This window comes from Lepisma saccharinum, chromosome 2 (genome assembly GCF_977018435.1).
Source record: "Lepisma saccharinum chromosome 2, izLepSacc3.1, whole genome shotgun sequence".
Classification (NCBI taxonomy): domain Eukaryota; kingdom Metazoa; phylum Arthropoda; class Insecta; order Zygentoma; family Lepismatidae; genus Lepisma; species Lepisma saccharinum.
In genome coordinates this window covers 188,555,496-188,627,584 of record NC_139230.1, presented here as the reverse complement: position 1 = coordinate 188,627,584, position 72,089 = coordinate 188,555,496, and positions in this window count along the sequence as shown.

The following is a 72,089-nucleotide window of genomic DNA, read 5'->3' as shown; positions in this document are numbered from 1 at the left end:
AGTGTACTCTCATTTATGTGGTGAGCATTCTGGCATGTTGGCTACTGAAATGTTAGTGTCACCAGGGAAACTATGTTACCCATTGGGCAGTTCCCAGTACATAGTATTTGAAGATGAAAATGCAAGAAAATGAATCCTACTGTACGGCACTGTAGAGCATTTATTTAATTTCTAGGAATTATCCACCTGTGTGCGTGTTTTATGCACACATCAAGATAGAAGAGATACAAATGCAAAGTCCGGTATGGGACTTGGGCGTGGGAAGTGTAATAAATATGGCACTTCTCTGTTTAAGTCTCGTATCAGCTGGCACAAAGTTCATCGTGGAGGGAAATAAATCAACATTTCTTCATTCATGTTCAGCTATTTAGTAAATGATGAGTATTTGGTTTTTAAATAAGCTGTTTTATGTAAGAGATATTGTAGATATTATTTTATATATATATATGTAGATATTATTTTTGTTAATATTTTCTGTTTTTTTTTTAAAGTAGAAATATTAATTTTCAATATTAGGGGTTTTCATTCTTTCAATTGCTTTAAATGCTGAAAGAAGTCTTCAAGGAACAACTATTAATTTTCCAAAGTATATTTTCATACTTTTCTTTCAGTGTAAAAAGCATATATGTACAGTAGGTGGTGCTGCACTTGCTACAATAAGGTATGAAATTTCACTTCAACTTAATGGTCAGTGTCATGACAGTAAATTTGTGTTAAAAGGCTTAACCTTTTCGTAGCATTCAACCTAGTACTTTTTATTTATTTGATTTTTGAGAAAACTTCCGAGCATTCTCTTGGTAATTATTATATTGTTTCTGTGCAGACTAACCTATTTCTAATCAGTGCCATAAGCATGGGCGTCCACAGGATTTTTTCCAGGGAGGGGCAAGTAAGGCAATTTTTTTCCAGGGGCAAACGAGGCATATTTTCCCCCATAATAGTGATGTCCCTTCAAAAAACACTGCTTCAGTCTGAAATTATCATGTTCCTTCAACGCCCTTATAATAATTAACATAAATTACTGACTGAAATGAAATTATGTGTGAAATATATACCTTTTGTCGGACATTCATTATCCAGGGGGAAGGGCGTGCCCCTCCCCCCCTTTCGGACGTCCATGGCCATAAGGTATGTGAACTGATCCCTGACAGTATTGACATTTTTATTATCGAATGGAGCGTAGTTGCTGTAGGCAGTCATTTTTTTCGTTTTAATATGTGGCAAACAAAATGTTTTTTATTGATCGGTGTAATATCTTGCAATACAATCCTGTATAGCCGAAGGATCAATCAGGATTTTTTTTTTTAAATATGGATTAGCATGACATAAATCGTTCTGAATTCTTGTATACTTATTTCATTCCATTTCTCCACCCAAGAAAAAAGCGTCACCTATTTTAAGACTGTCATTTTCGTATGATGAAGAATGTTTTTAAATATGCCTTTAGAGGAAATTATATATTTCCGCTTAAAGTAAGAGTGCAATTTCAGGAAGTTTTGGTAATAGAACGTTTTCCATATAATTTTCGTATACTTTTATATTTGTGATAGAAATCAATTTTAATGCGAAAAGTTTGTAATTAAACGAAAGCATTGCATATAATTAATTTCCGCCACTTCTAACTACGTTTAGTCAATTTGCACGTATAATTTATTATACGCGCAAATTGCCTGAACGCAGTAAGAAACCATTCGGAAAGCGAATTGTACGGCACACGATAGTGTTTTGTCGTTTCGAGCAATCTGCGTGTTCTTGCGCATAGCGTTCGTCATCTGTTTTTCCACCGACGGTGCTGCCGTCGGTGGTCGCGAGGAAACGACCTTCCAGTGCCGCCATACTGTCAACCATTTTTAACCCGCAGCTGTAACATCTTGTAGTAGTGTGTCTATGGTTACCCCGATCGGAATCATCGGGGAGAAAAAAAAGAGGGGGGCGGGGAGAAGTAGTTTTCATTATCACCGCTTGATGGCGACAAGCTCCAAACACCGTAGTGCTGCCGTCTATTGGGTTTGTTTGAGAGCTTATTTAAACAAATAAGGTCTATATCCGTACCATACGTGTAATATTCACAAGTGAAAGATAGAAATTGTGAATATTACAAAGTAAACAAAATAATGACACGATTGAAAAATTCTCAACTTCTGTGACGAAAATTAGCCTGTGAAGTGCAAAATTTATCCCACAATAATAATGCTTATCTCACCAGAAAGGCAATTTAATTGGTAATAAATTATCCGAGAATACAATCTTTCGTATATGCAATACGAAGAGAGATATTAACCAAATTATTAGCTCATGTACATGTAGGAAAATATTGTGGCGGCCATATTGGAAAACCCGTCACTCTGAACGTAAACCAAATCGTAAGGTATAAACTTTTCGGCATTCCAGACATTTGGCTATAATATAACATTCAAAGAAATAGCTTTAGTAGGTGGGATGCTTCGTTCTGGCGCAGTCCTTTGACCTACTTTTTATTTTACGACGTTTTACGGACTAAACTAACCTACAATGAGAGAAAAGTGGACAGAAGAAGCTCTGGCATCACTTTTTAAGCTATTTTTTACCTCCTGCAATTTTGCTCTTATGCTAACCTCGTCCTTTGACCTACTTTTGAAATGACTTACGACATTTTCCTATAAGGCTGTCTCCTCTTACGATAAGGCAGCGATCGTCTCCCTCAGTGTAATCTACTACGACCTAATAGGCTTCTGCTCTCAGTGTAATTTGCTACGACCCAATACGATGTTTTTTAAAACTCATGTGTGATCTTCTACAATGTGGCCCCCTGCTATGACCTAACGGGACCTCTCCTCCGATGTTTTGGGCCCCTGCTACGATGTTTTTCTGTACAAATTGCTCCTCATGATGCAAAAATTGTATTGTAGCGGTATTTGAAATCGACTGTGCTGTGTGAAGGGGAAAAAATCTTCGTGTTCAGTGACCTACTTTTGAAATGACTTACGACATTTTCCTATAAGGCTGTCTCCCCTTACGATGTTTTCCTGTAAGGAGGCGATCGTCTGTCCCTCAGTGTAATCTACTACGACTGCTACGACTGCTACGACTGCTACGACCTAACGCGACCTCTCCTACGATGTTTTGGGCCCCTGCTACGATGTTTTTCTGTAAAAATTGCTCCTCATAATGCAAACATTGTATTGTAGCGGTATTTGAAATCGACTGTGCTGTGTGAAGGGGAAAAAATCTTCGTGTTCAGTGACCTACTTTTGAAATGACTTACGACATTTTCCTATAAGGCTGTCTCCCCTTACGATGTTTTCCTGTAAGGCGGCGATAATGTTGTTTTTCTCATGTTTCCATATCGTGACCTTTGTAAACCTAATGTTCGCACCTCTTATTTCGGAACATTTAAAGATTTCCATATCGTGATCTTTGTAAACCTAATGTCCCCCCCCCAACCCCTCATTTCTGTATTGCGAGTTGTAAACCAAAATGTGTGCTTTTTTTTTTCAAGCAAAGAAATATTTGTTTTTTTGTATTCCCTGGCCCCAAACTCTTTTTTTTTTTGGCCCACCACCTGTTGACAGAGAGGCTGTACTTGGAAAATTTTCGACAGAGGGGTCAACCATGATAACCTATGGTTATTTTGTTAGGAGCCGACGCTAACGCATGTCTCTACGACGATCCTATCGAAAAAAAATTTCGGCAATTGGCCCACCCTTTGGACCTCCAAAATTTGGTACACGTACTCTACATCACCAAAATCGACAAGCGGGTCGACGGGGGAGATTTTTCGATTTATTTTCGCTCTATCTCTTACCGTTTTCGAGATATTCGCAATTTTTAACGCTGGACTTGGAAAATTTTCAGAGCCTACGTTATTTTTTGAATTTCCAGTCAGAGAGGACACGAACATGTCAATGCACAACCTTCGAAGTTCCGAACGATCGGCAATTGGCCCACCCTTGGACCTCCAAAAATTTCGTACTCTACATCACCAAAATCGACAAGCGGGTCGACGGGGGAGATTTTTCGATTTATTTTCGCGCTATCTCTTACCGTTTTCGAGATATTCGCAATTTTTAACGCTAACTAACTAACTAACTCTCTAGCCTTCTTAAACCCGAAGGTTCATGGCTGCAGCAACACAGGCCTTCCATGTTTCCCTATCTTGAGCAAGTTCTATATACTCTTTTCCATCCCTACCGATTTCCTTTAGGTCCATCTCAACGTTGTCCCTCCATCTTCGTCTTGGCCTTCCTACTGGTCTCTTACCATCAGGTTTCCCAACAAGAATCCTGTAAACTCCTCGTTCCTCTCCCATTCGTGCCACATGGCCTGCCCACCTAAGTCTTCTTGATTTAATTATTCTAATAATATCTGGACATGAATACAAATTATGTAGTTCTAAATTATGTAACCTTCTCCACTCACCTGTCTCCTCATCCCTTTTAGGTCCAAATATTTTCCTAAGGATCTTATTTTCAAATACTCTCAATTTATGTTCCTCTTTCAATGTAAGGGACCAAGTTTCACATGCATATAATACTACAGGCAAAATTACTGTTTTGTATATTTTAACTTTCAGTTTCTTAGATATTAAACGAGAAGACAAAAGTTTATGAAGAGAGAAGTAACATGCATTTCCTGAATTAAGCCTACTTTTTATTTCCTCTTTAATATAATTTTCATTTGTTAATATTACTCCTAAGTATTTGAATTTGGAAACTGGTTCAAACGAGTTGTTATCAATAATTAGATTTTGATTATTACCTAACACTTGGTTTCGGCCTGTAAGCATATATTTAGTTTTCTCTTTGTTAACTTCCAAACCTATCTCTTTAGCAGTTTTGAAAAATATTTTAGCATTATTCTTAATTGTATTCACATCATCCCCCAGTAAGTCTACATCATCTGCATATGCTAACAACTGAGTCACACCATTTAATTTTAGTCCTTCTTTAGTTTCTTTTACCTTCCTAACAGCATATTCTAAGGCAAAATTAAAGAGCAATGGAGATAATGCATCTCCTTGTTTTAACCCATCATGAATTGTAAATTTGTCAGACATATTAATACCCACACGAATTTTACTTTCTGTTTCACTGGTGCATACTTTTATCATACTAACAAGCTTCTTAGGTATTCCAAACTCAACTAATATATTATATAGTTTATCTCTTTTGACTGAATCATATGCTTTTTTGAAATCAATGAATAGCTGATGGACATTTTGATTATATTCCCACTTTTTTTCAAGTGTCTGTCTGATGTGAAAAATTTGATCTGTAGTTGATCTGTTACGTTTAATTTTTAACGCTGGACTTGGAAAATTTTCAGAGCCTACGTTATTTTTTGAATTTCCAGTCAGAGAGGACACGAACATGTCAATGCACAACCTTCGAAGTTCCGAACGATCGGCAATTGGCCCACCCTTGGACCTCCAAAAATTTCGTACTCTACATCACCAAAATCGACAAGCGGGTCGACGGGGGAGATTTTTTTATTTATTTTTGCTCTATCTCTCATCGTTTTCGAGATATTCGCATTTGATGCGTTCGAACTGTTCCGTCTTCACATCTTTAACGAAGGACTTCTCGGCGACCTTAGGATGACGCTGCGCACACGGTGCCGTCGGGCAGTGCATTGTGAAATTTGCACACGATCTTGATGTTGGTGCGATCGTTGACCACCACCTGTTTCCTCTTCGCTGGACGTGTATAGAACCTATCGAAAAACAGCATATTCTTGGTTAATTAACATTGATGAATGGAATGTGTTATAACTAAAGCTTTTTCTCGTCTGATAGGAGGGGAAAAAAAGTTGATTTCGACATCTGAAAAAAAGAAAAAGATCGCTCAACAACATTGGAATTGACCATCATTATTTATCCTCGTCGTTGCGATGTAAAGAGGAGAAGATTTTTTTCATGTGAGATTTCGTTATATTATTAATTGGTTATATTATTTGTCTCGTCCTTTAGATCTGTTAGGAGACACAAACTTCCAACTTCTTAGGATTTTATGTATATATAATATAAGAATTTTAGTTTCTGCGATATTATACATATATTCTCTTATTTATTATTTTCTTTTACATTAACTATCTCTCTCTCATGTAGTTTCATATTCGTATTAACAATTCTACAAGCAACAACGTTATTCTTATATATATATATATATATATATATATATTGTTCAATGCAACATGATTTTATTTTTTAAACACACTTAATGTAAGTACCTCTTTCAATGAAAGGAAGGAAGTTTTTTTTGCATCCATGGACAAAATTATTACTTTGTATATATTTTAACTTTCAGAAGACAGAGAAAAGTAACACAGACATTTTCCGAATTAATATCATTTTTCATTTGTTAGTACTTGAATTTTGGAAACTGACACACACACTAGCATTTTTTACGATTGGTTTTTGTGAGTATGTGTTAAATCACCACGCCCTTCCTTGAGCAATATTATTCCCTTGCTGCGACGAACAACAGTCAACTGCCTTTGTTTTACATTTAAAAAATGTAGAGAACATGTTTCTAAGAGGTAGGGAGATAATTGATCAAGATAGAAATATCGGAGAAGAGAGAAAATTTTTAAGCGGAGGATAATGAAGATTTTACATTTTGAGTTCCCTATCGTGATAAACGGATCAACTTTTGCAACATTTTTTTATTCTTTGCTATCATGTCACCCATTTGCATTATCATCGCTTGGATTACAAATAATGTGAAGTTCAAAAATGAGAAAGGTATCGAATAACACACTTATAACCCAAAACAATCTTCGATACCAGATGCACGTCACTATAAAAAAACTGCATATTCCAAATAAATCTATCAATTCATCAAGTTCAAGGATGCAAAACTTTACGTTTTCACTCTCAGTCTCCTTTTTTTTCAGCCCTCCACGCTAACAATCTACTTCCGTGCCACATCACGCCAAGAGTATAATTCGATAGCACACACTTTCGCTAACTCTAAGAAAAATTACTGGAAACTACGGGGTGTGAAAATATATTTCTCCCATATAACTACAACATGCCATCATCCAAAAAAAAATGATGTGTGAAATTGCTACATGAAAAACTGTAAAAATGCATTTTCAAGAAAATAATCACGAACGAAACTATAATTTTTTAAAATAACGATTATTGACATTTCTAACACGGAACACAAAAAATTGACGGAATATTGTTTTTCTGGTTTTTACACCAACAACGGAAAAAAAACTATTCACCACCTTCCACCTTACCAATGGGCGAAAATTTGCACACACTTGTTGCTTCGTATGAATTGGGTGCTTTTTACAAATCGGTGGAAATCAAAGAAAGGCGGATCTCGAACATGGACACCCTCATCAAAATTAATTGGAGACCAAAATCTCATGAAATATCGATAAAGGATGCGCTTTCTACTGAAAATTTAATTACTTATAAACATGGAATGCGCGATATTCTCTAAAAAACTCAGCCCCGCTCGCCCCCTGAAGAATTTGAATCCTGTTAAAACAAAAAATGAAAACTTCAACACGGACAACAAACATGCTTCACAAGAAATATTATCATATAAACCAGGGGTTTCCAACTGGCGGCCCGCGGGCCGCATGCGGCCCGCGGTGCCCTTTTTTGCGGCCCGCGAAGTCAGTTTGCAAAATACATTAATTTTATGTATTTTTATTAAAATACGTTGTATTTTTACTGAAGGAACGGAAGCTCTGTGAAGAAAGACAATATCACAGATAGAATTTATTTTGCAGTCAATAATGATCATCAGAAGAATCTAAAGTGACGTAACTTTCTCTTCACATCATGCAGTTCACCCCTTCGCTATGCGGAATGAACTCGTCCGCTTCCGCGAAGGCTTCACTCTGTGTGTTTAGAAACAAACTGCAGAGCGGCGCTAAAGAGATCTGTTTTACTACGCACGAAGTACGAAGTGAGTTCGAGTGTTCCAATTCGGATTGTACTGTAACTAATTGTTAAAGTTTGTGCAAATATCGAAATGAGCAATATCTCCAAAAAACGTAAGATTGAAAATGAAAATAGAACCTACCAAGAACGTTGGGAAAAGGACTACCTCGTTACGAACAACAATGGAAAGCTGCAGTGTTTGGTGTGTTTGCAAATTATATCAGTGCTCAAGGAATATAACGTGAGGAGACATTATACAACTAAGCATGAAGAAAGATACGGAAAATATGAAGAAGAGTCTAGGGATTTGTTAATTGTGGACCTGAAGAAGAAAGTCAAACAGCAGACAGGTATGTTTAGCAGTTTTACAAAGGGGCAGACGTCAGCTCTGCATGCTTCTTATGCAGTTTCACTTGAACTTGCTAAGGCAAAGAAACCTTTTTCTGATGGAAACATAGTGAAAAGGTGCGCAATTGAAATGGCAAAGGCTTTCGGGGACTCTAGCGTTGCTAGCAAATTTGAATCAGTTTCACTTTCTAACCAGACTGTACAAAGACGGGTTATGGATATGGGAGAACAAGTAACAGAAAAAATGTATAACATGGTTAAAAGTAGTTCCTATTTTTCGTTGTGTCTGGATGAAAGTACAGATCAGACATATGTGAGTCAGCTCTTGATATTTATACGTATAACGCAAGACGATTTTTCAACAAACGAAGAATTATTTGACCTCTGCTCTCTTCACGGAACCACTAAAGGGAAGGACATATATGATGCGGTAAAAATGTCGGTAGATAAGATCGGAGGTTTTGATAAGTGTTCATGCATTGTAACAGATGGAGCAAAATCGATGACAGGAGATAAATCTGGATTTGTAGGAATGCTTAAGGAAAGTGGAGTAAATTGTCCAGCGTTTCATTGCATCCTTCACCAAATGGCTCTGTGTGGGAAATCAGTGAAACTAAATGAAGTATTTAAAACATTTATACAAATAATAAACAAGATTCGAGGGGGGAACAGAGCCCTTCTACATAGAAAGTTACGAGAGTTTTTGGAGGATAAGGAGGCAGAATATGACGACTTACTTCTTTTTAACCATGTGAGGTGGTTGAGTGCAGGAAAGTGCCTTCAGAGATTTTTTGCAATAAGAAATGAAATCCTTGCGTTCCTTGAACAGTTTGCCTCATCGGACGCAAGACAACTGGAACAGTTTCAGAGTATGGACTTCCTTAAACAACTGGCGTTTCTAACAGATATCACAGGCCATCTGAACGAACTGAACTTGAAACTGCAGGGAAGAAACCAGCTGGTGTCAGATTTAATGGGAAACATAAATGGGTTTCGTAATAAACTGAAGATTTTCAACGTTACTTTGGAGAGGAATAACCTGGTCCATTTTCCAAGCTGTCGGCGGCTAGCAGAAGATGAAGAAACACTGGACTTTTCTGAATTCAGTGCAAATATTAAAGAAATAATGGATGAGTTTGACACCAGATTTAAAGATTTTGAAGAACTTAAAAGCAGCATCCAGCTATTTAGCAATCCTCTTGGCGTTAACATCGAAGAACAAGAAGCTTCTCTCCAACTTGAATTGTGTGATTTGCAAGGCGATGTGTTCCTTCAAACTAGGCAAGAAAAGGGGCCAGAGTTTTTCAAATACCTTTCAAAGGAACGCTTTCCAAACCTTCGTAGTTTTGGGCAAAGAATGACATCGATGTTCGGCAGCACTTACACGTGTGAAAGTGTTTTTTCTTCAATGAAGTTCATCAAGAACCGTTACAGAAGCCGACTGGCAGATTCTTCACTGCTTCACCTTCTGAGACTTTCAAATACAGAAATTGAAGTGGACATTCCAACTTTAATAAAAGAAGCAGATCGGCCTCAATTCTCACATTGAACACTTACTATGAAGGACTCTTATTTGTAAGGTGTGTTTTTCATTTCTTTCAATTCATCCATAGGTATCGGGTTTTTGTGAAATAAATTGTAATTATACCATTTTGATTTTGTGATTCCATTGTTTTTATTGCCTCATTTTAGAAATTTAGGTCATTCGAAAGTACTACATTTTCAGTTCAGTACTTACAATTTTTGTAATTTTTAACACCCCCCCCCCAAAAAAAAAAAATGCGGCCCGCCAATCAACTGCTGGATATAATTTTGGCCCTCGGACCTTTTGAAGTTGGAAACCACTGATATAAACCAACGATTATTTTTTTTGACAAACCTATTTCGTTTAATTAAAAAAAATCCTAATCAAAGCACATGCCACTATACAAACTATAAAAAAATACAATCCCTGGCAAAAAATGAACTTTAAAGAAAATTAATGAAACTTACTTCTCATAATGAACCTCAACCTATACAATTGTACATTTTTTTTCATTCTGCGTACCTCCAAAAATATGAATTAAATAGATTCGATATTTTTGCAGGATTTTAAATGAAACAGGCGTAAATAAGAATTGGGAGCACGTACGTAATGCAATAGAATCAGCAGTTAATTAAAGTATAAATCAAGAAAAAGTAAGCCATGGTTCGCATAACCTAATAGAAAATAGACTTCGATACCCGGTGGAGGTACATAGTAGTGTTAGGATCCCACTTTAAATCTGTAGGTCCAGTCCCGATTAGCCTTACTGTGCATAAAGTAGACTCAAAACACCAAATCAATCAATCAATCTAACCTTTGTTGTGTACAGGGGTGACCCTTTTTGTCTTCGGGGGACCAACAGTTTAATGTGAGTTCCTAGCAACTATTTATCCTCACTCTCCATCCAACCCGGAACCCCTTTCCACTACGTCATCGGGGAGGCCGGATCACAGAATCAAAGCTTCACGATCTTATAATTTAGTTTCAGTGGTAACTTTCCCAGAAGCACCCAAATTTCCCTTCCACGTAATACACCCCGGTGTTTTGCAGTATAACGAGGCTCTGGCGTCTGGATTCAGCCCGTACAATGCTCTGTGATGCTTGTGTTATGCCCATCCATGTTGCTTGTGAATGACATTTCATCAATTTCAATCCCTATCTTGGTGATCAGCCAACAGTAGCAGAAAAGGGAAGTAACATAAGACAAAACCACCGATCAGTCAACTAATATTGGAGAGTGAGTTCTGTCACCTTAATAATTTAAACTCTGCTGTGTGCATTGGCGCCAACTTATATGGAAACGTGGGGTTTGAGCCCATCCAATAATTCACATGTTAAATAATTTTATTTTTGAAATTAATCCCTGTACTCAAGAAAACAAAATATTTAATCATTACACATTTAAAATATATTTCACCTTGTTACATCTCTAAGTATGATACTTTTCAATGTCCTGTATTATCTAAACTACCCTAGTCACTTCTTTATTAGCAAAATAAGGGAGAATAGGGCTTGTAATAAGGATGGGGACCAATAGCCACTAGAGACTCTCAAAATAGGCACACAAAAGCACTGGAAAATACTAAATAGGCACTAAAATTGATGAACATCGATATATTTCTTTCGTATTAGGCACTAAAAGCCGTTATCTTTGAAATAGGTGATTGTGAAGGAAAAACTACCAGCATAAAATAATGTATTTCTCTGGAAAATAGCCTGAGAGGGATTTACATATAAAGCCTACCTCTTCTCGCTAAAGAACAAAACAAGGCATTTTATGGCAAATCATCAGCTTACTTATTACATATTACATGAAATTATAAAACAAATCTCCAAGTTCAGCCCAACCAATGCTACGGGTATATTATTCAAGTTCAATTTAAGTAGTGGTAGTGGGCCGGGTCACCAACAGAAAATGAGGCTCGCCTTAATGGATTTCTCTCGTAAGGCATGAGCCTCATTTTTTCGCAGTGTTGCCAACTGCTTACTCGAAAAAATCACCAAGGTTTTTTTTTGGGTCTAACGTAACCTAAAGCAAGGAGCTGGCAATCTTGCTTGAGGCTTGTCTTAATGGTTTGCTCTTGTAAGGCATAAGTCTTATTTTCTCGCAGTGTTGCCAACACCTTACTCGAAAAAAAATCACCAAGGTTTTTTTTTGGGGGGGGTAACCACCTAAAGCAAGGAGCTGGCAACGTTGCTTGAGGCTTGGTTTACAGGGGCATAAAGCAAGGTTGGCAACCTGGTGGTTTTGCCATAGCTTTTTTACAAAAAAAGAGAGTGGAGAGAAAGAGAGGGAAGAGATAAACAACCGACAGCTGCCAACACCCACCCTAACCTAACCTAACCTAACCTAACCTAACCTAACCTAACCCAACCCAACCCAACCCAACCCAACCCAACCCAACCCAACCCAACCCAACCTAACCTAACCTAACCTAACCTAACCTAACCTAACCTAAAGCAAGGAGCTGGCAACTTTGCTTGAGGCTTGGCTTACAGTACATAAAGCAATTTTTGCCAACCTACATATACTAAACAAGGAGAGTTGGTACTGCCGTAAAAGAGAGAGGTGGGTGGGTGGATGGCAACACAAGCGCGCGCGCGCGCGTGCGTGTGTGTGTATAATATGTAGCATTATTAACTAGAGTGTGTTGGCAATTTACTTCCAACTAAAAAATAGAGATGCCAACGTTGCTGTAAGATGAAGAGAGAGAGAGAGAGATTTATGGCTGGCAACAGTAATAAGCGAATTCGCCACATCGTAATTTTCCAACTCCGTATATTGTGATTTTTGTAAACCTCTCTCGGGGAAACGATGTGCCACACACACACGCACGCGCGCGCGCGCTTGTATTGTGATGCATTACATACATGTGGAAAAAAAATTTTGCTTCTTATTATTAAAAAAAAACTTTGACCGTATTCTTAAATAACTAACAAGAACAATGAATCTTTTTGGCTTCCGCAAACAGATCAACATGGAGACTGCACCGCCAAATTTCAATAACCTCTTACCTTCTGTGTTATCTAAACTCAATGGTTTACTGATTGTTCACCTCAACAGCATTTGGACGAAACTGAATGACGATGTGGGCAAGATGTTTTATGTTTTTAATAACAATTTACATTTCTACGAAATTCCGATCGACGGGAAACTTCAAATCACCGTGAATCCGGTGAACGCAGGCGAAATCAAAATTTCTACCGGCAAGAATATTTTTCGAATCAAGCACGACAAGATGCTTTCTAACATTACGTACGATGTTTCCGCAGGAGATTACCTGTACGTGGAACTCCTCGGAGATTACGACAAACTTATTCCTCTCTTCGTAGAATTACGAATTGTTTATCCTATTATAAATAACCGTTAACCAAAAATGCCTAACGACATTTTCGGCAACACCAAGCGTGTGGACCACGCAGAAGAGATTCTCATGTTGGACATTCGAGTTAAGAAGTTGAGGACCGATTTGATCGCTTTGCAGGAGACCTTAAACAAAAGTTTAGAGTCGGAAATTGCCACGCTCCAAACGCAATGTCTCGACCCCATTCTGAAAATCGATTCCGAACTGAAGACGCTGATAAAAAATTATGTCGACGTACCTTCTTACGACAGCGTTCAAAATATACAGTTGAGCGTGGATTCGCTTCAAAATGATTTGGCCAAATTACAGCAATTTCAATCGAAAAATGAAGATTTGGAAAAATTGAAACTCGAAATCGAAGAACGAACTTCCGCAATAGAAAAAAATTTCTCTGAACTTCAAACCGTCGTGAACGATATAGACGCAGAACGCTTGCACGTTGTTGTTTCCAAATTACAAGAAGAATTCACCGGCACGTTGGAAGAAATTAAATTCAAGTTGCAGACTTTGGAAGATACAATGACGAACCTACCATCGTCGGACGAACTGCAGGTCATCGGTAAAAGCGTCGCGAACATAAAAATTCAATTGGAGGCGTATCGAGATTTCGAACACATTCAAACCACCATCGCTACGCTTCAGGCGTCTCTGGAATTGATCAACGAAGAAATTAAAAATATTCACGCTGAAGCGAGAGCGTTGACGAGCATTCAAGACACGTTGAGCACGGTTCAGCAGAAGATCGAATATTTAGAAAATTTGAACGTCGAAACGAATCTCGCTCATTTTCATCACGTACTCGACAACATACAGGGTGACTTGGAATCGTTACGGACGAGCGTGCCTTCGAGCGAAGATTTGGAAAAATTGAAAACGGCGGTGACGGCACTATCCGATTCGAGCGACATCAAAAGTTCGTTGAGCGAACTCGAGAGTAGGGTGGCCAATCTCCCCACCTCCAAAGAATTGCACGCTTTGAAAAGAAACATATCTCGAATGCTGAAACGACTAGAAACGGAAACGGCGAACGTGGAACAGATTCGAGACGAAATTAGTTCGCTGGTGTCGACGCTGCCCACTTCGCAGAGCGTCGCCGACCTTCACACGTAGTTTACAGAGATGCGAAGCATCGTGAACGATCTTACCGAGAAGAGCTCGAAATTGAATCAAGTCGAGAACCTTCAGAACATCGTCGTCAACGTCAGAGATCAAGTTGGAGTGCTGGAATCCACGCAGGAATCGACGCTGGCCTCTTTCGGTGCCAAGTTGCAAGAACTCAACGAAAACTACAAGCAGTTGAACGTGGAAGTGAAAATCAAACCGTCGTTTTCTACCGTAACGGATACCATAATCGAGCATTTGCTGCCCATCGAAAATAAACTCGGACAAGTTCACAGTAATCTCGTCACCTTCGACACTAAATTCGCCAAATTGTTCACCTTGCAAGCCATCGAAATCAACAGCGTTCCCAATCAACAGAGAATCTCCACGTTCGTCGAAGGTAACAAACTGTACATGTTGCATCCTTATCATCCGTACTACAAGTTTCTCCTCGATGGGACAATTCAGATAAACGAATTTTCGTACTGGTCTCACGGTAGAAAAGCTAGCGTTCCCGCCATGACCTTAATATCGAATCGTGGTGTCCAGAAAGCGGGAAACATTCCTCTGGCACGTTGGAACGAAACGCGCAACATATATGAAATACACGAAGACGAAGATCTCACTGTTTTCGACGTGAGTGCCGGCGATAAGCTGATCATTCAAAACACGAGCGAGGTGCCACCCTCTTTGAATCCCATCACGCTGGTGCTTCTCTTCAAACGTAATCTCTAAACAAAAAAATGTCTAGGCAAGCCATCGTCGAAGAATTGCATAAACCTGCACGCCGCAACTACGAACGTTTGGCTGTGGTAACCAAGGGCATCGACGACCTCTGGCAAAGCGACCTCGTGGAGATGAGCAGCGGCAATTTGAAAAACGTACATAAATGGAACAAGGGTAACAAGTACCTCCTCACCGTCATAGACACGTTTTCGAAATTTGCATGGGCTCTACCTTTGAAGGTGAAAACGGGAACGTGAGTCACGGAAGCATTCAAATTAATTTTTCGCGAAAGCGGCAGACGACCTCGGTTTCTGCAAACGGACAACGGTAAAGAATTTTACAACGCCGTATTCCAAAAGTTTATTCAAAAACATGGCATTCGACATTATTCGACCTTCAGTCACATGAAAGCCAGCATCGTGGAAAGATTCAATCGAACCTTGAAAACACACATGTGGAAACGATTCACGCTTCGGGGAAATTACAAATGGGTCGACATCCTGCCGGAACTCGTCGACACCTATAATGATACGGTACACAGAACGATAGGCATGAAGCCAGCTGACGTTACGAAATCTGACGAGCAGCGTTTAATTTCTACCGTTTACTGTCCAAAGTACACACCCACGACATAAAAAGCTAAATACAAAATTGGAGACCGGGTGAGGATCAGCAAATTCAAACGCACCTTCGAGAAGGGGTTCACAAAAAATTGGAGCACGGAACTCTTTACGGTGGTTCGAGTTTTACCCGGAAACCGACACACGTATATAATAAAAGATAGTAGCGGCGAGATTTTGAAAGGAAGATTTTACGAAGAGGAACTCTCTAAAACGAAACACCCCGACACGTACCTCATCGAGAAAGTATTGCGTAGGAAAGGTGACAAACTGTTTGTCAAATGGCTGGGACTTCCGGAAAAGAGTTGGATCGACGCGAACGAAGTGATCTTGTGAGTACGTGGAACGTGGTGAAGCGTCTACCGGATCCGGAAAGTCAAACGAAGAAAAAGAACGGCGAGTTGCTTCCCGACAGCATCCGCTGTCTGATCGTAGGTCCTTCGGGGTGTGGGAAAACGACACTGCTCGTGGACAATTTTCTCCTCGCACCGAATTGGTTAGATTGGAAGAACAGGCACCTGTACGTGTTCTCGAAAAGTTTGGAGCAATCCAAATACCAGCAACTGATGAAACTGTACGATGGTCTGGACATTGCAACGTTCGCATCGGAAATAAAACCACTCGACGATTGTCGTGAAAATTCAGTTGTTGTGTTCGACGACGCCATCCTGGAAAATCAAAATGAAATTCGCAACTTTTTCACGCAAGGTCGTCACAAAGGAATGGATTGCTTCTACCTAGCTCAAACGTTTTCCAAAATTCCAAAACATTTAGTACGCGACAACGCTAATTTCATATGTTTGTTTCGTCAAGATCACACCAACCTCAAGCACGCGTACGATGACTACGTAGGCGGAGACATGAACTACAATCAATTTTCGGAAAGCTGCTGCTCTACTTGCTGGAAAGGTGACGATTTCGGATTCGCGACGATCGACATGACGAGGAAACCCAACGACGGAAAATACAGAAACAAAATCAACGACTTTCTAAACGTTGCAACGTTGTGAGAAACGACGTGTATAAATAACGTCATGACGAAACGAAAAATCGAGGACGAAAATCTCAAGTTGCGAAAATACCTCGCGAAACGCTTCAAAGGTTGGAAATCCGAGAATCGCGGATTCTACGAAGAGAAGAAACGTCAGGATCAACCTGTGATCGATGCCATCAGCGGTCTAGGTAAAGAAATTAAAAGTGTCACGGAACAAAATAAAAATTTGATCAACGAACTCGTACCGCTCGCAGCTAAAAGTTACGTCGTACCCACGCCCATTTCGAGCATTCCTTCGACACCGTTCGAACTGAAGGATGCACCGGCACGACGCCGAGCTATAGGTAGCACGTCGTCGTCTTCGGATAAAATCGAGTTGGGACCTTTGGCGCGAGACTACCTGAGTACGGGGAAATTCGACAAGGATGAAGTGTTCGGATTGTATCCCAGCATGGAAACCAACGAAGGCGGTGGTGTGGTGTGGAAGATTGGGAAATCGAAGGTGACCTTCGAAGGCAACGACATTAAAGTCAATTTAGGCGAGAAGGATAGTTGGACCAGGTATCCGGGTACGGTGGGACTGTGGGAACTCGTTGCCAAAAAGCAGCCGAAAGATTACACCGACGAAGATTACCAGAGTTACAAGGAAATTCTGATCATGACGGATGCCTTGTACCAGAACAACGACGCCTCGCAGAATAGGGTGAAATCGAGCAGCGGCGAGAAGTACAGGAATCTCATCAAACCGATTTGGAACCAGGTGAAAACAGGCAGCGGCGTCAAACGCTACAACACGCTACCCAAAGAATTCGTTTGGGTGGACGACGTTAGGAAACTCGTGGACCGATTGTTGGTGATAGCCGGCGAAGAGAATGCAGGCAACCGTAATTTCTACAACGAGAAGGTTGGCATCGTGGACATGATCAGCACGAAACTTTCCAACTTCATCGTGAACGACGACAAGGGCATAGGTTACCTGATCAAAATCATCAACACGCTGCCTCCGAAATTTTGGAACGTGGCCGAAGGAAAGGGGCTCGTGAACGACATCATCAACAAGTTACCTTTCGAGATGCATCTACCTGGCTACCAGTACTGCGGACCGGGTACCAAACTCGAGAAAAGATTGGAGAGAGGAGACAAGGGTGTGAATCCGTTGGACGCCGCATGCAAAGATCACGACATCGCCTACAACACCACGCAGACGGATCTGGACGCACGTCACGAAGCAGACAGAAAATTGGAGCATGCAGCTTTCGAAAGGTTCGTGAGCAGAGACGCATCGTTGGGTGAACGGGTCGCCGCACTGGGTACCACCATCGCCATGAACACGAAACAAAAATTGGGGTGGGGTATATAAATAACATCCAGTAAAAAAAAAACTTGATATATAAATAACACACATCATAAAAAAATAATTTTTGGTATATATAAATAACACACATAGTGAAAAACAATTAAATTTCTCTCTAACACTCTGAAATTTTTTTGATATGACGACTGAAAAAATGAGCGATCTCCAAGCATTAAAACAAATGCTAAATTTGTCAGTCGAGTATGTAAAAATTCAGGAATTGGAAGTCGACAAACCTTACACGATAACTTCCGGTTCAATAGTTTCTACCCAGTATGGTCCCAAGGTACGCTTGTTGCTCAACGCACAATACAGTCTATTTTTACCAGATCGATACGCTAACATGTTATCCGACGAGAAGCTATCTATTTTAATCGAGAACAAAACTCGAATCGTGTACAAGGGGACAAAGGAACTTCTTGGCAAGAAAACGAAGCACGTAATAGAATTTGTGTAACGACTGCGAGGCCGTAAAAAAAAAATCTCTGAACATTTATATATAAATAACATATTGTAAAAAAACTACACGAGAAAAATCTCAGAATATATATATGAATAACATACCGTAAAAATAACACATAGAGCATCAACATGAAGCCCAAGGGTGTCGTGTACCAGATACCATACTCCAATCTTAAAAATCTAGGTGCCCTCGATGGGTTACTCACCAAGAAACAACGCGAGAAGAAACGTTCTTGCTTGAGCAAAGGACACGGAATGAAATTGCTGCTCAGCACACCTCAATTGAGACGCTTGCAGCGTTCGCGGAAACAGCAAAAGGTCGGAGGTTTCATATTCAGCATCCCGGCCATCCTGGCAGCATTGGGGGCCGTTGGAAGTTTAGCCGGCGGTAGCGCCGCCATCGCGAAAACCGTCATCGACTCGAAGAAGAACAAGGCGGAATTGGAAGAACAGAAACGTCACAACCTGGCCATGGAGAAGAAAGGAGGCAAGGGCGTGATGAAAAAGTTTAAAAAAAAGAAACAACGGCACTCACCAACCGAGATATTGAATCTGTGATCGGACCGTTACAAATCAAACACTTCAGAGGAGTTTTCATGTCCGACTCGTTACCTTCAAGCGTTAAAAGAAGAGAATGCGGAGTAGTCAACTTGGACGGTCAAGAAAATCCGGGCACGCATTGGATATGTTACCACAAAAATAATGATAAAGCATTCGTTTTCGATTCTTTCGGAGGTGTTCCACCTACAAATTTAATTTATTATCTGAAGACGAACAAAACCTCTATATACTACAACGACGAACGCATTCAAAATTTCGAAGACGTGAACTGCGGCCATCTCTGCCTCTCCGTGCTCGCGTTTCTCTCTAAAATAAATAACCCTACGATCGAGGATTTCCAGAAAGTATTGTGGAACCTCAAACAGCATCACTAGGATGGGCGTGTTCCATCTCACGAGCGAATCTTCAATCTTGAAACTCACGCTGCACGACGACATCGTCTATCCTAAATCCGTGGCTCTGCGTGCATTCTACAGCATGTACCTCATACCTAACGTCACGCAGCACAACAACAAAATTAGCGTTGGAAGCGAACACATAGTCGTCACGCCGGGCCAATACAGTCTTTCCACTTTGCAAGCTCAATTACCCAAAGGCACGTACTTTTCTCAAAATTCGGTCACGCACAGAGTGGAAATCGTATCGGCGACGGAGACCGTGGACCTGGGCACCATGGGAGAACTTTTAGGTTTCGAGAATGACACAAAACTCGAAGCTGGCATCAAGCACACGGCAACCAACATTCCTAAATTCTTGGCCATAGAGACTCTGAACGTACACTGCAACGTGGCGGAAGGCATGATCACGAAATCTTCGGACGGATTATTAGGAAGTCACAAGCAGACGGGAATCATAGCCACTTTCAAACCAAGTTCCGAGTTCATGGAACCGATCATCTACACGCCCTCTTCGCCGATCTATTTTCCAGTATGTCGCAACCGCATAGACGACATAGAGTTGGTGGTGACGAACGAGAAAGGAGACGTGGTGGATTTCGCAGGTGCCACTACGACGGCCATCGTGGAGATCAACGTATAATAAATAACACACATAGTGAAATGGAGCAAATCGAAAGTTACGAATTGCAATCTTTCCCTCCCAACCGTCGCACGTTCGCCAATCTCAACGAAGCGAACAGGGAGATCGAATACGACGTGGACGTAGGGGATGGGTTTGTTCATCCTCACAGAGCGGACCTCTACCTTCAATTCGACGTGGTGAAGAAGGAAAGCGGAGACGCGTTTCCCGCAGCAGCAAACTTGATACTCGTGGACAACTTCGTGCCTCACCTGTTCTCGCAGGTGGAGGTGAGGAAACACAACACCGTCATCGACAGAATAGATTATCCAGGCATCACGTCGACGGCAGTGGGAACGTTGAAATTATCCAAAACGGACGCAACGTACTATCAGGCCGGGGGATTCGAAGCCGGGACCAAAATATCGACGACAAGTCACACGGTGCTCTTTCCCATGCGTCTGCTGCCTGGTTTCTTCTCGGACTACAAGGAGATCATGTGGAAGGGAGGACTGCGCGTCACGTTTCGAAGAGCGGCCAACGACAACGACGCACTGATGCGATACGCTACTTTGGGTCCGGACGGCACCACGCCGCTGCCCAACACTTCACCCGAAGCGGCCAAGTGCGTCATCCGGAGCATGGAATTGAGAATGCCGGTGGTGGAATACGAAACGAACTACGCCCTCAAGTACAAAGCGGAGATCTTGAAAAGTCCGCAGGTGCCGATTCACTTTCACGGTTACCAGTGCGTGCAGAAGATGGCGTCGGGAAGTCACATGGAATTCGACGTGACGACGCAGTTCAACAACATACAGTTCGACATGCCAGATTTTGTTGTTGTGCTCTTTCAGACCGGACGCAATAACGATCAGGAAAAAGATTCCAGCAAGTTCGACGACTGCAAGATCAATAACGTTTATCTCAAAAATGGACGCAACGAAGTGTTCCCGCGCGAGAATTACAACCTCGACATGACCAAAAACGATTACCTCAAACTTTACGAAGCTTACACGGCTTACAAACGCGTGACCGAGGGAAACGTGGACGTGTACTACGCGCCCAGCGAATTCAAAACACGCAGGCCGATGTTCGTCATCAACACATCTAAGAGAAAGCAGGTGGTGGTCAACGATCGAACCAACATCAAGATCGTGTGCGAGTTCCACGACGCGCTGCCTGCCGATACTCTGTGCAGCGTCATCCTGATTGCAGAGAAGTTTTTTGTGTATGATGTCAAAAATGAAAGAGTGACCGAACAGTTTTAAGTAAAAAAAAAAATCACATAATTCTCAAAAAATTATACTGACCGCAGGTTCAAATATTAGATTAACCTGCAACGCAATGTTTAGGATGTACTGCGAGGAACACCTTCTTACATTTGTGAGAATAATCTGGAATAAAAAAATAATAAAAAAAAACAAATTAATTTTAATGCATTTATAATAAATCACACTTGAACGCACAAAGGAACTTCCCCTTTGGCCCTGCGTGTGCCCCATATTCACCCCGTAGGGCGCGGCAGGGAGTTAGTCCCGCTAAAAATTCCAAACCTCCACCTGTTTTTTTTCGCATTTGAAGATAAACAAAATATTGTTCTAATATTTTTGGCTATATTAAATTAGAACTTCTGTTACATAAATTGTTTTTTTCATACATACATGCCATTTACCACATTCTAAGCTAATTTTTAGACGATAGTGGCCCCATGGGAGCGTGTGAATCCCACATTTCAGAACGCACCTCTTGTCGTCGCGTGCGTCCAGGGCAACCTTTCTCACCTGGTTGGTTGTCAACACATGGTCGACGCTCTGGATGCGCTGCTCCACTCCTGCAATTGACGTCCTATTTATAAGGGCTTTGACGTAATCCGCGAACTTGAGTAACTCTCGGACGACCCGCCTGTCCACACCCTTAGCCTTTTTCGCGATGGATCCTTCTGCCCGAATAGCATAGGTTTTGGAGCGAAGACCGGCATCCTCGAGAGCCACATCACCTTTCTTCTCGTCTTTGAGTTTGCCGGGCACCTTCTTGTTGCGAGCCAGGATGCCGTATCGGTTCGGCTGGGGATAGTTTGAGGTGTCGAAAAGGTTAACCAAAGATGGAACCGTGGCCATGTCCTTGTACGCGTCGGCTGTGTGAACCTGATATATTAAACTGTCCGTGTCTATGTAGAGAAGCGAGATGTTGGGGCCGTAGTGTGCACGTAATATGTCGTAGTACGTCGCGAACATGTGTAGCTTGCTCAGATCCAGAACCGTGACTCCAACGTAGATTGGTTTGTTGAGCCTCACCTCACCTCGATTCATGTGAATCAGAGCCAGCTGCTCATTGTAAATGGTCCCTGATTTGAATAACGGGTTTGCTACGAGCCTGCAACATTGTGCTTTGTTTGATATTAACCTCACATCCACACGATTTCGCACATTCTCCATAGTTTTCCCGAACACCGCATTGTTCATTAACTTGAAGAAATCGCGATCGAAATCAGAAGTGGCGACTGTACGATGTTCGGTGTTGAGCTCGATGTATGGCCTCATCCATGGAGAATGCTCGAACATCAAAACTCGATGTACCGTGCGGACGGTAACCCCTCGCTTCATCAACCACCGGAGGTTTTGGTAGTGCAGGACATAACGCTCTTTGGGCACAAAGTCCATGATGAGCTTTGCTTGGTTCGAGCCGGGTGGGCATTTGAATTCCGGGACTGGCGGAAGATCGCAGAACAAATCCTGCACCTTCTCGGAGAACTCGATGTCCACCTCGGCAAAAAATCCACGCTCCGAATCGTGGAAACCTTCAACGTCGAAGTTGGAGGGATCGGCCCACTCGAAGCCTCCAAAGGGGAGTGGCTGCATCATGCAGTATCCGTAGAGGTTGTTGACGTCCGTGTGCATGATGTAGCTGGACGGTTGCGAAGGGTCGTAACCGGTGGCCATGTGGTGATTGTTGGCGCGTGCGTATCGCAGCGGCACCTGGACCATTCCACCCCGCACGGCACGTTCCACGAACAGCATCATGTCCACGTCCGAAAGAAGCTCAAGCCTGATTTTCGTAAGAAGAAGCATGGCCGACCAAGCCAGTCCGGGAAGACTGTAGAAGTATGCAGGGTCCAGCTTGTAGATGGTCTTCGCAGTTGCACGAAACGCCTGGAACACGTCGGCGAGGAGCGTCACATCAAGTTTGAGGTACGCATCGTGGTAGTCCCCGAGATTTTGGCAATCCAGCTCGCGCCACATGGACTGAGCATGGTTATAGTCATCCTCAGATATGTCCGAGCCTCGCAGCTTGCTATAGAAGTTTGCTCGAGGAGGTAGCGACGTCTCCGCGAACTTGGTAGGGTCCGTGACGTATTCGTAGGGGTAGACCCCCTTACGCCTGAAGAGACCGGCGTCCAAGTTCGGAAAATTCGCAGAGGTGATGAGTGTTTGCTCGTCGTTGAGTTTCCCCGCGAGAGCATCGAGGCTGGCCGGGAGGAACCTCAGGGAGTCGAGGAAGCGAAGCTCGACGGTAGAGCGTGATCCCGGGATCGACACTCGTTTGCTCAAGCTAATGTAACGCTCCTCGTTCTGCACCAGGACGTTGATTCGCATGTCGTCGTACCCCAAGTGAAGCACCAGATGGTGGAAGTCGTACCCCGAGCCATTGTGAAAAAACACAGGGATGAAGCGCGGGTCCCGGGCCATTAGGTTGCAATCGTTGCACCAAGAACCAACATACCTACCGTTAAAGTGATCGTGGTGTTGGACTTTACGGTTGTTGGCAGTGTACTCCTCGACGCAGACAGGGCAAGCGATGGTCTCGTCGTGTCTACGTTGATCGTCGGGGGACAGTGGGAGCATAGGCTTGGGGGCCAACAGTACCTTCCCTATCTCGATGGCCTCGACAACCATCCTCTCGAGGAAGTGTTTAACTGCGTCGGGACCGCGATACACGTAGGGCTCGGGGGCGACGTGCTGGTCTCGTCGCACCACAACGTATGCGAAACTGGATGCCTCGTGGAGTTGGTAAGGGGTGGTGGAGGAAACTTCGGGATCGGGATCGCAAGTCGACAGGGGTTTGAGGAAGGCCTCGAAGTCCGCGATGATGATAGCGGGGTGCTCCACCATGGCACCATGCATGTGGAAACGCTCCACGGTGCCAGGTTTGGACAAGACTGCCACCCCAGGCTCGTTGGCATCGCAATAAAATTTGTGGCGAGCGAGCTTCTCTGCAGCGATGTTGGAACCTCTGATGCGCTGATAATCCTGCTGTTCTGGATTATCAAATATGGACAAGCACCTGCGACAAACTTCTATGTGGTGTTCGTGTTTGCTCCGTTGACTCGAAACAAGTCTAGGGAGGGAGCGAATGAGGGTGTAGTGGTGATGGGTTTCATCCTTGATGAGCAGAAGGTGAATTTCCCGAGCATCATCGTCGTCTACATCGCTCACCCGGATGGGGTACACCACATTTTTGTCGGTGAGGCCGTAAACGTTGATGGCCAACCGAGGGTTGCGTGTACGGGCCTCGAACTTGCGAATGTCCCGGACCTCCACGGGATAGTCGATCCCAGCCATGGCATCTTTCAGTTCCGACTCGTAGGGTAGGTAGTGGTTAACTCGATGTGGTTGGTTTTTCCAGTGGACAGGGTGCAAAGCTGCCAGCACACACCATACGAAGCACTTGGCGTCGCCGTTCTGAATGTTCAGGACAGCCTTTTTTGCCGCGATGGAAGGTGGTAAGGGGACGTAGCTGGAGGCGGAGAGAGGCGTAAACTTGCAAAGTGTGACGCACAGTTCGTGAGGCCCCCCACACAGCGAACCCCCCGAGCCCTCAGCTTCATGTTCTTCTTGTTTAACCACCAGCTCCTCGGCAAACTGGTTGTAGATGATTTTGAGGTTGTCGACATCCGCCAGATGCAGCGTCTTCGCCTTGGTGTTGTGGCAGAAGCTGTAAATTTCATCGGACGGCTTCTTGTACTGGCAACGTAGCGATGCGTAGAATTTGGTGGAGTGCGTTGCAAGCGCATCACCGAGGATGGAAATTATCTCTGCTCGCTTCTCCTCTAAAAAGCTACGAACGTCGCATAAGCCCTCCGAAGTGAGGACAAAATCCTCCAACAAACGCTCGAAAGCAGATTGGTTCGCTTTCATCGCAGGCTTGACGCGTTTCGTGGGTGGTGCATTGATGGAGGCTGCTTCTGCCTTCCTCTTGGTGGAGGTCGAAGGCTGAGCCCCAGATGTACTTTCGCTTAGACAAGTAAGCTTATGCTTCTTGGCATACGCAATTGTGAAGCGTATATTGCATCCGGAACACAGTTCGGTGGCAGCCAAATGCTTGCCTGGCACGCAGGTGCGACAATGTCTTGCAAAATTTTTGCTTGATATGTTTGTTTTTTTGCACACAGGGCAACTTTTCATGGAGCGCATTTTTTTTGGGGGTATGTTTATTTATATGTGATCTGTTGGTGGTAGAGTGTTTACGAAAAATATCTTATAAGAAAAATTTTGTAAGCTAATTCTAATTAGCGTTAGTTTGTGGGGTTTATTTATATATGGGTGGTGCTTATTTTTGCTACAAGTAAGTGTAAGTGGCAAGTAAGCTGGTGTCGCTTGAAGTTGGCAATAGAAATATTTTCCCCACACTTTAGAGCACAGTTTGGTCGCACATATTTGTTTTCCCGGCACACAAGTACGACAGTGTCTTTGAAAATGTTTACTTGACACAGCAGTTTGGTACGTAGGGCAATTTTTACAGAACGTATAATGCAGAGATTTTTTGGGGGTATGTTATTTAATATCCAATGCTGTGCAATGCAAAATATAATTCTTCACTTTTTTTTTAACTATTCTCTATGACCTTACTTGTTTTTTTTTTGTTTTTTTCGCCAAATTATATGCTTCTAGTCTCCTATACAATACAATATACGTACAATATTGTCAACAGTATCATATTTGAGCAGGTCGCTTGTCACCTAAACACTACAGCTCACAGGTCGGTAAAATCTGACATGAAAGCAGATAATACGCTTATGTCTTATTTATATATAATTTTCACGGGCGTACATTATTGTCAACAGTATCATATTTGAGCAGGTCGCTTGTCACCTAAACACTACAGCTCACAGGTTGGTAAAATTTCACATGAAAGCAGATAATACGCTTAAGTCTTATTTATATATAATTTTCACGGGGCGTACAATATTGTCAACAGTATCATATTTGAGCAGGTCGCTTGTCACCTAAACACTACAGCTCACAGGTTGGGAAAATCTGACATGAAAGCAGATAATACGCTTAAGTCTTATTTATATATAATTTTCACGGCGGCGTACAATATTGTCAACAGTATCATATTTGAGCAGGTCGCTTGTCACCTAAACACTACAGCTCACAGGTTGGCAAAATCTGACATGAAAGCAGATAATACGCTTATGTCTTATTTATATATAATTTTCACGGGCGTACAATATTGTCAACAGTATCATATTTGAGCAGGTCGCTTGTCACCTAAACACTACAGCTCACAGGTTGGGAAAATCTGACATGAAAGCAGATAATACGCTTAAGTTTTATTTATATATAATTTTCACGGCGGCGTACAATATTGTCAACAGTATCATATTTGAGCAGGTCGCTTGTCACCTAAACACTACAGCTCACAGGTTGGTAAAATTTCACATGAAAGCAGATAATACGCTTAAGTCTTATTTATATGTAATTTTCACGGACGTACAATATTGTCAACAGTATCATATTTGAGCAGGTCGCTTGTCACCTAAACACTACAGCTTACAGGTTGGTAAAATTTCACATGAAAGCAGATAATACGCTTAAGTCTTATTTATATATAATTTTCACGGGGCGTACAATATTGTCAACAGTATCATATTTGAGCAGGTCGCTTGTCACCTAAACACTACAGCTCACAGGTTGGCAAAATCTGACATGAAAGCAGATAATACGCTTAAGTCTTATTTATATATAATTTTCACGGGGCGTACAATATTGTTAAGAGCGTCAGTTTCCGTAGAGCTCTTTTTTCCATCTTCCCTCTATACAGTGAAGCTGTAGAAGACACAATTAGCTAACCTAGCATACAACATATTTTTCTAATTAATATAGATATTGTCACACATTCCTCTTATTTTATACTGTTGTAAATGGAAAAGATTATGTACGGTAAATGTTTTGTACATTATAGGGAAAAAATGCAAAATACCCCCCAACATTAATTCGATCCACTTCTGAATCGAATTTTTACATATTTTCACGCCGGCACATATTTTGCTTCTTTTACTTGCCCTTGCTTAATTAACTCTCGCTAATTAGCATTTTTTTGGAAGAAGACAACTAGAACAACATATGGCGGTATGAGAAATATGCAAATCAAATAATATTTTGCCCGACCCTGTGGCCGAGCGGTTAGCACATCGCGCTGCGACGCCAAGGGTCCCGGGTTCGAATCCTGGTCGGGCTTGGTTGTTTGTGAATGTCCATTCATCAATTTCATCCTTTCATCACTCATCCTCATCTTCGCAAATTAGCCACGAGGCACAAAACGCGAAGTAAAATAAACTAAATCAACAACAACAATCAACAAATCAAATAATATTTTAGTAATATAAGGGCCCTAGCAATTAGCTTCGTCGACTAAGAGTACTCTTTTAAACATCTTCAGCTATCGTATTACTACGTGAAGACGTTTAAAATGTTTGGGTGTTGAAAAAGTTTGACCCTACTTTTTATTTCTATTGTTTGCTAATAGATGGCGCTGATAGTACCTCCTCTCTCTCTCTCCCCTCTTCTCCTCTCCCCCCCCTCTTTCCCCCTCCTCCTGTGGGTAGGCAACACCAACAAGCATCAAATAATAATTTCGAGCCTCAAATAATAATTCGAGCCTCGTCAGTGTTGCCAAATCCTATTTGTAAACCTTTACTTTTTTGGTTGGGCACCACGCACTCCTGGCGGGGTTATGGAGGACAGGAATCCTAAAAAACAACAATTATTATTATTTTGTTTGTTTGTTTGTGTTATAATATAAGTGTGTGTGCGCGCGCGCGTGCGTGTGTGTGTGGCACATCGTTTCCCCGAGAGAGGTTTACAAAAATCACAATATACGGAGTTGGAAAATTACGATATGGCGCATTCGCTTATTACTGTTGCCAGCCATAAATCTCTCTCTCTCTCTCTCTTCATCTTACAGCAACGTTGGCATCTCTATTTTTTAGTTGGAAGTAAATTGCCAACACACTCTAGTTAATAATACTACATATTATACACACACACGCACGCGCGCGCGCGCGCTTGTGTTGCCATCCACCCACCCACCTCTCTCTTTTACGGCAGTACCAACTCTCCTTGTTTAGTATATGTAGGTTGGCAAAAATTGCTTTATGTACTGTAAGCCAAGCCTCAAGCAAAGTTGCCAGCTCCTTGCTTTAGGTTAGGTTAGGTTAGGTTAGGTTAGGTTAGGTTAGGTTGGGTTAGGTTAGGTTAGGTTAGGTTAGGTTAGGGTGGGTTAGGTTAGGTTAGGTTAGGTTAGGTTAGGTTGGGTTAGGTTAGGTTAGGTTAGGGTGGGTTAGGTTAGGTTAGGTTAGGTTAGGTTAGGTTAGGTTAGGTTAGGTTGGGTTAGGTTAGGTTAGGTTAGGTTAGGTTAGGGTGGGTTAGGTTAGGTTAGGTTAGGTTAGGTTAGGTTAGGTTAGGTTAGGTTAGGGTGGGTGTTGGCAGCTGTCGGTTGTTTATCTCTTCCCTCTCTTTCTCTCCACTCTCTTTTTTTGTAAAAAGTTATGGCAAAACCACCAGGTTGCCAACCTTGCTTTATGCCCCTGTAAACCAAGCCTCAAGCAACGTTGCCAGCTCCTTGCTTTAGGTGGTTACCCCCCCAAAAAAAAAACCTTGGTGATTTTTTTTCAAGTAAGGTGTTGGCAACACTGCGAGAAAATAAGACTTATGCCTTACAAGAGCAAACCATTAAGACGAGCCTCAAGCAAGATTGCCAGCTCCTTGCTTTAGGTTACGTTAGACCCAAAAAAAACCTTGGTGATTTTTTCGAGTAAGCAGTTGGCAACACTGCGAAAAAATGAGTCTCATGCCTTACAAGAAAAATCCATTAAGGCGAGCCTCATTTTCTGTTGGTGACCCGGCCCACTACCACTACTAATTTATGCTCAAAAAGACAAATCCAAACCACTGCTCTCTATGCATCCACCGGGAATCGAACCCATGACACTCGATTGCAGTATTACTGCCTTTGCCACTTCTGCACCCCTCTTTACTTAATGGGAAACCAGGAGTGGTTAAGACTTTGCGTCTCTTAATAAACATTGATACCTACTCGGATAAAAGTAAATGCATAGGTTAAACAAAAATAAATGCATAATGTCTATCGCTTAGAGCAAAAGTTTAAGTGCATCATTGAGTAAGATGAAGAAAGGTGCAACAAGAAACGCATAATTTGATGAACTTATGTACATCTCGTCATAAATGTAATACTCGCTTGCATCGTATGATACACTTCGGAGCTATATTTACAAGCAATATTAAAAAATCCATCAAACTGTAAACCTCGTTATGGTCAAAGGCGAAGAAACACACTTTAGTGAATCAATCTGTGTTTGTACATAAAAAAACATTTGATGCAATTATTTTTCTGTGAGTATCGTTGCGATTAGCCTAAGAGATAAGAAATCGACCTCAAATAACAAAAATAAATAAATACGTTCCATGCATTTTTAGGGAATTGAATTGCACTGATATTAGAACAGAGATATTGTCGCTTATGTTTCAATTTTAAACACTATTGCCTGTTTGATTGAATTGTTATTTTAAGTCCACTTTATGTACAGAAAGATTAATCGGGACTGGAGCAACAGTTTAAAGTGGGATCCGAACTACTTTGTGCCTACAGCGGTTATCGAACCCGGGACCCCTTAATTACAGAGCGACGACGCTACCACTGCGCCATCGAGGAGGCCTTCAATGGAATCGTTACAACCCAGAAGGGTCCGTGGTTGTACAAGATGCTGAAGTTCGTGTTGCTGAAGTTATCCCCAACTGAGGCTACGTTGAGTGGTACCAATCATTGATCCAGACAGATTTGCTTCATGGACTGTTTTCATTACAAACTGCGAATATCGAGCAGAATCTTGTGAGATAGGGAAATATATGATAATGAGCTCCTGTTTCTAGAAGAGGGTTAAAGTTTCCGGAGCGTGGTGCTGGTTACCATGACCGACGTCGTCGTCTACACTCCGTATATGTCTTCTTCATGGTAAAAACATATACGGAGTGTAGACGACGACGTCGGTCATGGTAACCAGCACCACGCTCCGGCATCTTCAAACCTCTAGATACACAATATTGGAGGCTGGGTAGTTGCTAATGTATTGTCATTGACCATAGTGGAACACGGGTCTCCTGCGTGCCATACAGACTGCCCACCATAAGTAATATAGAATTGAAAATGGAACGTAGCTGTTGGCTATTGTTCTCGGCTCGGTACACACATGTTCACAAAAGTTGTATACAAAAGTGGATTATGTTATTTTATTGTAAACAAAAAGGACGAAGGGGAAAAGTAAATTAAAAGAAAATATTTTTGTACATTTGAAAAGAGCTGTGCCCTCACGCTTGCACTATAAAGGCCTTTTCAATCAATTTCCATTTCTATTGGGTTCCCTTTCGCTTTACAAAACCTTTTCACTAAAATATATTTTGTTCACAGACAGCTGCGTCTTTTCGGGTATACCTTTTATCTTCAAAACGGCTGTGCTCTCACTTTTGTACTATTGTGAGAACGCGGGCGCCATTGATTTAATATATTTACTATAGAAATCGGGTTTCTTTTATATAAATGTACAAAAATATTATTTTCATTTACATTTCCTCTTCATCCTTTTAGTTTACAACAAAAGAACATAACGCCTGTGGTCCCGGGTTCGAATCCTGGCCTAGGCGTCATCAATTTCATCATATCATCACTTCCCATCTTCTCAAATTAGCCAAAAGTGGCACCAAGAGCGAAGTAAAATTAAACAAATCAATCAATCAACAAATGAACATAATTTATGCACCCTCCACTTCTATTCACTTCATGTCAAACTCGTTTACAACTTTTGTGAACACGTGTGCACCGAGAACAACAGCCAACAGCAACGTTTCATTTTCAATTCTACTACCAAAGAATTCAGACCAGTTTCTACAACAGTATATTTCTTCCGTATGCCACAGCATAAAGAGCTAATGCATTGCTTTCTTGCATTATATATTCGTGAGGGCCTCATCGATGGCGTAGTTATAAATGCTGTCACCTTGTAATCAAGTAATCCCGAGTCCGATCCCTGCCGGAGGCAAATGTTAACTCTGGATCCAGTCCCGATTAGCCTATCTGAGAATAAACTGAACTTTGAACAAACTTTCCTCTATAATAAATGACAGGAATAGTATTTTTAATTTGCATCCAGCATTCTTTATTGAAGGAGGGAGAGGCAGCATATGGCCAAATATTTAGTCCAGGATCTTTTGCCTCTTTTTTGCTTGATACACTTTCTAACAAAATAGTGAAAAATACACACACGGGCCTGCCTACTTAACGATCAACCTTCCAGGAAGAAAACAACTTGGGTTATGTAGATTTTGAGAGAAAAATGCAGGCTCGACCAGGACTCGAACCCGGGTCTCTGGCAATTCCTGCCATTGCTCTACCACTTTTTTTCAGGACTTTTAGGACAGACAATCACAAACATCCATGTCCGAGCCAGGATTCGAACCCGGGACCTCCGGCGTAGTAGCGCGAAGTGCTAACCACTCCACCACGGGGGCCGACAAAACAGAGTATAACCAACTGCTCTACGTTAACTTCATAAGCTGAGCTACCGAGCCGGCCTGGCTTCCCCTGCATTTTCGCTGGCGCTGTTTTACCTGTGTGAATTCGTCTCTGCAAGTGCTACTGCAACGGGATCTCTTGCCTTTGAGACACTATAGACGTCTTTGCCTGGTTCCTCCCAGCGTAGAGGAACACCATCCTTTATATTTGAAAGAACTTCCTGGTCACAAGAAATGTTCAATTCCACTGTGGTGGATAGTGATTTAGGAATTGGGAATCCCTCACTATGTGGTACCGACTTCAATGCGAAGAGCACATCGGCATTTACGCATGCTTTGTTATTCGATAAATAGCCACGCATTACAGTTCGACAAAAATAACAATCTGTTACGTGGTCCTTGGTTCAGGCCATGTCATAGATACATCAAAAGGCATTGAATGAATACCTTTCAACCACTCTCTTAGCGTTACAGCACAACTATGACATGTACCATGTGAGGCACGTGGGCGGTCTTATCTCCCAGTGACAACCAAAGTGCAGTCGGTACACTATCTTTACACAATCTGTGATGTTTTTACATTGCGATTTTGGAGTGCATTCGTCAGAAACGTAACAGAAAGTGTTCGGGTGATATACACAGCTAAGGGGTTCTTTCAGTCGACTTAGTTTATCACAGCACAGTCCACTATGTTACTGCACAAATCAAACTCTGTAAACTGCATGTTTATTTATTACGATATACTATAATAATATATTTATTGTAGCAAACAGGGTTACAATAAACCTCACATACCAACACGTAAGACACGACTGAAGGTATACGTGATGATTTGATACGCAAACAGTTTGCCAGATTACACGATTGATTGATTGATTGATTTAGTTTATGTTACTTTGCGTTTTGTGCCTCTTGGCTAATTTGCGAAGATGGGGATGAGTGATGAAATGATGAAATTGATGAATGGACATTCACAAACAACCAAGCCCGACCGGGATTCGAACCCGGGACCCTTGGCGTCGCAGCGCGATGTGCTAACCACTCGGCCATAGGGTCGGGCCACCCAGATTACACGAAAAGCAGAATTCAGTGGAGCATTCATTGATATAGCTACTAAATATGACGTCACGCATATCTCGAAAATAGTTCGTGATGGAGAAAAATGAGTAGCAAATCCTAAATCAGCATACCGAAATTAGTTAAGAACCCCTATTCTGCTGCTCCCTAGTGTAATCACCATCATTATAATATTTCGTAATATGTATTGTATTCTTGCATTCAGTGGTGTAGTTGTGCTAAAGCTCACCAGGGCGCCGTCCTGGTTAATGACCAATAATTGTATTAATAATTGTGGACTAAAAGTAGTAAACGTTGTAAGTGGCAAAAGTGAAAGTGTTGGGAAATCGCATCGTTCAGCACATCAGACCGTAAGAACGTGCACACTAGTGACCTTTTACACGCCCTTTGAACTATTCAGTTGGCTACCAGCTACATTTCACGTTTACTACATTATAAAGCATGGCTCATTTCACAGTTTAAAGTGGAAAACGGTGTTCGAATTATTGTGGCACTTACAGCGTGTGCCAATTTTAGTCTTCAATTATAATAAAAAATACAATTTTAACTACCAATCCAGCGCGATTAGAAACACAACGGCCTGCAGAACGAGATGCGCGAAGTACCTCCTCCTGCAACGTCGTAACTCTCGACGCTAGAATAGTCTGCGGCGTATTCCTTGCTCGCCACTTCCCTTGACAGCATCTTAGGCCGCCCACCGTAAGACTAGAAAAGAGCTATAGTGTTTTGTCATTGTAATGCAATTTGCAAGGCACTATTTATTTTAAGACTACGCCACTGATTATATTTATTATTATTATTATTTATTCATTAATATGAAGGAACCATTTGGTCCTTTCTCCAAAAAGTTAAGAACAGATTCCAGTGCACCTAACAGAGAAAGATAAAAGGCATTAGTTAGCATACCGTAAGATTTCTTTGGTCTCTGTATCATAAGACAGTCTCAAATTTCTATAGCGAGAAACTTATGATAAATGGATTTTCTCTCTCTTTTTTTAAAAAAATAATAAGGTAGCAATCTTTAAAAGTGTTTATGCTTTCTAATTCGAATATAAATTTTTGAAAATACTTTCAAATTAACGGCCACAGATTTAGAAGTTTGTTCTAATTAAATAATGCTGTACAGCGCCATCTCGTATCGTAATATATATTGAATTTACACCAACATTCTCTGATAAAACTCATGTACTTACACTTCATTCCAAACTTCTATACTCATATGTAATGTGTGCCTGGAATGTCCATCATTCTAATATATTATGCATAGGCGTTCGCACGGGTGGGCAGTTGCCCCCCTAATTATTTCACTTACAAACCTAGTGTAGAGAAATCTTATCGTCGTTATCAAACAATATTAACTAACTAACTAACTAACTAACTCTCTAGCCTTCTTAAACCCGAAGGTTCATGGCTGCAGCAACACAGGCTTTCCATCTTTCCCTACCTTGAGCAAGTTCTATATACTCTTTTCCATCCCTACCGATTTCCCTTAGGTCCATCTCAACGTTGTCCCTCCATCTTCGTCTTGGCCTTCCTACAGGTCTCTTACCATCAGGTTTTCCAACAAGAATCCTGTAAACTCCTCTTTCCTCTCCCATTCGTGCCACATGGCCTGCCCACCTAAGTCTTCTTGATTTAATTATTCTAATAATATCTGGACATGAATACAAATTATGTAGTTCTAAATTATGTAACCTTCTCCACTCACCTGTCTCCTCATCCCTTTTAGGTCCAAATATTTTCCTAAGGATCTTATTTTGAAATACTCTCAATTTATGTTCCTCTTTCAATGTAAGGGACCAAGTTTCACATCAAACAATATTATACTTTTATAAAAATTACGTATTCTTGTATGAAATTGGACAATCCGTAAACGTCCAATAGGGTAGGGCAATTCGGCCACGCCCCCCTGTAAAATGAAATGTTGCAATTATTTCCGTATCTCGCACATCAAATTTCATTTCAGTTCCAGTAATATGTTAATTAATGCAAGGGCATAACACGAACATGGTAACTTCAAATTGAAGCTATTTTTTGAAGGGACACTAACATTATAGGGAAAATATGTATATATAGTACACTAATTGGATTTTCTGTGGGTCCGGAAACTCACTACATACGTCCCTTTCATACTTATCTATACAATAAAACGGTGTCTCATTAAGGGGTTTGACCCCCTTAATCAGAGGGTCCGCGCACTCACATGATATTATGCTGTAATTTTTATTCTTGTTTCCTAATTTCGATTGTTTCTCTTTCCTTCTTTGACATGACTGAACTAGTTTCGAAACATGATTCTAAAACGCTTCCGTTCAGGACCTGGACTGATATTTACTTACAGCAAAGAACTCAAGCAAGTCCAGAGTATCGCGTTTACAACAGGTCTCTGCCAATAGATCCCGAGATATTTATTACAAAGAAAACCGCAATAGCAAACCAGGAACATTGTTTTCCAAACAGCGAGAGCGCTGCAGATGCAATGTTGATGTTCAGTAGTTCATCTGTCGTACATTGTTTCGTGCTTTCCTTACAGTGGAATTATGCTACCATGTCTACCCACGCTTCCGAACGTACCCACATGGAAACTTAAGATGCATTTTCGGAAGATCGCAAAGCGAGTCCTTCCAAGCAGATTTGATATGGCAGAATTTAATAATTTTATTGAACACATTAAACATGTACCGATATTTTCGAGGGAGAAGGAATACTATGATTAACTTTGTCATATTAATCACCTCGTTCTTGAATAGTTTCTAATACACGCAAATACAAATGTATAATGAATATTACCTTGCTGCGAAAAGTATTCTCTACTAATTAACCTAATAGGAGTCGTCCGGATTCCATCAACGTAGCGTGAAACATTATTCTGTGCAATCTGTTAGTCAAGCGTATAGCCTACACCTCGTTGCCGAGCGTGTTCAGTGGTACAATGGGATCCATGAGTATTACCGTGGAAATTGTCCATCACCATTTCGTGCACTCTTTGATCCAATAAGAGCTTCAAGAATTGAAAGAAAACTCAAAACAAGCTGTTGACAACTTCTGCACCAACATACATAAAAATCCATCGCTTAAAAACATAGGATGTGAAAGATTTGGACAATTTGCACGGTAATACTCATGGATCCCACTGTACATACATAGGCGACCTAGTTGCCGAAGGATCCGAGTTCGATACCCTGTCTAGGGAGCAAGGAGTGACCTTTGCGGAAGGCACCCATCGTCAACCTCTTCCTCGTAGTAAGTACATCCTGGTCGGCATTTTGCAGACTAACGAGGCTCTGGTGCCTACACCAACAAGCAGTATAATCCTCCATGGAGTTGGATATTGTCCTATTTGGCCTGTGTGCCGAGTTCCCCTTTACAGCCTCTGCTTTTAACTAGGTGTGAAGTCGGCACATTGCATTCACCACCGAAAAAGATCAAATGGAAATTCTACCTGGATTATGAAAACTGTGATCTTTACTTTTTCCGGTGAAGAATAGCACATTTTAGCATCTATTACACGTGTTCACGATAAAGATTTGTAATATGCTCCTGCTTTTTGAATAACGCTGTACTTATCAAGTCTTCTGGTATCAGTGTTATCTATAAGTTCTTTTTTGTTTTGCATTATAGGAAATAAAGCCGAGTCGGTTAAGTTGTCTACTTTCGATCCAGCAATCCAAGTACCAGGGATCAAATCCCGGCTTGAGCATGGATGTTTTCTGTGATTTCCCCTTCATCAATTTCATCTAATCATCACTCATCCACATCTTCACGATTAGTCAAAATGTGATGAAAAGGAACGCAAAACAATACAAATATCTCATCTTGGTAAAAGTAAGGTAAATACTTTTTAAAGTAATGGGTTACCTTTTCAAATGAGTAACTGTAACCGATATACAGTATTTTGGGATGAGTTATATCTGACACTCAGTTACTCTTAAATGGTAACTTTCCAAACATTATCATTTCTCTTAACCAACGAAACTACAGACTACATTTTGAAATATAATTTCTATTGCTAAAGTTCTTTGCATGTTTCCTGATGAATCGATATAATAATATGATATTCGGCCGATAATCGTCATCCTTGGAACACACACATATACAGGGTGTTAATAATGTTCGTTTCCAACGCTTAGGAGGTGATTCGTCAAGTGAAAATAAACACAAAAAAATTCATGTGACGAAATGCAGATAACTGCACCCATTCGGAGTTATTGAAGTGGGAAAAAGTGTGAAAATTATGTTTACAAGAAATAGTGGCACAACGGCCAACCATATGCCCGCGGCGAAGGGCGTTACACAAAGAAATGCGGCATGCTCTATTCAAAAAAAGCAAATGGCAGATGTGTAAAGTTGATGAGCAAGGGATTCGCCAAAGGAAGCGAATGTTTCTGTTGAAGTCATGGGGGTAGGGAAAGGTTTAGCGAGATGTGTTATCCACGGAAAGTGATATGTGGAGACTGACAACTAAGAAGAAAGCGAATATCCTTAGTGGACATCACCATTACATATATATGCTGGTGGTGCTGCGCCAGGTTGCATATGTGTCGACATGTTCACTGTGTGCAGAGTGGAGGTGCCGAGGGAATCACATCACAGACAATTTTCAAACTCTCTGCCATTAACTTCCACGCAGAGATGACAACGCAGAATCAAGGATTGTCTAGAGGGAGCAAACAACCCCCGGTGTCTGATATCGTCGCTGCGAAGACATTAATGCGTTCAACGAGATCCTCGGCTGACACGACAGTTGTTTTGTCATCTCTGCGTTCGTTTGTACTGCTTACTTACCGTGTTATCATAGAACGAAAAATAATAAAATATATGGCCACAATTGCAGAAAAGGTTAAATTAAAAAAATATATATAATAAATATCAAAAAGGGACGAACCGACAAAGTGCCCAGCACCCTAACATCAGACCGAAATTCATTTGTGTGTGTATACAGGTGGCCAATGAAGAACACTGGATACTCTGCCCGTTCGCCCCCTTTAAACATTAACTTTCATATCGGGCTTATATAGTACACATTGCCTGCAACGTGTTACCATTAAGATGGCGGATTCAAACCAGTCCTAAAATTTATCTGATTGATAAACTGTAAATGTTATTATTTTTTATGTCTCAGGATATTAATTGCAATTAAATTGATACTCCATAATTCATTTTGTAATGCTCATGTTATGTGTAAAACCTTAAGAATGTATCGTAATGTTAAATACATATAATGATATAATCGTAATTTTTTGTTAATTAGTATGTTAAGTGTTGTTAAATGCTTTGATGTAATGTGATTAATGGGAATATTTGATTTAGTAACCTACACAAAAGTGGAAATTGCATGAAACAACAGTTTTAAACTAATTTAATGTTGATGACTCGAAACTGACGTAAGCAGTATTACATTCGGCTGGGCAGCCAATCAGAAGCCGTGAACAGAGCATGAGAGTGCATGTGTTTTATCAGCTGTTAGTCGAAGCCGCCATTTTGTGGTTCGCTGGTGTTGCACTTCCGCTAATCACTTTTTTGGTTCCCATTTAAGTGTTTTATGTGCGAGAGAGCGGAGACGAGAACTGTGAACGATACAGTTCACTTGTCAAGCTATCAAAGCCTTTTGAACGCACTTTGAAGCTTATTTATTGATATATTGCCACTTGCAGAATGGATTTTACTGTCCGTGACGAATCCGACTAACTGTACGAGATTTGCAACGGAGGTTTGCTAGGTTTGCACTTCCACTAATCACTTTTTTGGTTCCTGTTTTGTGTGTGACAGAGTGAAGAAGAGAAATGTATAAGCTACAGTTCATTTGGAAAGCGATCCAAGTATTTTGCTCACACTTTGAGGCTTATTTATCGTTATATTGCCTGTAGTAGAATGGAGCACTAAGTTCCTATGAGATGACGGGATAACGTCATTACTCCACGTTGAGCATAGACACAAGTCAGTGGCGTCTCCTAACCCTGAACTTCAGGCGTTGGCAAAAAAGGAATGTTAACTCCTCCCCCTCTCATTTCTGTGAACCAATATTACAAATTTTCTCCGTACCTTTTTGGTGTAAATTTATAAATATTTAGAAAAACATTAAATTATATATATTATTTTAAATGAAGTAAATACTTCATTTAAAGTATTAATATATTTGAAGGGTAAGGAGAAAATTAATATGTTCAATACTTCGCCATACAATTAATTTTTAAAGCACGAGTTTGCAACCAGAGGGGTTGGTGGAACTCCTACCTATCACCCATAAAAAAAACACCGTGGACAATAAGAATGACCCGTTCATTGCAAAATCGCTAAAATGCACATTCCCGGTTTTTCCCCTTACCCTTCATTTATCCTTCCAAAAAGTCAATTTTGAAAAATCAACTGCTCATTACTTATAGTTACTTGAATTCCAGCTCCATTCTTCTTTCTTTAGAGAGAAATTTGCTGATCAACGCCTCATAAAATTTGTATTTATCCCCTTCTCGCAGCTTAGAAAGTAATTCTTTCTGGATGGAGATAAGACTTAAAATTCGTCATCCGGTTCTGAGTTTGAGTAGATCGGCAGAATGTGTGGATCCTCTTCATTGAGGAGAACGATCTCTCGACAGATGACGTCGTGGAAGCAATTGTTGCGATCAACACTGCTAATATATATATTTCTGTAAACTCACCCACTAGATTCGTGTCCAGTAGATAATTTTCAATCTCAATTGGTGGTTTCTTTGATCCTTCAGTGGAAGCATACCAAACATAAAGTTCATTCTTCTGCAATTTGGTTAAATTAAACACACAGCCATCAATTTCCTACACTTTATGTACGAGATGGTGAGGAAAGTTCTCTCTTTTATTCAAGTAGCCCCGTTTTGTGGAATTTAGTAAATCAAAATATTGCAATTTTTCAAATGATGCGAATCTAATTGTTATCTGGTTGCTGATATTATCAATGATTTCAAAGTAAAGCCTCCGTCAGTGGTCTTTCTGTGATTCGTTGTTCAGTCGCCTCCTTTTCATTTTCTCACTTTCCTTTTTCAGCTGTTGTTGAAATTCAGTTATTTTATTACTGCAATACAAATTATCAACATTTTTAGACTGCAATATACTGAACAATACGTCTGAAAGTGCAAGCAACTTGGATAAATCCTTTTTTTTAAATATATTTTCGAAATCCTTCAGGAAGCTAGAAAATCCTCTTGGAGTCATTGCAATCAAATGATCGAAGTCTCCACTTTCATTAACATGGTCAAAAAACATAAGCAGTGCTTCTCTGTTGTCATTGACTGTCCACACTAGCCTAGAGGTAAAATTTCATCTTGTAGGAGCTAATGACGGGAGCTTTCTGGACATGAAAGCAGAATGTTCGTGTAACCTCTTTGGAGAATGAGATTTAAGTGATTTAAGACCACAAAATAACACCTTAAGCTCTTTGTTACATTCTAACGATTGTTGCAGCACCAAGTTCATGACATTAACATAAGAATGCGTAAAAAAAGCTTTCGGATAATTTTCCAAAACTTTACTTTGAAGGCCATTCAAATGACCACTCATTACAGAAGATTCATCGTATGTCTGGACAATTAATTTATCCCCACACTTATATTTATCCATTATTTCAGTTACGTGACTAAAAAGAGCTCCTGCAGTTTTATCGGCGCTCATGTCATGAAATCCAAGAAATCTTTCAATGACTTGTGTGTGTGAGGCCGAAAAAAAACGTAACACTGTTGACACCCGAGATTTTTTGCTAATGTCTGATGTTTCATCGACCATGATAGCCACAAAGTCTGTGTTTTGAATTTCATTGTAGATTTCATCTCTCAGAACATCCGAAACTGATTTTATTAAATCATTTTGAATGTCTGCCGAAGTACCGCGAAAAACTGTAGAATTTAATAAATGTTCTTTTAATGAGGGATTAAACTCGGCACTTGCAATAAGGAATTCCATGTAATTGCCCTTATTTAGAGATGCTGCATTTTCCTCATGGCCTCGGAATGGCAGTTCTTGCTTTGCTAAATAGCAGACGGCGTTAATCTTAATCTTTAATATTTCCCTGTTCTCTTTTACTTTTTCATTGTGTAGCTCTATTTCAGATTTTCGTTGAGTATCCAAAAGAACGTCAATTCTAGTAGGGGTGGCAACAAAACTACTAAATTTAAAGAAACTATAAAGATGCAATTCAGACTCGCTGTGTTTTCTCACTGCAGTATTGAGATGATTCAAATCCGCATACCCTTGATAATTCCCAACACCTTTTTTAGTCTAGAATAATAAACATGTCCAACAGTAAAGTTTATTCAACACATCACACCCGCAAAGCCAGTCTCAAATTTCATAGAGTTCTTTTCGAAAATGTCTCTCAAAACCTTTTCCAGCACCACTTTTTCCTTTAACACATGTTGACATCGTGAGATTCGGACATGATCGACGATTGTCAATCACTTGTTTCTTCTCTGAATACGAAAGCGAAGAAAATGAATTATTTAAATACTTTTGCACAACACTTTCACTATTCTTCATCTTAAAATAATAACATCACTTCACACCACACGTTTAAAAAATAATGCACAACAATCACGAGCAAAACAAGGCGGAACGCGGGGCACGAATGAAAGCAAAATCGTTGGGAACAAATACAACGCCTTGAGAAGGTAACCATGCTGGTGGGTGGCACGGTGCGCATGCGCGGTCATCCTATGTTTTGGCAGTGGTAAGACGTTGTATTTCCTCTCCAACGCCCTGGCAGTGCGGGACCGATCTGCCTGCCTGACAACCACTGCGCGCTGCGCCGCGTTCGAAAACTACCGGGCGCTTGAGACTGACAATTGAAGAAAAACGCTCAAAATCGTAATTTATAAAAGTACAGATACTTTCTTCTTTATTTCATTTTCCTTTGGCCGTTGACACACGACTTACACACCCAGATAAATCGCCACTGACACAAGTAATGCACTGGGAGCAGAGATGTGCGTCTACGCGTAAACAATGATTGCCTACATTCTACGTGTAGACAACATAGACTATGTAAACTATTTAATCTACGTAATCAACATAGACAACATGGCGCCCAGCGTTCTCCGTGCAAGGCACGCGCATCGTTCTAGAAGCAGCAACCAGCATCAGCAGGTGGGCATAGAGAGCGTGAAGTATTCCACTGTCCATAAATAAGTGTTTTAAGTATTTATGTACGTTCAACCAATTTACTACGTATTAATTGAACTGAAAAATAAACTTGTCGCAAAATAAACCCAAAAAATGCTATGTCCTTAGCATGACAAGACTTGTTTTACTTCTATTTCCACCATTTTACACGTGGATAATTCTGCTTTAAATTCAAATGCACTTTCTTATGCAGTAATAAGACAGAACACTATTTTTAGACTTCACTTTTGCCAGTGTATAAAATAATGTCAATTTTCACTTTGGCTGTCATTTGTTTTTCTTCCGGTAGTCCCTTTTCCACTTTTCCGATAACTTTGATAACGTCGGATGGTCTTAAGTTGGTTATAGGCCCAGATTATCGACATGTTTGAAGAAAAAAAATACTTTCTCTTTCAAACACCTTTGGGATTTCCTTCTTCAATGTTGTTTGCATTGTCTACAGTAGATTATGTAAACGCGTAGATAACGCCTGTAGACGTAAACTTATAGTCTACGGTACATCACTGACTGGGAGTTAACTGGAACAAAGTCATATGTTCCTATTTCGGCTGCAAGAACAAGAATGCAATTAACAGAAAACAGAGATAGCTGGGACAGATTATAGCTGATGTAACAGTTCTTTCTGAGTTGCAATATTCGCTAATGAAGAGTCTCTCTTGTGAAATTGCATTCCTGATGTATGTTTTCATCCGTTTGAGGCATGAAAAGCTTCTTTCCATGGACGTTTAAAATTCACATTGTAGCACTTAACCGATTTCTTTACTTCTTTACTAGCATTGATTGCTTGTGATTTGATTTGGCGCTCAGAATGTAAAACATCCTTCTTATCCTCATCTTTCCAACAAAAAAATGGGGTTTCTAACAAAACGCACACTAAACTATAAACAGGATTCATATCTCTCTTTGAAATGGACGAAAGGAACCGACACGGGTAACAATACTCACTTAGTTTCAACTCCTCAAAGGCGAAGTGCAGAAGAGTAATTTGCCTCCCGTTAGCTCTTAAGTTGCGGAGCCCTAGCCCAAGAGAGATGTCACTGTTGTCATGGCAACCAACGTAACACAGCTAATTTGGTGTGCTTCCAGCTAGAGCTCTGCACTTGGGGATGATTCTCTGCGGCAAAGTACTGTTGTTGGGTGCGCGTCGGTCAACAGACTCCAAGGCACAGATACGTTTATACGTGATAAGGATAAATCAATAAAAACACTTTCTACATTCACTTGAATATCCGCCACTCCTGCACGTCCAGGCTCCAGAACATGGTTAGTCTGCAACAATGGAGTTCAGTATGTACTACGTGGAAGTGATATTGACATTTGGATGAGTAGATGTTGAATACGCCAAGGACTGTTTGTGCCCTCGGGCGTTTAATATTCGCAATTCATTTGCACGTACTTATAACTAATTTGCACGGGTTTTAATTAATTTGTATAATATGAATAAATTAGCATGTACTTAGAATACTTTACATTTATGTATTTGCATGTTTATAACTTTTTATGAATATATATTTATTTATTTTATGAAAAATATGTATATAGAAGGTAATTAGAGGTACTAAATGCTATGCATATGTTTTTATATTCATTACTGCAAAGTATGTAATGTATAAAATGTTAATATTAATGTTTATAATATTGAAAATAAGTTTTCTATGGTTTATGAACCGCTATGAACGGTGTTAATGGTACAGGTCCAATTACGATTGGGGACGGTCCTGGTACTCGAACCCGAGATATGTAATATTATTAATTAGTACTATGTAATAATTGCATCATGTTATGAAACACGATGGTGCAACTCGCTAGACAGAATACTGTCTCAGAATCTCGACTCCGCTCTGATGCCAGACAGAGAGAATGAATTAATATTCAGCGCAGGTAGAGGAGAAAGGAATTTTGGGGAAGCGCGGTCAAGGTCAAATGACGTCACAACGTCAGAACCCGATTGACCAATCAGAACCGGTTTTTTCAAGGTTAACCAGTACGCAAGAACAGGAGAAAGGTATGCAATGCCGTAGGGCAGGGGAGGGTTTGATCCAGACAACAAAGGATGTCTGGAAATACGCAGCAAGGGTTAAATCTCTGAAGCTATGCGTCGCTTGTAGAACCGGTTTCCGCCGCCAATTAATATTCCGCTCAGGTTTGCCTTCAAGGCACAGGACGCTTTAGCGCAGGGTCTTTTTATCTGTACTATGAAGAAGGGAGAGCTATTAGGGACGGGGCCTACAGTTTTTACCATTTGCTTTTATCACGGGGTAACGAACCTAGGACCCTTTGATTATTGATTTAGGTAGTAAATGTATGTTACTGTGTGCTATTTAACTTAATTTTGAGTTTATTTTTTACCAAACTTTGACTTTATGTCAAACATTTTCACAGCTTATCCTTATTTTTACCAAAATAACACTATTTGTACTATTCAAGCAACATTTTTTATTAAATTTTGCACTCACAAAAAACATTTTTTCAATTTTTAACTTATTATTTTACAATTTTATGTTAATTTTTTACCAAAATAACACTATTTGTACTATTCAGGCAACATTTTTTATTAAATTTTGGACTCGCAAAGACATTTTTTCAACTTTTAACTTATTATTTTATAATTTTATGTTAATTTTTGTACCAAAATAACACTATTTGTACTATTCAGGCAACATTTTTATTAAATTTTGGACTCGCAAAGACATTTTTTCAACTTTTAACTTATTATTTTACAACTTTAAGTTAATTTTTTACCAAAATAACACTATTTGTACTATTCAAGCAACATTTTTTATTAAATTTTGCACTCACAAAAAACATTTTTTCAATTTTTAACTTATTATTTTACAACTTTATGTTAATTTTTACCAAAATAACACTATTTGTACTATTCAGGCAACATTTTTTATTAAATTTTGGACTCACAAAGACATTTTTTACAACTTTTTAACTTATTATTTACAATTTTGTACCTATTTTTAACCTAAATAACACTATTTATACTATTAGGGAAAGACTTTTAGTTATATTTTCGACACACAAAGTGTGTGTTCTCAACTTCTATCTGTTTATTTCACAAGTTTAGGCTTATTATTATTCAAATAACACAATTCAATCTGTTCAGGAAAGACTTTTAGTTATATTTTCGACACACAGAGTGTGTTTTTTCAACTTCTATCTGTTTATTTCACAAGTCCAGGCTTATTATTACCAAAATAATACAATTCAATCTGTTCAGGAAAGACTTTTAGTCGCATTTTCGACACACAGAGTGTGTGATCTCAACTTCTATCTGTTTATTTCACAAGTTTAGGCTTATTATTACCAAAATAATACAATTCAATCTGTTCAGGAAAGACTTTTAGTCGCATTTTCGACACACAAAGTGTGTGTTCTCAACTTCTATCTGTTTATTTCACAAGTTTAGGCTTATTATTACTCAAATAACACAATTCTATCTGTTCAGGAAAGATTTTTAGTTACATTTTCGACACACAAAGTGTGTGTTCTCAACTTTTATTTGTTTATTTTACAAGTTTAGCCTAATATTTACTCAAATGACACTATTTATATTATTCAGGCACCATTTTTATTACATTTTGGACTCTCAAAGACACACACATACACACACACACACACACACACACACACACACACACAGAGAGAGAGAGAGAGAGAGAGAGAGAGAGAGAGAGAGAGAGAGAGAGAGAGAGAGATATTTTTTCCAACTTTACAGGATTATTCTCTAGTTTACTCAAATAACACAATTTAATCCAGTCAGGAAGGATTTGTTATTATATTTTGGATGCACAAAGAGATGTTTTCAACTTTTTTTACTGATTTTTTGCAGGGTATGTATTAATTTTTATTTATTTTGTTTTGTATTATATATACATTTACAAATTTTTAACTTAGAGTTTAGTATTTATTTAAATTTTTTCGAAAACACTAAAGAAAAAGTACTTTTAGCTAAAATGTAAGCCACAGAATATATTATTATTATTATTATTATTATTAGGGTTTACTGATTTCCACTATGCTATTTTTGGTTCTGTATTTCTATATGTATTTATTTAGGGCAGGTTACGCCTGCCACGTAGGAAAGTTTGTTTATTTTAGAGTTTGCTGAGTATTTTGTTACTGCTATACTAGGTAAAAGTTTTCTAAATATACCAGATAGAGCTCTATATACTTTTGTTTTTGCTATTTTGGAGATGATGCGATCAGCACCACTCTCCATCTGCTTTTTATTTTATGTACCCAATATTATTTTGAGGCTTAGTGAATTCTAGAGCCTATTTATGCAGGAGAGAGGAGAGAGGACTTGAAAATTTTGATCTCAGACAACCCACAACTATTTGTCGGAGTATTTTAAAGGATATTTTATACTTATTATGTGCCACTAGAATATCAAAGCTTGCTTAATTTTTATGTCTGTAACGCATTTATTGTATTTCTAGCTAAGGCTTACTGGATAAAGTACACGAAATGTTTAACATTTCAACTATTTGCTTTTATACGAGGGCAATTTTTTAGTGTAACGAAAATTATGATGTGTCTATGAGGTCTGAATCCCCTTTACCGAGGGTCCATATTTGGACGCTTACTAATATTGTTTTTTCCCCTTACATATAACAATTTAACAATATAATTACAATACGAAGTTAACAGACGGCTTAGGGGCCTAGGTCCACTTTCCAAACTTTTTTACTATTCTAGAAGAATTATTTAGCTTTATAGCCTTTTTCAAGGTATTTTTGAAGTATTACTGGCTTCTTTGGGTGCATCAACACTTGGGTTATTTCCATTTGGTTTATTATGCGAGGTTTATTTTTTGCTCTAAGATCAATATATGTCTCCGAGGACTAAAATACATTTATTGAAGCTAAAAGCTTAGGCTGTAACTAGGGACTTAGCATGTATATCGACAATTTATAGGACAATACGAACCTTACAAAGGATTATAGGTGACGTAGGACCACACGCCAGAGCTTTGTTAATCTGCAAGAAGCAGTTGCAACTAATGCTATGAGGATATAATGTTAATTTTTCATTGTTTCACAAGGAGGCTATTTTTTACACAACCAATATTTGCTTTTTCAAGTAACTACATGTACCAGAAGCACACATGCCAACACTAACTAGATTTTGATTTATACTATCTCAGGTGCTAAATGTATCAAGAACACTGATTGTATATATTTTTGAGAATCCAACCATATCAGGATTTTTCTATGTAAGTATATTTTTATTGACTGGCTTATTTAACAGATCAAACAGAAAGACGGCAAAATTCACTAAATGTAGGTGATTGCATGAAAATAACTAGATCAAGGGGTGACCAACATTGAGCTGAATGTATATATAGAGGGTTGCGCTCTATTATTCTCACCTTCGCTGGATTGGCGAAGGAACGCACTTGTGGGCGGTAGAACCTGAACGGGCTCCACCATGGCATCGGAGACTCGAAGCAGATGTTTTGGAGGATGAACCCAAGTAGGGTCATAGGCGCTACGACCAATTTGGTCATTGCTTTTTATATGAGGAACCAATTTGGCCCACTCCCAAAATTAACTTAGATTGCTTATAACTTATGAAATTTGAAGTCTGCACAAGATCCGATGACAAAATCTAAAATTGTAACAACCCTGCCAGGGACTTGAACCCTGGACAGATAGGTTAAAACCCTAGCGCTATACAAACTAAGCTACCTGCATTTTTAAAAAGTTAGTTATGTTAAGAAATATATTGAAACACCTGAGAACACTCTTGGTCTGGTTCGACAGAGAAGGAGACAACATTTCCAAATTTTTACAGACTGGGTGTATTTTTCCACTATAGAGGCCTTCACTATATGTAATTCGAAACGCTAAAGTTCAGCTAGCTTCCAAAATTGAGGTAAAAATTGTGTTTGGCGAGATTAACAAGTTACAATTATATCCAGTTACGGACAAATAAAGCTAAAAGTCTCAGATTTGCTGTACTAGCCAAGTTTTAGTAACATTTTCTTCACTTTAGTACAAATATCAAAGAAATAGGTATATTTTATTTATAATTTGACAAAATGTACTAGTATTTAATTCACAAAGTTAGGTAAAAAACAGTATTTTTTTAAAAAATATTGTTACTGCCTTCAAATTTTATGTTATTTAGCCACTAACAACTGGTTTACACTGCTTGGCATCCTTTAAATAGGAAAAGAAGGAATTATTTGTTTAGTATTTTTACTACTTTATATTTATTTAAGAAAACAATTCTACACTTTAACTTAATTTTAACAAATTGTTACTAATTTATATATCAAAGTTATGTTATTTAGAGTGCATAAAGGCTTATAAAGTTAATATTTGTACTTATCAGTTCAACTAACAATTATATTTTACACACAAAAGATACAGTTAAATTACTTGAATCAGAGAATAATATTTTACAGTAATTGATTCATTCAGCACTAGTCAGTACTTTTATGCATCAGAAAGTTTTCTTAATTTTCTATTACGCATGATATTTTGGGCTATTCTTAAAATGTATTTCTAGGGCAAACTGGTTTAATTTTCTGCTTATAATGCAAAGTTGACAGTTTTCGCACAATGCATTGTACATTTGTTATATTCTCTACACAATCCAAATATTATGCTTATTTAATGTATAACTAACTAACTCTCTAACCTTCTTAAACCCGAAGTTTCATGGCTGCAGCAACACATGCCTTTCATCTGTCCCTGTCCTGAGCAAGATCTATATACTCCTTTCCTTCCCCACCAATTTCCTTTAGGTCCATCTCTACATTATCCCTTCATCTTTGTTTTGGTCTTTCTATTGGTCTTTTACCATCAGGTTTCCCAACAAGAATCCTGTATACTCTTCTTTCCTCTCCCATTCGTACCACATGATCTACACACCTAAGTCTTCTTGATTTAATCATTCTAATAATATCTGGACATGAATACAAATTATGTACTTCTAAATTATGTAACCTTCTCCACTCATTTGTCTCCTCATCTGTTTTAGGCCCAAATATTTTCCTAAGGATTTTTATTTTCAAATACTCTCAATTTATGTTACTTTTTCAATGTAAGGGACCAGGTTTATTTAACTTTTATTTTTTGTAATTAACAAAAATTAAAAGCTTATACTGTAGTTATTATATCTTTTTCTATCAGCTTATTTTGAAATTAATATTATTAGTTATAGTCTTTGATTTATAACTATATTGCTTTTTTATCAATTTATCTAAGAGTACACGCAGACAAACACATGTGTACACACTTTTATGTAAATAGATATGCCTTTTTTCAATATTTTAGTATGAAGATTGCACTTTAGCTATTTAAGCAAGGGTAGGAAAGGTAGGATTTCTGAGAATTTGTTGCAGGATTTTGTTGTCCAAGTATAGATGAGAACTGAGCTGGGAGACTGTTTTGAACATTTTCATGATAGTTTGCATGTGAACTGTATGCAAATTGAGCACTATTGACTGTGCATGCTTCTAAGTTTTGCTGTTATTTTACATCAAGTCTGTGAGACTGTAGACAGTTTTCCTATTTCAAGTAGTTTTTATTGATTGTATTTGTATATGTTTTGGGGACTTAGCAGTTTTATGTTATGAGGCACTTTGTTGTAGAATATTTTTACCGGATTGTTTTGAGATATTGAGTGTCTGCTGTTTTACTTGTAATTATTTTCCTTTTTGTGTTGTGTATTTGATTATATTTTGTCCAAGTTCGTAGTATTTAGAATAATTGTTATTGACTTGTAGATGTAGGGAGTAATAATCCTTTGCAAGATGCTCTATACTTTAGTCTGAACATTATTCTTAGTGTTCACTTTTGAAGCCTTAGTATTCTGGTAGTATTATTAATGTAGAGGTAAATTAGGCTGAAATGTAGGCATTTTTCTGATACATTATACTCACTTAGTTGTTTCAGCAGGTAGAAGTTGCATGATGGTTTACTGGTGATGATGTTAATTTGCTCTTCTTATGTACTACGTATGATGTAGCTTACTTGAGTAACTGGAATTTTCTACTGAAAAAAGGATTGCTTGTCTATTTTATTCCTATGTTGTTGAGTTTGTCCATAAGCAAGCCATGTTTTTACTCTATTCTATGCCTTGGAAGAATCTAGATATATTGTGTTTGCAGTTTTATGCTTCTCTAAGGTTTCAGCTATGTAGTTTTTTAAACTGTGCTATGGCTTAACTATTGATTTCTCTTTCTGGATGCCATGTTGGTTTCTGTGTATTCCTCTTGCTGCTTGAATTTGACTTAGGTTGTTTGCTTTTTTTCTTAGATCTTTATTTGTTTATTTGTTCAGTATTTTTATTTTTTAAATATTCTTTTACATAAAAAATTCAAAGTACATTGTTAAAGTCCAAATGTGTTAAAATTCAATTTTTCAAAGTTAAAGTTTTAAAAATACAATTTTATAAAATTAAAAGTTATAATAGTATATTTTTGTTAGTAGAAGTTTTTATACTAGGGCAAATTATTTTGTTGTTAATGTAAAATTTGTTAGTTAATGTAAAATTAAAGTAATTAAAAATCAATTTTTCAAAGTTAAAGTTTTAAAAATACAATTTTCTAAAATTAAAAGTTATAATAGTACATTTTTGTTAGAAGAAGTTTTTATACTAGAGTAAATTTTTTTGTTGTTAAAGTAAAATATGTTAATGTAAAATTAAAGTAATTAAAATTCAAAAAAATAAAAAAATACTGAACAAATAAACAAATAAAGATCTAAGAAAAAAAGCAAACAACCTAAGTCAAATTCAAGCAGCAAGAGGAATACACAGAAACCAACATGGCATCCAGAAAGAGAAATCAATAGTTAAGCCATAGCACAGTTTAAAAAACTACATAGCTGAAACCTTAGAGAAGCATAAAACTGCAAACACAATATATCTAGATTCTTCCAAGGCATAGAATAGAGTAAAAACATGGCTTGCTTATGGACAAACTCAACAACATAGGAATAAAATAGACAAGCAATCCTTTTTTCAGTAGAAAATTCCAGTTACTCAAGTAAGCTACATCATACGTAGTACATAAGAAGAGCAAATTAACATCATCACCAGTAAACCATCATGCAACTTCTACCTGCTGAAACAACTAAGTGAGTATAATGTATCAGAAAAATGCCTACATTTCAGCCTAATTTACCTCTACATTAATAATACTACCAGAATACTAAGGCTTCAAAAGTGAACACTAAGAATAATGTTCAGACTAAAGTATAGAGCATCTTGCAAAGGATTATTACTCCCTACATCTACAAGTCAATAACAATTATTCTAAATACTACGAACTTGGACAAAATATAATCAAATACACAACACAAAAAGGAAAATAATTACAAGTAAAACAGCAGACACTCAATATCTCAAAACAATCCGGTAAAAATATTCTACAACAAAGTGCCTCATAACATAAAACTGCTAAGTCCCCAAAACATATACAAATACAATCAATAAAAACTACTTGAAATAGGAAAACTGTCTACAGTCTCACAGACTTGATGTAAAATAACAGCAAAACTTAGAAGCATGCACAGTCAATAGTGCTCAATTTGCATACAGTTCACATGCAAACTATCATGAAAATGTTCAAAACAGTCTCCCAGCTCAGTTCTCATCTATACTTGGACAACAAAATCCTGCAACAAATTCTCAGAAATCCTACCTTTCCTACCCTTGCTTAAATAGCTAAAGTGCAATCTTCATACTAAAATATTGAAAAAAGGCATATCTATTTACATAAAAGTGTGTACACATGTGTTTGTCTGCGTGTACTCTTAGATAAATTGATAAAAAAGCAATATAGTTATAAATCAAAGACTATAACTAATAATATTAATTTCAAAATAAGCTGATAGAAAAAGATATAATAACTACAGTATAAGCTTTTAATTTTTGTTAATTACAAAAAATAAAAGTTAAATAAACCTGGTCCCTTACATTGAAAAAGTAACATAAATTGAGAGTATTTGAAAATAAAAATCCTTAGGAAAATATTTGGGCCTAAAACAGATGAGGAGACAAATGAGTGGAGAAGGTTACATAATTTAGAAGTACATAATTTGTATTCATGTCCAGATATTATTAGAATGATTAAATCAAGAAGACTTAGGTGTGTAGATCATGTGGTACGAATGGGAGAGGAAAGAAGAGTATACAGGATTCTTGTTGGGAAACCTGATGGTAAAAGACCAATAGAAAGACCAAAACAAAGATGAAGGGATAATGTAGAGATGGACCTAAAGGAAATTGGTGGGGAAGGAAAGGAGTATATAGATCTTGCTCAGGACAGGGACAGATGAAAGGCATGTGTTGCTGCAGCCATGAAACTTCGGGTTTAAGAAGGTTAGAGAGTTAGTTAGTTATACATTAAATAAGCATAATATTTGGATTGTGTAGAGAATATAACAAATGTACAATGCATTGTGCGAAAACTGTCAACTTTGCATTATAAGCAGAAAATTAAACCAGTTTGCCCTAGAAATACATTTTAAGAATAGCCCAAAATATCATGCGTAATAGAAAATTAAGAAAACTTTCTGATGCATAAAAGTACTGACTAGTGCTGAATGAATCAATTACTGTAAAATATTATTCTCTGATTCAAGTAATTTAACTGTATCTTTTGTGTGTAAAATATAATTGTTAGTTGAACTGATAAGTACAAATATTAACTTTATAAGCCTTTATGCACTCTAAATAACATAACTTTGATATATAAATTAGTAACAATTTGTTAAAATTAAGTTAAAGTGTAGAATTGTTTTCTTAAATAAATATAAAGTAGTAAAAATACTAAACAAATAATTCCTTCTTTTCCTATTTAAAGGATGCCAAGCAGTGTAAACCAGTTGTTAGTGGCTAAATAACATAAAATTTGAAGGCAGTAACAATATTTTTTAAAAAAATACTGTTTTTTACCTAACTTTGTGAATTAAATACTAGTACATTTTGTCAAATTATAAATAAAATATACCTATTTCTTTGATATTTGTACTAAAGTGAAGAAAATGTTACTAAAACTTGGCTAGTACAGCAAATCTGAGACTTTTAGCTTTATTTGTCCGTAACTGGATATAATTGTAACTTGTTAATCTCGCCAAACACAATTTTTACCTCAATTTTGGAAGCTAGCTGAACTTTAGCGTTTCGAATTACATATAGTGAAGGCCTCTATAGTGGAAAAATACACCCAGTCTGTAAAAATTTGGAAATGTTGTCTCCTTCTCTGTCGAACCAGACCAAGAGTGTTCTCAGGTGTTTCAATATATTTCTTAACATAACTAACTTTTTAAAAATGCAGGTAGCTTAGTTTGTATAGCGCTAGGGTTTTAACCTATCTGTCCAGGGTTCAAGTCCCTGGCAGGGTTGTTACAATTTTAGATTTTGTCATCGGATCTTGTGCAGACTTCAAATTTCATAAGTTATAAGCAATCTAAGTTAATTTTGGGAGTGGGCCAAATTGGTTCCTCATATAAAAAGCAATGACCAAATTGGTCGTAGCGCCTATGACCCTACTTGGGTTCATCCTCCAAAACATCTGCTTCGAGTCTCCGATGCCATGGTGGAGCCCGTTCAGGTTCTACCGCCCACAAGTGCGTTCCTTCGCCAATCCAGCGAAGGTGAGAATAATAGAGCGCAACCCTCTATATATACATTCAGCTCAATGTTGGTCACCCCTTGATCTAGTTATTTTCATGCAATCACCTACATTTAGTGAATTTTGCCGTCTTTCTGTTTGATCTGTTAAATAAGCCAGTCAATAAAAATATACTTACATAGAAAAATCCTGATATGGTTGGATTCTCAAAAATATATACAATCAGTGTTCTTGATACATTTAGCACCTGAGATAGTATAAATCAAAATCTAGTTAGTGTTGGCATGTGTGCTTCTGGTACATGTAGTTACTTGAAAAAGCAAATATTGGTTGTGTAAAAAATAGCCTCCTTGTGAAACAATGAAAAATTAACATTATATCCTCATAGCATTAGTTGCAACTGCTTCTTGCAGATTAACAAAGCTCTGGCGTGTGGTCCTACGTCACCTATAATCCTTTGTAAGGTTCGTATTGTCCTATAAATTGTCGATATACATGCTAAGTCCCTAGTTACAGCCTAAGCTTTTAGCTTCAATAAATGTATTTTAGTCCTCGGAGACATATATTGATCTTAGAGCAAAAAATAAACCTCGCATAATAAACCAAATGGAAATAACCCAAGTGTTGATGCACCCAAAGAAGCCAGTAATACTTCAAAAATACCTTGAAAAAGGCTATAAAGCTAAATAATTCTTCTAGAATAGTAAAAAAGTTTGGAAAGTGGACCTAGGCCCCTAAGCCGTCTGTTAACTTCGTATTGTAATTATATTGTTAAATTGTTATATGTAAGGGGAAAAAACAATATTAGTAAGCGTCCAAATATGGACCCTCGGTAAAGGGGATTCAGACCTCATAGACACATCATAATTTTCGTTACACTAAAAAATTGCCCTCGTATAAAAGCAAATAGTTGAAATGTTAAACATTTCGTGTACTTTATCCAGTAAGCCTTAGCTAGAAATACAATAAATGCGTTACAGACATAAAAATTAAGCAAGCTTTGATATTCTAGTGGCACATAATAAGTATAAAATATCCTTTAAAATACTCCGACAAATAGTTGTGGGTTGTCTGAGATCAAAATTTTCAAGTCCTCTCTCCTCTCTCCTGCATAAATAGGCTCTAGAATTCACTAAGCCTCAAAATAATATTGGGTACATAAAATAAAAAGCAGATGGAGAGTGGTGCTGATCGCATCATCTCCAAAATAGCAAAAACAAAAGTATATAGAGCTCTATCTGGTATATTTAGAAAACTTTTACCTAGTATAGCAGTAACAAAATACTCAGCAAACTCTAAAATAAACAAACTTTCCTACGTGGCAGGCGTAACCTGCCCTAAATAAATACATATAGAAATACAGAACCAAAAATAGCATAGTGGAAATCAGTAAACCCTAATAATAATAATAATAATAATAATATATTCTGTGGCTTACATTTTAGCTAAAAGTACTTTTTCTTTAGTGTTTTCGAAAAAATTTAAATAAATACTAAACTCTAAGTTAAAAATTTGTAAATGTATATATAATACAAAACAAAATAAATAAAAATTAATACATACCCTGCAAAAAATCAGTAAAAAAAGTTGAAAACATCTCTTTGTGCATCCAAAATATAATAACAAATCCTTCCTGACTGGATTAAATTGTGTTATTTGAGTAAACTAGAGAATAATCCTGTAAAGTTGGAAAAAATATCTCTCTCTCTCTCTCTCTCTCTCTCTCTCTCTCTGTGTGTGTGTGTGTGTGTGTGTGTGTGTGTGTGTGTGTATGTGTGTGTCTTTGAGAGTCCAAAATGTAATAAAAATGGTGCCTGAATAATATAAATAGTGTCATTTGAGTAAATATTAGGCTAAACTTGTAAAATAAACAAATAAAAGTTGAGAACACACACTTTGTGTGTCGAAAATGTAACTAAAAATCTTTCCTGAACAGATAGAATTGTGTTATTTGAGTAATAATAAGCCTAAACTTGTGAAATAAACAGATAGAAGTTGAGAACACACACTTTGTGTGTCGAAAATGCGACTAAAAGTCTTTCCTGAACAGATTGAATTGTATTATTTTGGTAATAATAAGCCTAAACTTGTGAAATAAACAGATAGAAGTTGAGATCACACACTCTGTGTGTCGAAAATGCGACTAAAAGTCTTTCCTGAACAGATTGAATTGTATTATTTTGGTAATAATAAGCCTGGACTTGTGAAATAAACAGATAGAAGTTGAAAAAACACACTCTGTGTGTCGAAAATATAACTAAAAGTCTTTCCTGAACAGATTGAATTGTGTTATTTGAATAATAATAAGCCTAAACTTGTGAAATAAACAGATAGAAGTTGAGAACACACACTTTGTGTGTCGAAAATATAACTAAAAGTCTTTCCCTAATAGTATAAATAGTGTTATTTAGGTTAAAAATAGGTACAAAATTGTAAATAATAAGTTAAAAAGTTGTAAAAAATGTCTTTGTGAGTCCAAAATTTAATAAAAAATGTTGCCTGAATAGTACAAATAGTGTTATTTTGGTAAAAATTAACATAAAGTTGTAAAATAATAAGTTAAAAATTGAAAAAATGTTTTTGTGAGTGCAAAATTTAATAAAAAATGTTGCTTGAATAGTACAAATAGTGTTATTTTGGTAAAAAATTAACTTAAAGTTGTAAAATAATAAGTTAAAAGTTGAAAAAATGTCTTTGCGAGTCCAAAATTTAATAAAAATGTTGCCTGAATAGTACAAATAGTGTTATTTTGGTACAAAAATTAACATAAAATTATAAAATAATAAGTTAAAAGTTGAAAAAATGTCTTTGCGAGTCCAAAATTTAATAAAAAATGTTGCCTGAATAGTACAAATAGTGTTATTTTGGTAAAAAATTAACATAAAATTGTAAAATAATAAGTTAAAAATTGAAAAAATGTTTTTTGTGAGTGCAAAATTTAATAAAAAATGTTGCTTGAATAGTACAAATAGTGTTATTTTGGTAAAAATAAGGATAAGCTGTGAAAATGTTTGACATAAAGTCAAAGTTTGGTAAAAAATAAACTCAAAATTAAGTTAAATAGCACACAGTAACATACATTTACTACCTAAATCAATAATCAAAGGGTCCTAGGTTCGTTACCCCGTGATAAAAGCAAATGGTAAAAACTGTAGGCCCCGTCCCTAATAGCTCTCCCTTCTTCATAGTACAGATAAAAAGACCCTGCGCTAAAGCGTCCTGTGCCTTGAAGGCAAACCTGAGCGGAATATTAATTGGCGGCGGAAACCGGTTCTACAAGCGACGCATAGCTTCAGAGATTTAACCCTTGCTGCGTATTTCCAGACATCCTTTGTTGTCTGGATCAAACCCTCCCCTGCCCTACGGCATTGCATACCTTTCTCCTGTTCTTGCGTACTGGTTAACCTTGAAAAAACCGGTTCTGATTGGTCAATCGGGTTCTGACGTTGTGACGTCATTTGACCTTGACCGCGCTTCCCCAAAATTCCTTTCTCCTCTACCTGCGCTGAATATTAATTCATTCTCTCTGTCTGGCATCAGAGCGGAGTCGAGATTCTGAGACAGTATTCTGTCTAGCGAGTTGCACCATCGTGTTTCATAACATGATGCAATTATTACATAGTACTAATTAATAATATTACATATCTCGGGTTCGAGTACCAGGACCGTCCCCAATCGTAATTGGACCTGTACCATTAACACCGTTCATAGCGGTTCATAAACCATAGAAAACTTATTTTCAATATTATAAACATTAATATTAACATTTTATACATTACATACTTTGCAGTAATGAATATAAAAACATATGCATAGCATTTAGTACCTCTAATTACCTTCTATATACATATTTTTCATAAAATAAATAAATATATATTCATAAAAAGTTATAAACATGCAAATACATAAATGTAAAGTATTCTAAGTACATGCTAATTTATTCATATTATACAAATTAATTAAAACCCGTGCAAATTAGTTATAAGTACGTGCAAATGAATTGCGAATATTAAACGCCCGAGGGCACAAACAGTCCTTGGCGTATTCAACATCTACTTGGATGTCTTTAGAAAGGGTCACCCCTTACACCCTTGCCACGAGGAAGACCCGGGTTCGATTCAGTTGGGTATTTTTCAAGATAATGGGAAGTCGGGTGCAACACTGAGCGTAAAGGTGGTGGGAGCTTGGCGCTGATCACAATTACCTCTTCAAATGACTGACTGTGTGTGTGTGTGTGTGCAACCCTGGCAGGTTTCAATGTGCAGGGAATAAAAAAATAATGCATTCACGTACGCTATCCTCATAGGGACGATCACTAGGCAATAAAGGAGACTCGTGTGAATGACTAAATAACAATGATAATAATAATCCTTTCTAAATATGGATTGCAATTTTTTGCTTATTTAAATAATTTCAACCTGAATATTGGAGAAATAATATTAATTATGACTTTCTGTTTACAACAAACCAATGTACAGGGTTATTCAAAAAGAAGGAGCAGATTACAAATCTGTATTGTGGATCACCATAAAAGATACAAACGTGTGCCATGCATCACCAGAGAGAGTAAGAATCAACGTTTTATGCACTCAATATGATCATCGTGAGTCATGCGACAAGAATAATTCATTCAGTTCCACACGACTCCTCAATTTTTCTACCATCGTGGACTCCACAGCCTCAACAATTAGACGCAGTAGCTCAATGAGAATTTGTAGGTAGAGGAGGGAAGTAAACAGTGTCTTTGCATACCACGATAGATAAGTGACGCAGGGGTTTATGTCGGGAGACCTGAGCGGCCGCCAGAGATGCAATCCAACATCCCGGAACGTAGAAGGGCATCTCCTTGGAAGTCGGCACATCGCATTCACCACCGTACGGGATCAAATGTAAATTATACCTGGGTTATGAAAGTTTTGATTTTTACTTTCTCCTGTGTGACAAATGACACATGTTTGTATTTTTTACACGTGTTCAAGATAAGGATTTGTACTCTGCTCCTCCTTTCTGAATAACCCTGTACTTATCAAGTCGTCTGGTAGCAGTGTCATCTATAAGTACTTTTTGGTTTACATTATAGGAAATAAAGCCGAGTCGGTTAAGTTGTCTACTTTCGATCGAGCAATCCAAGTACCCGCGATCAAATCCCGGCTTGCCCCTTCATCAATTTCATCTAATCATCACTCATTCTCATCGTCATGATTAGTCAAAGGGTGATGAAAAGCATCCCGAAACAATACAAATATCTCATCTTGGTCAAAGTAACGGTAGCTATGAGTTACTTTTTTTCAAATGAGTAACTGTAACCTATATATTTTGGGGTGAGGTATTTTTTACACTCAGTTACTCGTACATAGAAACTTTCCAAACACTATCATTTCTCTTAACCAACGAACTTTAGACTACATTTAGAAATATAATTTCTATTAAAGTTCTTCGCATGTTTCCTGATGAATCGATATAATAATATGATATCCGGCCGATAATCGTCATCCTTGGAAGATATATATATATATATATATATATATATATATATATATATATATATATATATGCGTATATGCATTATTGTCATTTGTATTATCATGAAGGGACCATTTGGTCCCTTTCCCAAAAATATCCAGTTGTTCATGATTATTATCCCTATTAGAGAGAAGGAAATCTTTTTAGTACTAATGCAACATTTCTTGAGCTGTTTATTATAGCACCCTCTCAACTTTTTTAAAGTGAGAAACTTACTTTAGTTTAACTTTTTCATTGTCATAGAAACTTAATTCATTGGTAATATATAAGACTATTTTTACTTACTATTTAAATAACTGTCACCGAAAATTATTTGAATTTCAAAACCAGAGATGGAGAAAGTGCATTATATATAACAATATTCAGCGCCATCTCTCATCAGAAAATGTAAACATTCATTTCAATGGTTTTTACAAGACATGCAGCTCTCAGAATTCAGTGTAATGTGTGCAGTAGCGTAACCACAGTTGGGGCATGGGGCTTTGGCTTACCGACCTTGGACTAAAACCAATTCTAGTTTGGGGGAAAGGGGGGGGGGCATTGATGTAAAGAAAATCAAGGCTAGCAGAATCTAACAGTAGCATGACAAAATTATATTAAAGATGAAATTAGTTTTCATATATTTCTTGTCTTTTTATTTATTTATTTGAAAAGTCCTGAATACAGAAAAATCCATTTTACATCAGGATATCAACCGGAAAAGAAATAAACAAAATAATAAGATGGACACATACACACACATATACATATATAACAAGAGTTCGCTGGTGAAAAGTTGTCCATTAATGATTCTGAAGAGTTGACGGCGAAGAGAAAGGTCATGAATTTGTAGAGTGGATAGAATTTCTTGTTTGGAGAAGTTTGCAAGGGCTGGGCATCTGTGTTTGACTATTCTGACGAAGAAACTTACTACTCTGTTTGTTTTCTTTAAATTGCTTTCGCATGCCATTAACCAAATACAGGAGCCATATTCAAGAATAGGAACAACACACATTGTAAAGTAGGTTTTGAGGGCAGAAACGTGTGTTATGTCTGTAAATCTGTAAATTAGTCCAAGTGTTTTCATCGCTTTCGAAGTTATGTAGTCTATGTGATGGTTGAAAGTCAGTTTGCTATCAAAAATGACACCAAGATATCTTGTGCTGCCGTACGAACGGAATAACCTGGTTGCATAACTTGTAGGATGGCACTGTGTTATTGGATTTTAGGGTAAACCTCATGACAACAGATTTATCCGGATTTAATTTGAGATTCCAGTCTTGACACCAGCGTTCAATGTGTTTGAGATTGTCTTGGATATAGCATGTGTCCTGAAGTGAGGTAATGTTTCGGAATAATTTGCAGTCATCAGCATACAATAATACTGAACATTCGGAAGAAATATATTAGTGAATGTCATCCATGAAGAGAGAGAAACACAGGGGCCCCAGAGAACTTCCTTGGGGCACACCGGAAAGTACAAGAAGCCACGACGAAGAGCAACCAGATACGATAACCTTTTGCTTTCTATTGTGCAAGTAAGATGAAAGTAGTTTAAGAAGAGCTCCGTGAATATTGAATCTATTTGATAATTTGTGGATGAGTTGCGTGTGAGAGATAAGAGTCAAAGGCTTTGGAAAAGTCTAAGTATACGACATCCATGTCTTGCTTGGCATTCAGGCAGTTAACTGCTTTGGTAAGCAAGCAAGCAAGGTTTGTGTCACAGGAAGCATGAGGGAGAAAACCGTGTTGAGTGGGAGAAAGAAACGGAGAAACATGTGCAAGGATACGATTAGAAATTATTTTTTCAGCTAGCAGTGCAAGTGCAGGAAGTAAGAAAATCGGCCGATAGGAAGTGACATGAGTTTTGTTTGCGTGTTTGACAATAGGGACTATATTTGCTTGCTTCCATGTACAAGGAAACACACCTTCGGAGAAGCATTTATTAAAGATTGTGCTTATTGGTTTGGATAAAATATGGGCTAAATGTTTCAGAAATATCGAAGGAATATCATTAGGAGTGGTAGCTTTGGAACTTGAAACAGATTTTAATAACTCTTGAACTTCATTGCAGTTAGTTGAGATTTTAAAGAGTGTGTAACTATAATGGACCTGTCTTCCGGTAGTGTGGTAGCAGCGTTCTTTGTAAAGTTACTATGAAAGTACGAGTTAAAAGGCGATGAACGTTCATCCTTTGTAGCAGACTTACCGTTCCAGGAGACTTGAAGGGGAATACGGTCATGTTGCCGGCGTGAGTTAATTAGCGTCCAGAATGTTTTAGGGTTTTTAGTAGCACTTTCTGTTACACTTTGAATATAATTATTATAGTCCCTTTGAATTAAGTTTATGCTATACTTCCTTAAGTAAGTAAAAGTGTTCAGTGTATGAACGTTCGGAATTTGTTTCTACAGGATCCACGCATTCTTTTTGTTCTTCAGCATAAGGTTAGTCTCTTCAGTATACCAAACAGGGAATCGGGATGTTCTTGTTTTCCTTAGGGGCACGTGATCTTTAATTACAGCCTGCAAACAGTCCACGAGGAAATCCACTGCTTCTTCCGCGGGGAGGGGGTCCATCATTGTCCAAACGGCCAAGAGCATCTGCAGGGTGGGGCACAGAGGGGCAATTGCCCTCCCCCATCGATTTCAAATTTTATGCAAGAAAAATACGTATTATAAAATGTTGTTTCTCGCTTCGTTCACAATACCTGCTTTTCTTACAACAACCTCTAACCAACTAAACGTCACGGCTCGACAAGTGGTACATGAACAACTGTCCGTGACGAATGCGGCCAACTACATATACGACCTTTGCGCCGAAGTTCTCTGGGTTCCGTTATCACTTTTTTTGGCTCTAATTTAGGTGTTTTGTGTGTGACGGAACAGAGATGAGAAATGTGAACGGTTGAGTTCATTTGGAAAGCGACCAAACTCTTTTGCACGCACTTTGAAGCTCATTTATCGTTATATTGCCTGTTATAGAATGGAGAGCTAAGTTCCTGTGAGAAATGACGGGATGACGTCAATACTCCACATTGAGCATGGACACAAGTAATGCGCTGGGAGTTAACTGGAACAAAGTTACTTTTCCTATTTCGGCTCCTGGAACAAGAATGCGAGTGCTGTCGATCCATGGGTTATTATTATTATTATTAATGTAAGTATGAAGAAGATAGGAGGGGAACCCCCGAAGTAGCCCATCCTCCACCCGCCAACATCCAGGGGTATGAACTTAGTGTCCTGGAGCCTTTAAAATAAACCAGGACGTCATATCAGCGGAATTTTACGGTTCGCCCGTTATCTCTCTTTTATTATTTCAAAATTCAGTACAATACAGTACAATGATAACAAAAAAAAAAAACAATACACTGTACTGGATCGGATATTCGGGTAACCAGAATATACTATTGTTAGTAGTTGAGTTGAAAGTGGATAAGAGAAGTACAAAATGAGGGTATAGCAAATGTCGGATAGTGATCAAGGAGAAAAAGAGGATTAAAGAAATTCCAGTTAGCTAACGAATGAAGTAAGAAAGTGTAGTATCTACTGGACGCCAGCAAAACAGAAAAAGAGAAGATAGAAAATAATAATAATAAGTAAATTTTAAAAAAATAATAATAAATGAAAGTAATCTAACTGGGAATAATCATTAGTAGGATTATTATGGTTATTATTGGTTATTGTTAGAGGTACATATTTTTGGTACAAAAAAAGCAAAATTTCCGTACAAAAACCGAGTCAATTTCAGGTTCAGAAGCGGTAAATAAAATAAAATTTCACTGTTATAGCGGTGAAAATGTGGTATATAAAATTATATCTTGGTTTTGAAAAATGTGAATATAATCCCAAATTTGATTTAAAAACTGCACTTACTACACAAAATAAACATGTCCCTTCTAATAACACAGTTATGATGTTACCAGAATATTAATTTTATTCCTGTATGAAGGGGTCCATTCTTGCTTTACAAATATTTACAGCAGAATTAATCATTTTTCCGTAAATTGCATAACTCACAGGATAATTCTGACTTCACAAGGAGTCGTGTCGGTAAATGAACTCTAAACTTCGTGTTTAAGAGTCTATTTCGCATTTTGCAGTTCACCTCGCATTATTTCGTGACAAAACAATGTAGTAAAATGCACCTCACACCTTTCAGAAACATGAAAATTAACATTACAATGTGTTATTTCACATATCATATTTTCATCAAAAACAAACTATGCATGCCTCTAGTTATTGTTGATTATTAGATGTTCCTGGATTCTTCAGGATAGAAGTCCTGGGGAGCTTCAGGAATTTTGGTTAAGTGCTATAGCTATTTTCAGTTCTTACGGCGGCCGGTCCTAGTTCTGCCAAGGGAAGTGGGGAGCGGGGATTACGCAACAGACCAACCAGACAACAGCAGTGTCGCCGAGAGACACGACGCGGCCGGAAACTCGTTCTACTGGCCGCTACGTTTCTTATCGTGCTGGATTGGTCGCTTCTCCGCTCCCCACTTCCCCTGACAGCTTCTAGAGCGCCCGCCGTAAGAACTGAAAAGAGCTATAATTCAGTCGTGGAATGTGCAGAGGGTGCATGTGGACAAGTGGTAAAAGATCATCATTTAAACAAATTAGATATGTTAGTTGTATGTTATCGCATGATATGTTGGTTATTGAAATTTGCGAAAAGTTAAATGGTATGTTACGTATAGTACTAAGTTAGTAAGAGTAATGAATGATTAGTGTTTAAGATATAAAATTGATTATCAGTTGAATTCTGTCCACTCGTCTTCCTTAGCAGTCTATTGCCTTCAGGTTGAAGGCACGTATTATTAGTTAGGTACATTAACATATAAATCAAACTTAATTTATTTAAGTAACCGAGAATTGACTTTTCATTACGGTATGAGAAGCCTCCAAGCTGAACCAGACTTGGTAGAAATTACATGATAGCTCTAGATTTCGAGAGAGAAATTTTTTGTAATGCAGAAAAAAATATGTCATGGTTTCCAAGATACCCAAATACTACATAAATAATTTTCCTGCATTTGGGGGGAGGGGGCTATAGTCCTATGATCACCCCTTCGGTATGCCATTGGAACATTATAAATTTTGATTCATCAAGATCTTTAACCAAAAACACTATGAAAGAAGTTAATTATATTCATTCATAGATGGCAGCACACTACACATGTGTTTATTTAATCATATCTAAAAGAAATAATAACAGAAATTTCAAAATTTTTCACTAAATAATACTAACAATTAAAAGGGACTAAACTAGTTTACAAAACCGGATGCTGACATTTGGTTCTGGTATAAGAAGTCTCAAAATTGAAGAACGCTTAGTAGTACTTCATAAAAGTTCTAGATCTTGAGAGAGAGAGAGAGAGATCGCTTACTTACTCAAATAAAGTTCCTTAGTTGTATGTGTTTTTGGAAAGGGCCCTCACAAGAGGTTCCTCATAAAAATAAACAAACTCTAAACGAAGGCAAAAGCCTGGATATTTATTATGCAGTGAGTCTTATCACAACAATCATTCAGCTGAATTAAAAGAAATGTCCAGGGCCGTAACTAGGCAATTGGCCTGCCAAAAATATAAACAAGAACACATTGAATATCTTGCACTTGAGAGATCGAGAATAGTTTTGTGAAGAATTTTGGAGGAGAGGATGATCTTTTTGGAAAGGAACCTATGAGAGGCTCCTAATAAACAAACAGAAAAACTCGAAACGATGCCAGAAGCCTTGATATTCATTATCACGGAATATTATCGCAACAATCGTTCAGCTGAATATAAAGAATTACAGGGCCGTAACTATAGGCCACAAATATGTCTTTCAGTTGCCTTATTATACTGTCGTACGCAGCCCAACTAGTTTTGCCTTATAGTTTTGTTATGACGCGTTTCCGGACCAGGGTTCCTTATGTCATATTGGTACTTGGGTCAGTCTACATCCAACCTGCAAGGTTGATTGAAAGTCACGGAAACACCCTGTGTATTATTCTTCATTATTATTATTATTACTATTATTGATATGAAGGAACCATTTAGTCCTTAATCCAAAAATACAATGAATGGGATGTTCCTTCAGAGTTCTAAAGGAGAAAACAAAAGGCTATTAATGATTATGCCTCAAGATTTCTTAAGGCTGTTTATTATAACACGCCATCACATTTTCAACAGTGAGAAACGTAAGATATGTTGATTCATTCCTCTTTTAGAAAAAAAAATTAGGTAGCAACGTTTATAAATTTCTTATTTCAACTTTGAATATAAAGATTGAAAATAAAATTGAATTTAATAGCTCGAGAGAGAGAACACTATTTTATAATTAAATATTACTATATTACGCCATCTCATATTTCAATATGTAATCTAATATATAAAAATGGATATGTGTGTGTGTGTGTGTGTGTGTTTGTTCCGGCATAACTCTCGAACGCCTGGAGAGATTTCAACCAAACTTGGATCGGGTATCACTTGCCATTCCGAAAGAAATACTGTGGGGGGTAAGACAACCCTGGCACCCCTAGGGGTGTGGTGGAAGGGGGTGAAATGCAAAAATATTCGAAAACGACCGATATTAGTGTGGAATCCATAGTTTTCGGAGTCTCTAAGATGAATAGTGGCACTCCCAATGTCGTTAAATGTATTTATTCTTGCTCCTGGAGGTGAAACTAAAAATGGTGTTTATAATCAAGTTTGAGTTAAATTAATATTATAGTGAATTTGTAAAATATTTTACTTTATAATTTGTATACTGTACTTATACTTTTAAATACCTGTAAATAAAATTAGTTAGATTTTACACTATAGTTAGAATTCATTATTTTCCTGTCTAATAGAAGATAAATAAATACCCGGATAATTAGCTAGGGCATTCATATAAATGCTCTCAATATTTCCTCGCACAGAATTGAATCTAAAATTCGATACTCACATGTAATGCGTGTGTGACGTCTATAATTTATATATGATATATTATGCTGTGTTCTTTTTATTTGATTTCTGCCTTTTTACTTCTCAAGATTAATCGCCTCAATGAAGATAAATAATGAATTGATGTAACTGATGATAGATCATCACAATGATATGCCCACCATGTCGAACCTTCGGTGGCATGCTGCGCTAACCACTTCACCACAATAGAACTCGCGAGACCAGGGTTCATTCCACGGTTTGGATAGGCGAACGCATGTAGGAATATATTTGTGGGTCATCCACATAAGCAGTTCTAGACTTCACCCAACCTTCCATTAATGATCCCTGGAAAGCAATAGCGGCTAGAGAATGATGCTAATCGCATCACCTGTTGATCTCCCTCCCCGCAATACACAAACAAACACACAGTCAGAACGGATAGTTTCGGAAGAGATAAAATTGCACAGAATCTTACAGTTACCTCAAAAACGTATGCGTCGAGTTGAGTCGTGGAATTTTGAAAGTGTGTGGTACCCGGATGAGGGCGTACGAGTGTGGATGAAAGGGGTAAGGGGGGTAATGGAAGTTGAGTGACACCTCGTTTGGAAGGTCCCTTAATTTGCAAGAAGTTTGGTTGAACTTCCATATCCGATATTATTTTATATATATATCTCAGGATATTATTTGCAATTATATGGATACTTCATACTTCATTTTGAAATGCACATGTTATGGGTATTTACATAAAAAATGTACCATAATGTTAAATTACATATAATGATATAATCGTAATTTTTAGTTAACTAATATGTAAAGTGTTGTTAATTGTTATAATTTAATGTGATTAAACACACGAGAGAAACAGGACATGACATAGAGTGGGATGAGGCTAAGCAAATAGGAAGGGAGAAGAGAATGCTAGTGAGAAAATGGAAGGAAGCCAAGGAAATAGAGAAGAAAGGCGAAGAAGACACAATGAACTGGAATGGGGGACTGAAGTTAAACAAAGAATGGAAGAAGATGTTGGAAAGAGTGGAAAGGACAAGAGAAAAAGAGGAGAGGAGAAGGAAGAAAAATGAAGGGAAAAGAGCGTGAGATTAAAAAGTCCAACCACATTCTATATGGAAGTAATTGTGTTTAGCCTTTTAGGTGAAAGTAAAGTTGGAAAGTGAAAGTCATCTGCTAGAAAGTTCCAAACAACTTTCTAAATAGTCTGGAGGGAGTAATGTTTGTGTATATATATTACCCTTCTTGTTGTATCTGGTTACTTTTGTACTTGATACAGAGTCTGAAGAAGACCTTGCTAGAAGGTTGAAACGTTACGTGAGTTTATGTTTTTAATAAAATAAATTACTGCCTTGGTCAGCATATTTAGTTTTTCATAATCATGGAAACAAGGCTTAATGGAGTTATAATGTGATTAATGGAGATATTTGATTTAGTAACCTACACAAAAGTGGAAATTGCATAAAACAACAGTTTTTAATTAATTTAATGTTGATGACGTGAAAGTGACGGAGGCACTATTGCATTCGGCTGGGCAGCCAATGGGAAGCAAGCCTTGAACACAGCTCGAGAGTGCATGTGTTGAATCAGCTTTTAGTCGAAGTCACCATTTTCTTATTACATCTTGACAACGATAAGATTTCTGCACCGGAACTTCGCTGGTGTTTCGTGTGCGAGAGAGCGGATACGAGAACTATGAACGAGGCAGTTCGTTTGGGATGCGATCAAAGCTTTTTGCACTCACTTTCAAGCATTTTTATCGATATATTGCCACTTGTAGAATGGATATCACTGTCCGTGACGAATCCGACCAACCATAGAATTTCTGCCCCGGACTTTCGTTGGGGTTACACTTCCGTTAATCACTCTTTTTGATGTAAATTAAGTGTTCTTCAAATGTTTTGCACTACGTTCGTCCATATATTATCAGGTCGAATTGCATCTTTTAATGATTAAATGACGCGTCTTAACACATCGTTAGATTACTGCTACGTCATAAAAGCAGCGTTGGTTATAATAGTTTATTTTATGAAGTTATTAAAACTATTATCTGTTGCGTAATGTAATAATACACCCAATTATTTATGCATGTATGCTAATATTACCTTATCATTGCATTTAATAGATTTACGAACTTAGATATGATATTCCTGTGCTTTTATATTAGAAAATAGAATAGAATAGACTCTTTCCTTTCTACTGAGCGAGGTTCAGCCAAGGGCTGCTGTACAGTGTCTCTCAAAAGTTTTAGGACAACGACATTTTAAACTAGACAACCCAATTTACACAAGCCGTTGGTGGGTTGCGTGCAGAGTTAGGCTCCATTTCAGGGTTGCCACATGCACAATAGATATTTATAAAATACGCGAAAGAAATATAAACAAGTATTATTGTATAAAATTATTAAAAATATCACTATTATATCGCAAATGACAAAATTCTTTCTAAAAGAAAAAAATTGGTTTTCTAGTATTTCATCGCTGATGAGTGAGTCTACAGTAAGGAAAAGAGGTGAGAGGAAACGAAAGGTTACAAAATAGAGGAGAAAGAGAAAGCGAAAGGAGAAGAGGAAAAGTAGAGGAGAGAAGAAAGATAGGATAGACGAGGAGAGGAGATGTAGTGAGGAGAATGGAAAAAGATTCGAGGAGAGATGAGGAAAAAGAACAAAGAAGAGAAAAGGGGAGGAAAACGAGAGGAGAGGAGGAGACGAGAAGACGGAAGTGGAGAGTAGAGTAAAGGAGAGAAAAAGAGAAGATATGGAGGTTTATGGACAACAATCTCACAGAAGTGCCTTTTATAAGTGTAGGCAAATCAATCTGAGGGGGGTCATACTTTCTCAGGAAATTCCCGAGGGCATTTTTACAAAAATCTTGGATTAGACAGGGTTCCACACTTGAGCAAAAAGCTCATATGGGCATGTTGAGCTAGTTTTAAGTGTAGACAAATCTGCCAGAGGGGGGTTCATACTTTCCGGTCCTGGTTGTACCACAAAACACACTACTATAGGTTCAAAAGGGTACGGGTGGGAGATATGGGGAGCAAAGGAGGGCGATGTACTAAACAGAGTCCAATGCACATTTTACAAGAGAGCTTTGCATATCAGCATGGGCACTGCAAACTGCGGCATATACGAGAACTTGGACTGGTCAGGGAACATGCGTGGGGCATGTTGGGAAGGGTTAAATACTGGGCGACATTTTAATATCGAGAAGGGAGAACTGGGAGAACTCGGTAAAATGGCAAGCGCTGAATCAACGGGTACAAGGGGAGGAAATGGGAACGTGGGCGATAGAGATCAGAGGCAAACTATACGAAATTGGACTGGAATGGATATGGGAGGGGGGACACGTCGACATGGGCGTTCGGAAGGGGGGGAAGGGGGGACGTTGCTCCCCATGGAAAACGAAAGTTAACAAAAAATTACATATTTCACACGTATAATTTAATTTCAGCCACAATAATGTGTGTTAATTATTGCACTAACATGATATATTCAAATTTAAGCAATGTCTTTTGAGGGATGAACACTATTATTGGGGAAAATATGCCACGTTGGCCCCCACTTGGAAAAAAATACCTTCCTTGCCCCTCCCTGGAAAAATCCTGCGGACGTCCATGCACGTCGACCAGGGGACATTGCAATTAGTGAAACAAAGAGTAGATAGGCAGGAAATACAGTAATAGCGGAATGTGAAACTAAGAGATCGCTCGAACTCCAAAGAAGGGGACCGCGGGAATGGGGACAAGTAGCGTACATCAAGAAGGTGAGCATGGTGGCAAGAAAGAGGTTGGCATGGATGAGGCTAGGGGGATGGAGACACAATACAGTAAAAAATGAGAGAGGGAGATATAAATGCGTATTATGCAATGGTGATGATGGGCCAGAACATTTGTTCTTATGTCAGGACACGCGCGTTCTGCAGGAGGGGAAGCTACGCAACATAAGCTTGGAAAGAGTGTTCGAATCAATCGTAGTGCAAAGGAGCATGGAAATATTGGAAAAAGTGGGGGTATATTTACAAACATTTAGGGGGAAAAGAAGTGCTGTAAAGAGACTGGATAAGGAAGAGGAATAAGTGTTAATTTACCAGAACTGCTATGTTAACATCTATACGGAATGTAACGGATAGTATAGTCTGTAGGGAATCATAGTTATATGTAGTGCGCACAGCCGATGGCTCGCACACGAGATGAGTAATAAATACTTATACAATGTTTTTCCTACTTACTAATAAAAATCACTTCTGTACACCCTTTGATGTAAAAATTAAATAATAATAATAATAAATCCTATCCGTCGGTCCGTTTATCTTTCCAACCTATAGAGCTGAGACTATGTTTACAAGATAAATCTCGGACTCAGATACTCCACGATGTTTTGGCCCCTCCTTCCACCTTCTTTACCTGCCCTTTTACTTGATGTTATTCAGAATTGTTTCAGTATCTGGAGTGCCATCGTAACGTAAAATTATTAACCTGGAATAAATTTTAAAAAAATGCGTAGTAACATTGTGTTTCGAAAGAGTGTTGAAAATAAGTTTAGGTGTTCAATTCATTCATTACTCTCTCTAAAATAGTCTTCTTTAGACTTAATTCACCCTTATCAACGTTTCTAATTGAAATACTTTATTCCAAGCAAACAAGTATTTGCAACTGATTAAAGTAGTTGTATTTGTGGTGGGGACAGCGCCACTTACAAGTGTAGAAAAGGCGAGGCTATTTGATTGAACAATCAGATTTGTTTACACTTAAAACAATGCCAAGATGGGGCCTGTACCCCAATTCTTCAGGTGTGATATGCTCTGATTTTTAAGAAATTCTGAATTTCTAGTGTAGAAAAGGCGAGGGCTCAACAGATAGATTTACTCATACTTAAGACAATGGCAAGAGGGGCTTATACCCTAATTTTTCAGGTGTGGAGGTTCGGGTTTAAGTCCTCATAAAATATGAAGCCTCCCCTGATGGCAAAATGATAATATTGTTGTCTTGTAAACAAAAGGCTCGGGGTTCGAGTCCTGATAGATTGAAATACATGTGGCAAAATAATATGTCCACAAGTGAGATTTTGAATAATTACTGCTAGTTGATAGCCCCCAAATCTGAAACCTGGTAAAAAGTGTTTAACAACAATATATTGTACAAAAACTGAATTTCTCAATTTTCTTATTTTCTCATGTTTTATAACCACCCGCTCAGCTATACAATAGGAGAAGAGCGGGTAAGCATAATTAATTGTTTGCATGCCTTGCCGGCACGCAAGAGATAAAATCTATATAGCTAGAAGGGAACATTAATGATTTTTCTATTCACTGAAGGGGCCATTAATCTTTCTGTGCGTGTAACATGTCTGTAACAAGGAAAATGTAACAAAGATTGAGACAAAGATACATATTTTCTGACCCAGTGGCAATGAACTGCCTCCTCTTCATGTTGAAAGCAATTCTGTTCTGATAATATGAGCCTAGGCAAAGACTTAGAAAATATTATGGCAGTTCAAAATCCAATTTTGTCTGTATCAAGGTCTTCAGAAGCAGGTAAAATGTGGGCATATTCCATTTGGAGACGTGCTAATATTGTGGCATTGTAATCAGGGGCTTTGGGTTCGAGTCCTGATAAAAGATTGAAATATATACAACTGCCCACACATAAGATATTCACTGCTAGCTGATAATACAGTTGAGGTTTCAAAGCTGGTAGAGTGTCTGGGGCCTCTCTGACAGCAGAGTGTTGGTATTATTGCTTTGTAATCAAGGGCCTCTGTGTTTGAATCGGGCTTCTAGAATTGCTCCGTGACTCTCTCATTTCTTACATCATAAACATATGATTTTTCTCCTATGAGAATAACACTGCATATGGTGTCATCTGGTAAAGCCTCGTGGAATTCACAGATAATTTTAATGTTTGTCCTGTCATTAACCACAACTTGTTTTCTTTTTGAAGTGTTAATTACAAACATGGGTCTCCGTGCTTTGAATTCATCTGGTGAGTAATACATATCAGTACTGCCAGTAGTGACACGTTTGAAAGCCGAAAAAGCCTCATATAATTTAAGAAAATCATCCTTGGACATGTCTAAATTATAATTTT